The sequence below is a fragment of the Camelus bactrianus genome, unplaced genomic scaffold (assembly GCF_048773025.1).
Source record: "Camelus bactrianus isolate YW-2024 breed Bactrian camel unplaced genomic scaffold, ASM4877302v1 HiC_scaffold_28, whole genome shotgun sequence".
Taxonomy (NCBI): Eukaryota; Metazoa; Chordata; class Mammalia; order Artiodactyla; family Camelidae; genus Camelus; species Camelus bactrianus.
Window position 1 is genome coordinate 1,082,148 of NW_027413942.1, and position 72,089 is coordinate 1,154,236.

The 72,089-nt window shown below is 37.0% G+C and overlaps 1 protein-coding gene across 1 annotated transcript; it reads right to left on the reverse strand.

Annotated features, from left to right (window-relative positions):
* Window positions 1-6,774: 6,774 nt before the first annotated feature.
* LOC141576740 (uncharacterized) lies at window positions 6,775-39,314 on the reverse strand. Its single transcript, XM_074360150.1, has 6 exons — window positions 38,697-39,314; window positions 22,810-23,641; window positions 21,690-21,841; window positions 20,892-21,002; window positions 20,361-20,534; window positions 6,775-19,603 (listed from the first exon to the last, which is right to left on the reverse strand). The coding sequence occupies exons 1-2, from the start codon at window positions 39,312-39,314 to the stop codon at window positions 22,856-22,858; spliced, it is 1,404 nt and encodes a 467-aa protein (XP_074216251.1). The 3' UTR covers window positions 6,775-19,603; window positions 20,361-20,534; window positions 20,892-21,002; window positions 21,690-21,841; window positions 22,810-22,855.
* Between the last annotated feature and the right edge of the window lie 32,775 nt (window positions 39,315-72,089).

Genomic DNA, 72,089 nt, shown 5'->3' on the forward strand with positions numbered 1-72,089 from the left:
GTTATACAGCACAGGGAATATAGCTGATATCTTATAATAACTATAAATGGAGTATAACCTTTAAAAACTGCAACCTGGAACTTATATAATATTGTACATCAACCCTACCTCAATTAGAAAAACGTCGAAGACCAGTTTGCCCCATGTGACCCAGGTCCCTCCAGTTTTGCCTCCTTTTCCTATCTGTAGGGCTCAGTGTCATCATCTGTTAAATAAGGTACTCAGGCTAGAAGGCCAGCTCTACGTCAAGAATCGTATAAATCTATTGAAAGCAAACTAAATGATCAAATGAGAAAACTCAACCCCAGCATGAGCAATCCTTACTGCTGGCAGAAGTTCCATCTCCACCATGTTGAAATGAGGACTAGATAGTGCACACTTGTTCCTTGCTTTCATGGACAGGAAGACACAGCTGATGTTATGTGAAATTTAAGAAGTAGGGAGAACAAGCCACATACTGCACTAAACTTAATACTCTCATCTGCCTTTGCTTTCCCTTCCTTGCACAGTTACTGGAGGTGAGATGTGTTTAATTAAGGTTATATACCAATAAAAACCAAATTATTATTTGCTTTTACCCATCAAATTTGTCTATATAGAAAATGTTTTCCAATAATAAAAATAACATTTATTAACCATAAAATTTCAAATAATTTTAAAGCACAAAGAGTAGAAAGTAAGAGTTATCCATCTCTTGCCCAGATATATTTTATTTCCTTTAAGGAGTTTAACACATATCATTCAATACCTTTTCTTATATATATATATATACATACATAAAGTATATTTTAAATAAAATGAAATAATACTATGTGTAAATTTTACAACTTGCTTTTTCATTTGACAATATATACTGTAGACATCTTTTCATTTGAATTTACATTGCTTTACCTCATTCTTTTTAAAGGCTGAATAGTATTCTACTGTCCAGATGAAATAAACTGTATTAAGCCCTCCCTACTGAGCCTGGTCCTCTCCCCCCTAAGGTGCAGGCCCCTGCATCTGTGAAGGGGAGACTTTGTCTTGGGGGAAGAGCAGGATGTGCAGACAGAGGTGAGCAGGCAGGGAAGCAGGGCCAGCTGACTGTCACTTTCTGCCCCTCCCCTCCGGCTTTCAGCAACACTTCTTTCATCCTACAGTTACATGAACTGCCTTTTTCTCCTTTCAAGTTTCAAAATTCCCTGCACTCAAAGAATTTTGGAGAAACATTACATGAGCATTTTCTGATTGTTCATTTCAGATTCCTCCTTCTCTCTGACAACAACACATCTGGCACTAATCTAAATACTCATGAAGCAAGACCAGCAAACTCACAGAAAGCAAGAGGGGAAGGACCCCCTTGATCTTTCAGTCAACATGGAAGGTTAAAATTGTCCAATTTAAAAATACAGCTGGGCAAATAAGAATAAGAGATACTAGAATATTTAAATCAAATACTTCTGGCTAACTGAGTTATATTGCCAAGCATTTAAGTCACCCTCACTCCAAGAAAAATATTTTACCAGGAATCAGGCCCTTAACAAATCCTATAAAACAGAAGTCAAATAGGACTATCTGCAGACTGATGGTAAGGGTCTATTATTCTCAGAATGCTGGGCCTTTAATTTCAGAATGAAATCCAAGCATGTTACCCAAGCAGCTTATACCTTATATAGCAGATGGTGGACATCAATGGGACAGTTCTGTGTTACTTTGTCAACAACATCTGAGATGGATTGCATAAAATCCAGGTTGGTGAACAGAATTTTGTACAGATATAAAAGAAACAATACACATTTCTCTCAACAACTTTTTTAAAATGTAACTTTAACAAATACAGAATTCACTATGCCTTTTAAACCATCACATTGGAATGAATGTGTCAAATTAATCCAAGTGACTCTGTGCATGGAGTGATGGTGACATGTCCCTTCAAGAGATGAAATGTGTGGGTTTAGAGAGGGAAAAGAAATCAAACAGTAACAAAGACAGACCAGCCCTGCGTTAGAATACACAGTGACTCAAACTTTATATGAGATTGTAAAATGCAAGTGCTCAGTGTATGTGGCATGTAATGAAAAATATTGTAGATAATGAGCATGTGATGTATAGACACTAATGTCATGAAAAAGTTAGCCAGGATATAAGAAAAAACCTAGTCAGTGACTCACACTGTAAATCTGAGCTAGAAGACTGGGAATGGGGAATGGTGGTGGCTTCTAGGTGAAACAATCAATATGGTAATAACCATGTTATTAACTAAAAAATCTTACATTCAATTCCATAAGTGAAATAAGCTAAAGTATAAGTAATTCAATTACAAAATTCTTAAAAATGCTTTAAAAATCATGAAAAGTGTCAATGTGCTGGAGGGAAGAAGAAGGTGCCATGCAGCTGTACACTGGACTTTGCTGGTTTATGTCTATTTTAACTGAAGACTATCACGAGCGAATGAGTGCCGTGATATCAGGTACTGTCAGACATACATTGTGTGCATTTTCCCTGAACAGTCATACACATCGAAGAACAGGCAGTGGTTTGTATTTACTTATTAAATGTAAACTGAATGAGGCAGAAAAATATACCAAAATACAAATAAAGTCCATTTTACTTAAACCTTAAAATATTGCCTCTTAGTTACTGCTTTTACAAACGCAGTAATAATTCTTTTTGACTACTTGCTAAACTGATGATATCTTTAATTCTTCTTTCCAAGGGTGTCCTCAGACAGAAGCTTTATCTAACTTGCAGCAGGGAACACAGCAGGACCAGCTGTACTGGGTTAAATGTTGGACTGGGGATGGATCGTCATGTGTGATGGGAAGGTTATATGTACGCTATCGTACTCTTATACAGAGGCAAATTCCAATCAATCCTCGAGATTAACTAGTTTTCATATCAGTAGGAGATGAATTTCAAATCCATTCCCTTCTATTGCTCTTAAAGCTTCTTCCTAACCACTCTTGGTTTAACCAACCATTAACTGTTTAACAGATAGCCAGACCCAAAGAGGAGCATGATGAAACACCCAGTCAAGTGCGTGGGCCATGCAGGAGCCAGAGCAGCCACTGAAGCTGCAGCCTACACTCCCAAGGTCCTCCCTGAAAAGTGGCCACCTCGCTTGGGAGCCCAACGGGGAGCCACTCTTGCACACACGAGGTTACAGCATTGCTCCACACACGTCATTCTCTGCACACTCAGAAAGCAAATGTCTTACCTCTGGGTGAAAGAAAATTTCAGGGCCTGGGAAACTTTCCTAGCCAACATCGATAATGAATTTCTTCTGGCTTATGGCATTGTTCCCTGTTTGCTGTTTGATCCACTTCCGCTGATCCACGTCATACTTGGCAAACTTCTTGACTATATTGGGGCAAATGTGACAGTACTTCTCCTGCAGACACACACACAGAGATGTCACCAGGCATTAGCGGCCACCCAGTCTGCCCTCCGGCAAACACCCAGTAACTCCAGCACCACAAACCCCCGACATCAGTCCTGCCCAATGCCACAGCTCCAAGGGACACTTACTGGGCTCAGTGATGTCTAACAGCTATGCTCTGGCCACGTACTCTGCTTTCTTTCCAGCTCTGCTATTAGTCCCAGCCTCACTGTGTCACATGTTGCTGCCTACTATCTGAGATGATGTCTGACGGTGCCTATCAAGTCCCTAGACTCCATCTCCTCTCTTCTTACTCCTTGTATGCCCCCACTTGGCACCTGCCAGGCACTTGCTGCCACCCACTGGGACAAGCAGACCCGCCTCGCAGCCGAACCCAGATCTGAAGGCAGCAGATCTGGCCCTGTGGTCACCACATCCGATTGGCAGGTGGTTAACCTGCTCTGTGGTCTGACACAGCACACTCAGTGGCTTCATGACCGAGAGTTAGTGAGTGCATAGGCACGTGGGATGCACAAGTGAATAAAACACACACAGACCCCTGCCCACTGGCCCATACACTGGCTGAGAGTCAGAGTAACAAGTGACAGTGATAAATAAGTAAATTGCAGAGCACTTTATAAGGTGCTGGGACCATGAACCAAAGGAAAGCCCGACTTTGACAGGATGGAGCTGCCACACATTGGGGCATGAGAACACGCTCAGTGCCAGCCCCAGCCTGTGCTGTGCAAAGTGTTTCCTCAGCTGGTGATGCCTGACTGGGGGCCTCTGGGTTGATCATCTGTCCTTAGAGCTAACCTCACAAGAACAGCAGTTGGCCCCTGGGTACCGGATTCTGAAAGTCAGCTTCCTGTGGGCCAGGTGGGCTTTGTTCAATGCCTGCACTTTGTCAGGCCCAAAGCTGGTGCTCAGGAGGACCTCTGAAGGCATTTTCATGATACTAAGTTCAAAATTTCTTAGAATCCCTGAAATGAAACCTAATACCATCCTTGGTATACTCTGCACAACTGTAAGACTGATGGGCCAGACTTGCTACACACCCCTGTGCTCACTGATAACTGAGTGAGTGGGTCACCCCATACAACTTCAAATCTACCAGGCTGAGGGCAGAAACAGTAAGTTGTCCTAAGACACCAGGTCAATGTCTCGCAGCAACTCAGAGGCTTAACTGAAGGCAGGAAGTGCCTCCACAGTGTTGATGGTGTGCAGTGTGTCAGCCCCAAGTCCTGGACCACCACTGTCCCCACCAACAGAATCCACGCATCCACAGGCCCACTCCTGCCCACAGGGGCAACAAGACACAGGGTAACTCTGACACACTCCCACAGAGGGAAGTGGGGCAAGAACTAACTGACAGCAGGGATGGGGTGGCTGACCTGCAGGGAACACAAGGAGCTCTTCCACTGCCTACCTTCATGGCTGAGTGATACCTTGTCACTGCCCAAATGGGCCAAACCTGGTTCAGGGTCAGAGATGGACCCCAGAGAGCCAGTGAAGAAGGTAAAGCCCACCACGAGGACTAGGAGAGCAGCCTCTGTCACAGTCAGCATACTCAGGGCCCTTCTCACCTGCATGGCCACCCCGACAGTCAGGAGCCAGAGGCTGTGAGACATATTGGTAACAGGAATGGGGAGGTGAGGGAACTTGGGTCAACTATCCAAATTTATTTCCTTGAAGAAACACAAGGTAAGGACTAGGGAAAGTTCTAGGAAATATTTTAACATAAAAAGAAAGTCTTATGCTACTTCTGTAAACCTTCCCCCAGAGGGAAAAGATTGACTCCCATGGGCTGCCCAGGACCACACACCCAAGCTGTGAATTGACCCATCCCTGGAAACTCTAGTCCTGGGCACACCCGGGCACCCAGCCACCCTACTCACATGGGCCCTGACTCGCACCTGTGCACCCTGTCCTAAAAATACCTCTCCGTCCACCAAGAGTGTCATGCAAAATGTGGGACTACCCCCAGGCACTAGTTTTCCTTCAACCAGCTTGTTACTGGGTGCAAAAGTGGGAGGGAAGGGGGGAGGCTAACCTCCCTTAAACTCCCCTGCAGCTCAGAAACTGTGTGTTCAAGGTCACATGTCACTTCCATGCTTAAATTTTTCTCCAAAAACAAAATCTTTGCTCTTTATATAATAATTATCCTTGTATTACTAAGAATCTCTTCATTTTGACTAAAACAAAACAAAAACAAAACAGTAATTTGTCCTGATTTTGCAACCTGAAGAGAAAATTGCTTTGAAAGGGGTCTGTCAACTGCTACCTACAGAGTGACACAAAGACCAAACCGATGGATCAGTCAAGTGGGCATTTTAAATAAGGACCAATGAGCCATTTTCCTCCGAATCTTACTGATTTAATTTTAGAGCTTCCTGTAACTCCTCCAGCATGATAACGGAGTCTAGAAAACACAGGTGGACTCTGTTCAATGATTCACCCTAGAACAGCATCACTCTGAATGGTAATACTCAGGTTACAGAACCACACACAGCAAGAGCTGGAAATGAGTTTGAATTCTGGCTGACTGCACAGGATTCCTCACAGTCACTGCTGCTGCTGTCTGCTCCTTACTCGGGAAATGAAGCCTGGAGGGAGAGGTGCAATACACATTGGCTAATTGAAGGTTCTGTCTAATCAGGCTCCAATTAAATGACATCGTACTAGGCAGGATGCTCAATACCAGTTATCAAGCTGCTCTCATTTACAGCTGGAGAACTTCACAAGCATCCATGTTCAGAGAAGAGGCTAAGTTTTCAGCCCCTTAATTCAAGTGGTAAACAGATGGAGACCCACATCCATGGGGAGGGGAGGGAAGGCACAGTGGGAGCAGGGGTGGTGGCCACAAGGGGAAGTGTGAAAACACTATTTCTCTCTCACCACCAAACTGGCCCATTTCCCATCTGTTTTTACCTTAATGGCCTTTGCAGTCTCCAGTGGTTGCTCAGGAGGGATTCCCACCTCCCTCTCCCTTGGCAGCTGTTGAATGAAATACATAATATCTCTACCTGCAATAGGGATGTGTTTGAAGCAGCTTCCAATTACCTAACCTTCCACATGGGGAGACAGAGAGGCAAAACACCATGTGAGTAACTCCAGGAGGAACGCCCTCCCTGGACTGTAAGTTAGACTCCTGCCCCCACCTGCCCTGGCAATGCAAGCATTTACTGAATCTCCACTCTGTGCAAAGCTCAGGACTGGGGGAGGGGGAATAAAATGACCATGCATGCAATTCCATTAGGAGAACCTGAGATGCTCTGTAAGCAAACAAAGTGGCCTTTCCATTAGGAATGTGAAGAGAAAACCACAGAAAGCAGTTAATTTCCAAAATGCTGCTGTCTGTCCGAACAATGGGTCATTTTATTGTTCCTCTAACAAAAAGGAAAACGTTTTAACTATTAATTTTATAAACATTTTTATTGAGTTATAGGCATTTTACAATGTTTTGTCAAATTCCAGTGTAGAGCACAATTTTTCAGTTATACATGAACATATATATATTCATTGTCACTTTTTTTTTTGCTGTTTAACTATTAATTTTTAAACCAACTACAAATTGGCTTGCATTTAAAAGTCAACCACCTGGTTAGCATGCAGGACTTAGAGTGTGACAACCAGGACTCAGATCCTGGTTCCACATCTGTGGGCAGAGTAACCATGGCCACATCTGTTAACACATATGTTTCAGCCTTGGCACCTTCACCCATCATATGCGGTGAGTGGGTGCACAGAAGAGACCCAGTGACAGGCAGCGGGTCAATTACACAGCATGGTTTAGGCATGCATTAAAGACTCAATAACCGATCTGCTCACTCTAGTAAGAGCTGAACTTGGTAGGAAGGAACAGTCTGGCAGGTTCCCCTCAACCCTATGCTATGTGAGATCCATGCTGGGGGGAGTTTGGATCCGCTCACCCAGCTGCCCTCCCGGACCAGTGACCAGGCTGTCAGCCATCACCAGCAGGAGAGGGCCAGGAGCTGCTGTGTGGTCCCAGGTCCTCACCAGCCCCCTGGGGTGCCACTGAACATGCAGGCCACAGGCTGGGAAGGTCCAGCTCATGCTGGTGGGAGTAGCTGTGCAGAGTGGACAATGTCCCCACCTGCACCAGGTAGAGGAGGCACTCTGAGCTCCCTGATGGCACTGGCTGCTTGTCACACACTCATGGAGACAGAAGGCTGGAGCAAATCCTCATCCATCTGACAGATGAATCAGTTCCAATGTGTAGAAGCACAGTTACCACTGAAGTTGCAAGAACAGGTGACTGAATTCCTCTTATGTCTTCTGAGGTGCCCAACTTCTAGAAGTGAAAGAGTGTGTAGACTTTCTCAGGAGCCCAAGCCAATTGTAAAATATTTAAGATCAAGATAAAAGATATGTACACATTATTAAAATTAAAAAAATCATAAGAACAGTAGCTCTCGCAAACAGAAACTATTCACAATTTCTATACTCAATACATTACATATAACATTTTCTAAAATTAATTCAACCCATGTTGAGTATCAGCTTCATCACAGATTAAATATATTAAAACAACCCACAGCCAATGGTAGGAAAACAAGTAAGTGAGTTGTGCTACACCCACATGATGGGCTGTCAGGTAGTTACTAAATATCTTTCCACAGAGTATTTAACCATAAAGATACATCAGGGATAAGTCAATATGCAAAATACAACCTCAGGAGCACATTGTACATTTAGAACATAAAATCAGATGGAGGGTATCCCAACTGTGCTTAAAATGTGTATCGTGTGTCTAAGAAAAAGAGCTCAGTAGACTATACCAAAAAAAGTGTGGCACAGTCCTCTGGGCAGTTTTGTGGGTCATTCTATTTTCTTCTTTACATTTCTCCATTTTACCTAAATTTTGTACAGTAAATGTAATTTTTATAAATAGGGGGAAAAAACTGCATTAAGAAACAGAGAAAAATTTGAACAACAACTTTCTCTGTGGGCCTGCACGTAGTGTGAAACTTGTTTCAGATGCACAGGGGAGGCCAGGAAGCAGACCCACAGGCACAGGCCCTGACCTTGGCCTGCACTGACCTCTGAGGACGTGACCTCAGAGAGGAGCCAGGCAGGACCACACAGCAAGTGGCACCTAAACACCTCACACCCAGGAGGGGGCAGTGTTCCGAGACTGGATGAAGGGGCTGCGAGCACAGAGCATGCTCTGCAGGCCTCCTGCCTCTCCTCACCCCCGGGCAAAGGGGACACTGGCAGGGTGCAATGACAGAGGGGAAAGATTTGGCTTTTTCCTCCTGACTGTAGAAACATCAGCCTCCCCCTGCAGTGATTTCTGAACTTTGAGGTATTAAAGCACCAGCATATTAGTACATCATCTCTGCAACGTCCTGAAATAAAACAGTGACTATTTTTTAAATGAAATAAATGAATTGTTTTTTTTTAAAAAAAAACTAGTTTGCATTTTTTAAATTTGTCTTAGTTGATTTACAAAATTCTGTTAGTTTCCAGTGTATAGCATAGTGATTCATTTATTGCATTTTTAAAAGGAGCTTAGCACATACACACACAAACCTATATTTTCACAAAAGGTACTTGTAATACACAAAATAACAAACATTAGTATCATGGGTTGCCTCCAAGAAGGGACGTGGAGGAGGAAAGGCAGGTCTGAATTCCCAATGTAACCCCCTCCAGATAGCTTCAATTAATTAAAAAAAAAACTTTAAATAATTCATTTAACTAGTCCATTTTACCAAATATATATGTGTGTATATATACATATATACAGTCTCTTGAAGCCTGAATTAGAAATCACTTCTGTTATATTTTGAAAATTAAAACCAAAAAGTTACATTGCAGAGCATCCCGCAAGTCAAGGTGAACAATCTCTCCTTCTTGGCTCTTAAAAAATTTTTAAAAAGCAAGAAACAAATCCTCTCCAGAGGATTGTCACAGAACACAAAATCATCCTCCAAATGTTCATGTGCCGCACCCACTGATATCCAGATTACAGTTCAGAATGAAAGCCAGGAAAACCCTCCTGGCAAAGTGACACCGGGGCCAAGCAGAGCCCAGGGACATCAGACGACTGCTGACACCAGACTGCACAAATCTGCTACTGCAAATTTCCAACTGCCAGTGCCACAGACACTAGGCATCTTCCACTTTCTCACACAACTGTGTTTAAAGGCTCTTGTTACCTTTGCTAAGTACAGGTATGACTTCAAAAGTGGTGTTTTAATTAACAGAAGGGTGTTTTTTCTTTCACTGCTTCCTTCACCTCAAATCAGGTTAGGCCCACAGACAGAGCAGAACTCGCTGCCCTGCTGAACATTGGGATAGCGTGAGTGACCCCATCCCTTCTGTCAATGATGATTCCTGTTATTGTGTGTTCACCAACTTGTCATGATGTCCAGTACACAGCTAAGGCCAGCACTGCCTTCACAAATACCACGGAGACCATCAGCATGGGGACTTTCTCAAGTGTTCCACAAGCCTATCTTTAGGTTGGAGCAATAAGCCCTTTCTTTCTTACTGAGTCTGAATGACCTTTCCCTTCCCTACCTTCCATCTTCCTCCCAAATCCAAATTCCAAAGTGGACAACTAACATGTAAATTCTGTGCACTTAATCTGGAGGAGTCAACTTCTCAGTAAGATAAATCAAAGCTTTTCAAAGAAAAGCCAGAGAGAAAGGAATTTTATTGTGGAATCAGGAGGTTTTAATTTCTAATCCACTGGTTCCCAGTGTGGGTCCAGAGATGGATTGCAATAAGACTACTTGTGGGGACTTTAGAAAGAAAAAATACTGGGCCTGGCACCCAGAAATTCTCATCTGGCAGAACCAGGATAGTGGTTCTCAACCAGGTGCAATTTTGCCCGCAAGGAGCACCTGGCAATATCTGGTGCCATTTCTCGCTGTCACACTTGAGGGAGGGGAGGCTGGTGGTGGTGCTTCCCCTGGTGGGTCAAGACCAGAGATGCTGCTAGACATCCCACAACACACAGCTCAGTAACCTCCACTCCCCTGAGGACTGCCCGATCAAAAATTTTGAGGCTGGAAACCCGTGGTCTGATATAAATTCTGAGAATATGTATTTTGGAAAAAACACTTTTGAGGAGACCTTGCTGCATAGATCACTTTGAGAACCACTGGGCCAGTGTTTCCTGAAGTGTCTCCTAGTCCATGGAACAGAAACAGCTTAGGGGTGGGGGAATATTTCTGGTTAAATTTGGAAGTGGTGGAATAAACAGAGTTTTCTAATGTAGGCATTTTCACAGCCTTTAAGACATCACTGTCTACTGAGAATCACCACACAGAGGACACAGCATGTGGAATCTTCCAAGTTAATCATCTATGCAACTCCTCCTCTTTTTTCCTACAAGGGAATAGAATATGCAGGAAGCATTTTGGAAAACAATTTTATCATTTATTCCCCCAAATTTCAGTCAATTCCCTTATATAGAGGCAGATACATTACACCTAAAAACAACAAAACACCCCACGAAGAACAAGCAGCTTCAGGGGAAGTTCTGCAAACTCATGGAACCACAGGAGCTCAGATCCACAAAGGGAAACCCTTGAAAGACATTTATTTTGTTTCATTTTGTTTTGTTTTAACAGATTCTATAGTATATTTTCTTTTTTATGATCAGAAGTAAAAAAAGCCAAAGAACCACACCTACATTTTGATCTTGTCTTCCTGAGGTTACCTTAGATTTTAATGAACGTAAACAGACAAAAGCTGGACAAACTCTACACCAGCAGTAAAAACATAAATCACAGAAATTGCTCTGTACAGTGTTTGAGCTCGGACCTGAATGGGATGTGTTCATGTGCACTTGAGTGCATGGGAAAGGAAACCACACCACACAATCTTACAGAGGCCTCTAGAATCACCATTTCTTCCACATTAGACATCTAAGGTCACTTGGGAATCATGAAAGTCACTTGTCCTTACCTGAACTGCAATGTAGAGTCCTGGTACATTAAATAATTTGAACATAATTTCTGCAAGATATTCTCTATTTTCTGGTGTATTCAGAGGAGGTTCTGTCTGTAAGGAAATATCCACTATATTTAGTGTTCACCCAAATTTCATGTAATTACATGAGAATGGCAATAAGTTAATCTAAAAGCATGTTCATTAAGATGCTGTACAACTCCTTAATTTGACAGACAGAGTACACCCAGAGTGATTGATTAAACACATTTTGGCTGTGAGGTTTAAAATCTTTGAGAGAGCAAAGCCTCTCTAAACACTTCTGCTCTTACTAATCCACCCCAAAACAAAAACAAGCTACAGAAAAGGAAACTCCACCTCGGATACCAGAACACCCAAACACCGTGAATCTGAAGAGACGTACACTGAGCTGCCAAGGGCAATAACAGTCCCACTGAGACCAGATGAGTGAGGACATGGAAAGAGAACACCAGTGACTTCAGATACCAGGCAATATCCAGTTCTCCAGAGAAGAGCAAAAGCAGAGAGCCCTTGCTTGGAGTCAGAGCAGTCTGAGCAGCACAGCTGCAGGAGCCTCGCTCCCCAGGTCGCTCACCTCAGAGCACAGGCGGCAAGGTGAGAAGTTACACCTCCACCATCTGCTGTGAGAAAGACAAGCCTGGGACAGAAGCTGCTTCAGCCAGACACTGCCCACCACCCAGCCTAAACCCGACACACAGCCAGTTCAGAAAGATCTCCCCTCAAAGATGAAGAAATAACACAAAAAGACTAGCCAAACATCAAATAAAAACACTCATAGAAAAAGAGAGGGGAGAGAGAAAATAGGAAAAAACAAATGGCAGATAAAAAGCATGTACCCAGAAAAATATAAAAAAAAAGCAGATGAAAATCATGACATAGATATCCGAGTTTTTTGAAATGTCTATTTAAAATAATAACTATTATCTAATAGGAGGAAATTAACAGGATTACATAAAGATAAAAATAAATAAACCTCCTTTTTGTCATTCAGCAATATGTTGAACATTTTTCCATGTTAATAAATATGGATTTACATCACATATTTAAGCTAGGGAAAAAAAGAGAGAGAAAAGGAGAAAAAAAAAAAAACAAAGAAAGGAAAAAAAATCTAGGCCTTTTGGCAAAAAAATAAATAAATAAAAATCCACATTACCCTTTGTTATATACTGAGCTGTGTGTCCCAAAACTCTTATGCTGAAGCTGCAACCCTCAGGTGACTGTGTTTGGAGATGAAGCCCCTAGAGTGGTAATCCAGGATCAGTGAGGTCACAGGACAGCACTAACATCTCTGCAGGATTAGGCAGAGGGATCAGGGAGCTCTCTCTCACTCACACACAGAGGAAGAGCCACACAAGGACCTGGTGAGAAGGAGGCCATCTACAAGCAAGGAAGAGAGATCTCACCATAAACCAACCATGATGGCACCTTGATCTCAGACCTAAAGCCCCCAGAGCTGTGAGAAAACTACTGTCTGTTGTTGAAGCCACTAAGCCTATGGTGTTTTGTTAGGTTTATTCAGCAGAGCAACATACTCTTAAAGCAGGAAAAGGGCAGCCTGTCTTGGCCATTGGCACAGCTGCATGCAGGACACTGGGACACACAGGGCCACATTTACAGGCTTTTCTGGCAGGAAAATATGACCCCAGAATTCTATATCTGGCCACACTGCCAATCAAGTCTGTTGCAAAAACAAAATATCTTTAAACATACAACAACTTGAGAGAATTTGGTTTCTATGAACCCTTCATGAATTAACCATCAGACAATAAGCTTTAGCCAAATAATAAGAATGCATAAAGTACAGTCAAAGACTTACAGTGAGCAAGTAGTCCATTTAAGATGTAGGGATAAATGCTTTTCTTTTCTGGGAGAATGTGTATCTATAGAACAGAATGTAAATACTATAAATTAAAACAACAGGAGTAGTATCAAGTTGACAGGCACAGATGGAAAGGAGGAAAATATAAAGACACTGATGCCCTTGTGTCATGGAATCAAAAGATATTGTTTTCTTGGTAGAGCAGCAGAGACACCAGTAAACATAAAGTCACAAACATAAATATCAGAGTAAGTACACTAACATAAACAATCAAAAGCAGGTGATAGAAGAAAGGAGGAGGAGGTAAGAAATGTGGCCATGTACCAACGTGGTCACTAAGCACAGTAGGAAGTAATCATCCCTAAACAAATACAGGTAAATATCTTACACAAAAGTACAGTTATGTTAAAATATATTTTACCAATTATCAGAACGAATATGCACCCAATAGAAACCAAAGAGAAAGCCAAGCCTGAGTTTTAAAATATCCATACATAAATAAAACACACTAAAACCAGAAAGCACAGCACCAGAAAAGTAGCTGTGACCACACAAACCTGCCACACAACCCAGGCCATTTCAGCACGGGCAACGGGAGAGCTCCAACTCCAATCAGCCCAGCTACAACCCACCTTCGATTTTACCAAGTTTGGAAAGTGATTTCCTCTCTCCATGCATAATTAGCACTGACTTCACAGGAGTCTAAACGAAGTGCTCATGGCAGCACCTGGCATGGGGAACGTACTCAGTGAAAGTGCATTATTATCACTAAAATCATCAGCATGTACCAGTGAGAAACTCACCTACTGAAGAGAAAGTCTCTGAACAAAGACTATGAGACAAAATCAAATTCCATTGTCAAGCCAAGGGACATCTAAAACAAGGTGCCTCAGAGAGGTGCACAGTTGTCACAGCTTCCAAGATCAGAAACAACATAACTGCACATAACAAGGAACTGATTACACAGATTAGGTCACATCCATAAAATGTAACACTTTGCAGCAATTAAAAAGGATGGGCAGTGTGTCTGCAGATATGAAACAATATCTACTATAAATTTGCTACATGAAAATAGGCCTCTCCATACATACATATTCTTAAATATACTTCTGTATCTACAACATTTTTTTAAAAAGCAAGGTGTATGAGGGAGAGAAATGAGGAGCTGTTTATGGGCACAAAGTTTTGATCTTGCAACATGGAAAAGTTCTAGAGTTCTGTTACACCACAATATCAATGTAGGTAACGTTACCAAATGATATATTTAAAACTGTGTTTAGTGGGTAAATTTCATATATTTCAAATTATAATTTCTAAAATTTTTAAAGTAAAAATCAAAATGTACCATAGTATGTCAATTTTGTTACCATTTTATGAAGTAAGTTTATGTATAATCCATGTGCCTGCACATAATTATTGCTGGTTAAGCACCAGTAAAGTTGGTTTCCTCCAGGAAGGGGATCTGGAAGGCAACACAGAAGTGGGAAGGAGACACTCTTGCACTGGAAATCCTACTGCACCTTTTGAATTCTGTGCTGTGTGTATGCTAACTCTTCAAGCAAATAATCAAATCTGGCTATCAACTAGCTGGGGGCTTTAGTTTATACTCCTGTCTGATACAAAGCTCAAACATCATGCCCCAAGTAAGTTTTAATTACTCTGATTAGAATCAATACACTCCCTGAATGGGAGAGAGAAAGCAATCTTAAGACATAGACAAGAAATAATAAAGTCATCAAAAGCAGATTGTAAGTAAGTGATCTAAACGTTATTCAACAACACATTACTTATTTTAATGTGCCTACCTCAAGGGGCTGAGATCAAATTAGTTAATACCTTAATGTTCCCAGTACACATTTAGCACTGTGTTAGTGATTACTATATCAGATTTTTTTTTTTTAGTTTTCTTTCATTTAAAGCACACGAAGAATAGCTGTGGATTCCAATATTTAGGTTACAATATATCTCCTTATGGCACCTCCTATCAACCTGAAAAACAGGCCTAATAACTACCTACCCCACAATTGTCTGTGGGATTAAATAAGTGAGTTAATTCATGCAAATGCTTGGTGGGGAGAGGGCTGGGCCTTTAGCAAGTGCTGAATATATCAACAATCAACTGTAATATCAAGAATATATCTCAGGCCAGAAGAAATTGAATGTATTAACTCCAGAGACCTAGAGTCTTCTCTTACCTTGAAGAGGAATCCAAGCACCTTAATAAGTTAATTTTATAAACATAACATTTAAACTGATTAGAGGGGGGAATAGGATGAAGAGAGGAAGGCTAGAAAGGTATGCAAAGTGAGAGCATAGTCATGCAATGTTTCCTTCCTGCCTGGTTTAAAAAAAAAAAAATGTGAGCCTATAGAAGGCATTCCAACAAGAAGTAGATTAACCCTGGCTCTGGATTCTTCCTGGGTTTAATTTCAGTGTCAAGTGATGTTCCAAATAAATCCCAGATGAATGAAAAATATATATAAACATCAAAGGAAAGTAGGTTTACTTACATAAAAATTTACAATTATAGATGTTCAAAAACATAACCTACAAAAAATCAAGTGAGAAAAAGTATCTGCTTATGACAAAAAATTCGTATCTGTTATATGAAAGAGTTCACACCATAAACAGATTGTGGCCATACATACAACAGAATATTATTCAGCCCTAAAAAAGGAAGGAAATTCTGACACATGCTACAATGTGGCTGAACCCTGAAGACCTTATACCAAGTGAAATAAGCCAGTCATGAAAGGACTAATACTGGATGATTCCACTTATATGAGGACCCAGAATAGTTACAGTCATAGAGACAGAGGGGGGATGGTGGGGGCTAGGGCTGGGAGAGGGGGAAAGAGAGTTATTCTTTAATGTGGACAGAGTTTCAGTTTGGAAGATGAAGAAGTTCCTGAGATGGATGGTGGTGATGGTTGCACAACAATGTCAATGTACGCAACTCACCAAACTGTACATTCAGAAATGGTTAAAATGATAATTTTTATGGTATATGCATTTTATCACAAAAGAAAAATTTAAGTAGAATAAAGTTCAAAGAAATCATAGCAACAATAAAAGCAATAAAACACTGATATGTACAAAACCCAGGACATGAATAGGCAATTCACAAAGGAGAAAATACAACTAATAAGTACATGAAAAACTGTTTAAGATCAAAGGTATTCAAACTGCAAATTAAAAAGTCAAATAATCAAAAATGATATTAATCAATCCTAAGAGTTCAAATAATGTGGCTTCTTGTACATTGAAGATTTCAGTGTGAAATGGTATACCAGAGATTCAAAATTATTAACACATCTGGACCTCCAAATTATATATATATATAATTTTTATATTCTTAATATAAAAATGCTCTAAATATAGAAAAAAATGTGCAAATATTAATTTATGTTATGTCTTACAAAACCAAGAAACTGGAAACAAAAGTAAACATCTAAAAATAGTGGGGCTGCTAAACAGACAGGAAACAACCACTGGATACATGGTTGCATGACCATTAAAGCGAGGATTATGAAAACCGTGCAAGAAAATGGGGGAGAGGGATGGAGGACACAATATTGAATGCAAAATCATATAAAAACATGAGTGAAAAGATTAAGTATAGCTATACTGAATGTTAATATTTATGATAATGGGATAGGAGTGTGAAAAGCCCCACAAGAATCTTCCAAATTTTCTAAATCGCACTTATAGTTCTATAATAAGAAAAAAAAAATTCATTACAAGTGTTGTGAAACCCTGAGTTACAGCCCGTGTGCGAAGGCCACAGAAACTCCCAATACAATTTCCTGGTTTATTAGTCCACAGGCAGAGAAGCTAACAGAAGAAAGGCTTCACCCCAGGGCAGAAGCCACAGCACATCCTGGTGTGGCTTTTCCCTAGCCTGTTGGCTCTGTAACGTGGAAAACACTTTCCATATCCAACCACAGTTGTGAAGACAGCTGAATTCTTGATCTGCCACTGTCTTCATACCTGTAGTCACATCATTGTGGCAGGCACTGCAATTTCCCTACCCAGTATCTATTCTGCCTTCTGCCTTAATGACAGACCACTGATCAATCACAGGCCCAGAAAACAGCATTTCCCAGACTTCCTGGTGTACAGGGATGGCTAAGTAAGTTCTGGCCAATAAGAAGCAAAAGTTGTTGGATGTGTCTTCTGGGAAAGCTCCTTACAAGTTTGAAGGTAGACTCATGTAGTAGACCCACTTCTGCTCTTAACTCCTTCTTTCCTGGAATATGGAGGTGATGACTGGAGCTGCAGCAGCTAACTTGTGATCTAAGGCAATCTTAGAATGGAAGCCATATGCTAAATATACTAGAGAACACAGATCCCTAATGACACCAGAAACCTGACATACCAGCACTGCCCTCCCTGCTACAAATGAGTTTAAGAAAAATAAAACCTTTAACTTGCTTAAATCACTGATTTTTACACTTTAGTACTTGCTGCCAAACAATTCACCATCTGTGAAGAACTAACATTAAAATCTATACACTTCCATTAAGAGAATGTTTACAATAAAATTAGGTTCTCCTGGCTCCTGAATCAAATTCAGCATTATTAAAGACACATTCTTCTGGGTTCTCAGAACCATAATCATAAATCTATGTTTTCCTCAATCCTCCTTTTCTCCTATGTTTACCACCAGTAATTGTTCCTTTAGAGGACTAATTTAAATAAAACCTTTCAAAACCATTATTTATATATAACGAGATCTAAATTGGAGATATCAAGTTTTTCTTATTTTTTAAATACTGAAGTATATGATTAAAACTTCACATGAATGCAAGTTACATAAGCATTTTATTCATAATAATGGTAAAATATCATCAAGTATTAATTCAAAAATGAATAATTAGTCAGTACTATAAAAATCAATCCATATTTCTGGATAAAGAAAGCAAGCTGAACACATGCAACTAATATTGCTCCAGTCCCAAACCTCTCCATAACTGCAGTAAAGAAACATTTTTAAAAACATAAATCCTCAAGGAAGGGCAAGTAGGAGTGGAGATGACAATATACTGAAAATGGGAAGAACACGGGCCAGCAGTAACAGACTCAGCAGCGCCAAGGATGTCCAGCTCCACACCGGCCAGTGCTAGTGTACAGGACAGAGCAGGTCTGAGCCACCCTCATGAACCAGGAAGGGAGTTACTGCAGTAAGCCAGGACAAGCCACATGTCATGGTGATTATTATGTGTCAGCTTGACTGGGCTAAGGGGTACCCCGAGAGCTGGTAAACCATTCTTTCTGGGGTGTGTCTGAGAGGGTGTCTCTGGAAGAGCTTAGCATGCAGCAGACTGAGTAAGGAGACCTGCCCTTGCCAATGTGGGTGGGCAGCACACAGGCTACTGAGGACTTGATTGGAACAAAAGGATGAAGGAAGGATGATCCTCCATCCCTGAGCTGGGACACACATCTTTCCTGCTCTCAGGTGGATGGCAGAGCTCCTGGTTCCCAGCATCCTTGGGCAGCACTGCTGCTTGCTTTTTCTCCCCTGATTCATATTCAAAAAGGTTTGCAAATCTCCTCTACAGTTACAATTCAATTTCCCTTCAAGAGCACTGCAGTTCTTTAGAATATATGATTCTGTCTTGAACTCTGGGCAATTCAGTATTAGAGAAAAGAGTGTGGTTCCCATTTGCTATCTGTTTAGTCCACGTGACCAACATGAGTTGAGTCTCTGAAACTCCTTGAAAAACATGAGCCCTACTGAGCTCATTCCCACCATGGATGTGCAGATGTCTGTCATGGCAGTCAGAAGGGACAATTTCATAGGCTACTGAGGGAACTTTAATTTAAAACTTTTAGACTCTTTTACACCAAGAAGCCATTAGCTGATGTAGTGGTTCAGTAAATGTCTTCAATGAATTTCTGGACATGGCCACAAATCCCTGTACCTGCTTCACTCCCCTTCAATTATCCCATTAACTGATGAGGAAGGACATAAGCCTGAGATAAAACCACCCTTCTCATAACTTCCTCTGTCACATCATGCAGCAAACACACCTGCTAACTTCAAAGTACAATAAATGTAACACAATATTTTCTTATGTTTAATGTAATAAACAATTATTTTTGAACATTCACTTCAGATACTCATTTTTGGCAAAGGACTTAAGCTTTTCCATATTCATACCAAACACCTCCAGTTCGTTCCCAGCAATTGTTTTTATTGTACTGCGGTGTATATGCCAGCTAGAGCAGAAAAATTCCTGGTAGGAAAAATTTCCTGTGGGCTGTGTCCTGGTGATTGCATTTGCTCCACGGGCCTAAGACTCAGACTCCCTCTGAGCAGAGCGGGATGGGGCAGGCAGGGAGAGGAAGCTGGGCCCCAGGCCCATGCCTGGAGTCCTATCAACAGGTAGTTATGTGACGTACGAGAGAAGGGAACATGCCAAGCATTGCAGGTGGGAGTCCGTAATTTGTTTTGGCTGTAAAGACAAAGCCATTCAGACATACTGTCAGTTTCCTGGCTCCATGTATTTTACATAAACCATCATAGATACACAGGAGAGAAAATACACAGTGGCCTGTAAAACACAGTACTTGGAGGTGACAATTCCTAGTTGTGAAGATACAGCCAGGAAAAAGCTTAGAGCACTTTCAAGGACTTGATTTAATAGACACAAATTATATAGATTCCACTAACTACCATAACAGCCTTGTACTTAACATATTTTAAGCCAGATAATTCTAAAGAATATTCCATATTTAACATTAGAAAGAGTTATATAATTGGATCAGGGGCCATTTGACAATGCACTAGCATGGAAAAAATGCAAAGCTAAATTATGTAGGTTTTAATGTGCAGCTTATGTTACATGCAATTGCTCTCCTTAAAGTAAGTGTTTTATACATGTAATTAATTTTAACTTAAAAAGAACATAAAACAATGAAAACAGGCTCCACAATCAAGAGACACTTCTCTTCATTTCTCTGTATTGTTTTATTTCATCTGAACATGATCAATTACATCCACAATATCAGGGCCCATAACTCAGCTCAGTGTTAGAGTGAGATTTAACCTTGGCAAAACAGCACCTTGACTCAGCTCCCTCTGCTGTAAGAAGCAAAGGTCAGAGCCATCCAGTTATTTCAGGAGGACACCTAACTACACAGGTGGTTTCCTACCAAAACCCATTCCTCCCTCCTCATTCCTTGCTGCTGGAGGCCGGTTTAGGTACTTACCTCTTGGGGCCAGGTGATAAGATGTGGTCCCCTCACCAGCAACAGGAGAGAATCTTGACTCATCAAAATGTAACAAAGTAATTTTGTTCCCCTCTAGGGCCCACACTGGGCATGGACAGACAGGGCAAATCTGCTAGGAAGGTTTCTGAGGAAGAGAGTCTTAATTCTAAAACTCTGAAAGTAAATAGACCAAGAGTCAGCACAGGAACTTGGGCAGCCACCCTGGGGCTTGAGGGGAAGCAGCACAAGAGGCCAAACAGGTGAATTAGGCTGGGTTCTCACCTCCATCTCTGAGCTGCTCAAGTAACCAGTCCTGAGTGGCCTGACACTGGCATCCTGTTTTGTGGGATAATAAGCCCTCTTTGGTTTTGGACATTTTGTTTGAGCCTTCTGTTATTTGCCCAAAAAGCACTCCAACTCATACAAAGAGCTTTAGTGGGAATTAAAAACTCCCCAGGGAAGAATATTCTGGGTTTAAAATCTAAGCAACCCAGAATCCACAGGGCTCTTCTCTCAGTCCCAGTTACTCACCATCAAAAAGTGATGGCCCTCAGGTTCAGCTCAGGGAAAATTAAAAATAACTTGTTCCATGAACCTCTCCATTAGATCCCAGTCTTCAATTATTCCATGTCTTATTGGCCACTAAAGCAAGAGAAATCAAACTATGTCAAGCTTCAGTCCATGTCAGTAAGAGCAACAGTTTTAAAAACACTGGCCCAGAAGAGACTGAGTTATTAGAGAAAACAGGTCCTTTGCACTGGGTGAATGTTAATTTATGTAAAGAAATAACAGGCACTTTACCAGAAATATTAAGTTATATTATCATTTATATTCTACTTCACATCTCTAAGTACAAAGTATCATCTTAACAGTGAAGTAATAGATGCAAAAGTACAGCTAATCCGCCATACCATTCCATTTGGAGTTTGGAGGTTTTTAGAACAAATACCTAGTTAAACAATTTTAGTGCTTCTTTTTAATTAATCAGTCTACAGCTCTTCTACATCGGACAGGTCAGTGAGTCAACCTGCAATTTTCCACAGAAGCAGATCTTGCTCTCACATGAAGCCCAGCATTCCCAGAGTCAATCCTGCATTCTGGGGTTTCTTAAATTCACTTGATTCCCCACATGAAAAATACCTTGTTCAACTAACACAACACTGTAAATCAACTATACTTCAATATTGAAAAATACCCCATTCAAAACCAACAACAACAAAACCTCTTTTCCAACACAAGAATAAAATACACAGCTCACAAGTACAATTGCTATGAAATCTACCATTTTGCATGATTCATCCTACTCTCTGTTCTTGATGATACACTTACAGAAGCAAATCCCGTTGGGGAGTTTAACTTTGTGGCATACGTGGGTTTATCTATGGCTTCATCCCTTATGAAAAAGTCCAGGTCATCAACTCCCCTCAGCACCCAACTTTGGGCTTGGTCAACCACTTTTGCTGACTCTCTGATGGCAATACCTTAGGGAGAACAACGCAAAGATTTCTGTCAGCATCCATACTCATTTCAAGGGTCAAGGAAGCATAATATAACCCCTGTGTATGTACAAGTAAATTTTCAATGTCAGGGTCTCATTGGAGTTGAGAGTGTTCACAGAAAAGATGCTATCACAGAGCACATAAAGTAATACAGAAACCTTTCTTATGTTCTGGTATTATTTTTAGTGTGGCACAAAGGAGCCTAGCTGGTCTGCTTTTAATACTGACAAAAGATGAATTACTAAATTTTTCAGTTTCATCTGAAAAAACATCCCTCATGATAGTGAAGTGAAAAGCACATATCAATCGGTTCCAAATTTTAGAATACAATGTAGAAGGACACAAAATTAAAAATATAATGTGAAAGAAGAAAATAAACTGATAAATGCTCATACACTCTCAAGTCATTTTAAAAAAACTGTGTCACACAGATTTAAAATATATTTTTATTCTTGTTACAAAATCACTAAAAGAAAAAACTGAGGTTGCTGACTAATATCTGACGAGAAAAATTCAATAATCAAACAACTGTATTATGTAAAAATATTAATGGCTTTATGATATATTATTTTAATAACAGTTTAACCATGATATTTAGGAATATTCTTATAGTTAATAATCATATGAAACTTCACTGTAGAATTTAACATCTAATGAAATGTGGAAAGCTTCATGAAGATTCAATTTTCCACTTAAATTCCTAACCCCTGGTCACACTTTGCTTTCCCATAAACTCATCTTCATCAAATTTATTCCAAAACAAATGAGTAAACATATACAACAATTTTTAAAAGTAGAGTATTTGTAGTTCCCAATTTATTAGAAATGAAGAATAACAGCAAAGCTAAGGGAGTGAATTTTAACCCTTGCCCTCAGAAAGGCAACTTGAAATAATAGCTTGAAAAGGTAGGAAAAAAAAAGAGGTACAGGACAGAAATCACTTTGCTCACCTCCTCTTCTGACTCCATCTCACTGCCGCACTTGGTCCAGAAGCTTTCAACTTACAGAAGGTGACACAAATCCAAAGCGCAGGATTTCTGCAGGACTAAGGCAGCAGGCGTGACGTGGACGTGCTGGGGGCTGAGCCCAGAGGAAGCATCCTGGGCAGAAGCAGCGGGCGTGCCAGGACCACGAGGCCGAGAGTGGGGCTGGGGAAGTCTGGAGGGCCGGGACGAACTGCGGCAACTGCAGCCACAAACACACCCGTCCCCGAACACAGACCCCGCCACCGGCGGCGCACTGACGGGCGGCGCACTGACGGGCACCGCGCAGCCACCTGTGCATACGCAGCACGTCAGAGGGCCCTGGCGGGACGGCCCGCAGCCGACCCCAAACGCCTCGCGCAGCCGAGGCGCTGCTGCAGGGCCGGCGGGAGCCCCTGCAGCCGTCTCCCCTCACCTCGCGCCCCGCTCCGCCCTGGGCGGCGGCAGCAGCTGCGGGAACCGGAGCGAGCGGGCGGCGGGCTCCGGGACTGACCGTTCGCGCCGCCCTGCGCCACGACTCGCCCTCGCCCCCGCGCCCCGGCGGGGTGGCGGCCTCCGCAGGGGCCGCGGCAGCGAGAGCCCGCCTCTGCGATGAGGTCCAAGCCCCCCTAGGCCGCGGACCTAGGACAGCGAGGGCTTCAAGAAGCGGGCGGCGTCCCTGTCCTTCCGGAGCGAGCAGGAGGACGAGGTGCTGCAGGTGGGCAGGCTTCGGTCCCTGACCAGTGGACTGGCCCAGGAGGAGGACTGGAGCCCCAGGAGGAGCCTGCCAGTGCTGCCGTGAGGGAGGCTTACCAAGAGGCTGGAGTCAAAGGAAAGTCAGGCAGACTCCTGGGCATATATGAGAACCAAGACAGAAAGCACAGGACATATGTCTATGTCCTTACTGTCACTGAAATATTAGAAGACTGGGAAGATCCTGTTAATACAGGAAGGAAGACAGAGTGGTTAAAAGTAAAGGATGCCATCAATTTCTCCAGTGTCATAAGCCTGTACATGCAGAGTATCTGGAAAAATTAAAGCTGGGTTGCTCGCCAACCAGTGGAAATTCCACAGTCCCTTCCCTTCCAGAAAGTAACACCTTGTTTGTAGCTGCTGCACAGAGAACCTCTGGGCTGCCATCCAGCATAAGATAGACAGGGTTGGAAGGACCTCTTCCACCATGTGAAATCTCATGGGCAGAGGCTTCTTTATTTTCCTTGACAAATATCTGAATGACGCTTACAAACTGAATTTGCCATGCGGGATTTTTTTAACAATCTGCTTGATTTTTAGGTGCTTTCAAATCTTCTTTAAAAAGAAAAAAGATAGTGTAAAATATTTTAATAAGCCAAAGCCATGTGGAATTTTTTTTTTTTTTAGATGCCTTAAATGTGCTCTCCCACCCAGCCCACCCACCTTGTTATTTTGGTTGGCATTTTCACTTTTTCCCCAGTATTTTTTTATCCATTTGATGTCAGTCTGTGGTTTTTGTCAGATCAACATACTTGTGGGTATATTATCCTGGTGAATTGTCTTCTCATTCACAATATTAACATATTCAATGAATCCATTTGTCAACTCATTTATCTCAATTTTCACAACTGGTACTATGTCACTAGCTACTTGATATGGCCAATTCCCCTGTAACTCAATAGTCCTTTAATACAGAGTTTAACTCTATAGAGCTGGTGAGTTTTAGGCAGTTACTGTAAGCAAAATGCATGTAGTAGATATCTTATCATGGAACCTGTATTCATGGAATTGAATTAGGGTGCTCAGTTGCCAATTCCCTTTATTCATAATCTCTCTTTACACAGAACACACAAGAACCATATTTCCCTCAATGTAAATTGCTGCTTTTAAATATATATTTTCAGTTTGAATTTAGTGACATCTCTTCAGTTAAACTTGCTGGTTACCAGTAAACACCTTAAATAGCAGTCAGTGGTGACTGCATCAGAATTGAGTAAAATGGCCTTCTTGTTCACCTGTTACAGACCTAGGTTTTTAGGGTGCCTCGGAATGTCTCATCTTTTATAGGTGGTCAGCAGGTAGGTACTATTTATCATGTAACTAATTACTGGGACACTGGAATGTACCTAAGAATTATTTTGTCTTATTTTTATATTCACATAAATCCAAGAATCCTATCTAAAACACATAAATACCTAATCTGAAATGCCTGTACTTCCTCAACCAAGTCAGAGATGAGATGGGGCAAGTAAAAGGTGGTTCTCTATGTAGATATTAGCTTTTTGTAAAGATCATAACTGTTGAGTATAAAGTAGGAAGAAGCATCGTTAGACATTTGTTGTACAAATTGTTAACCTTTAAAAATATAATTGCTGCTGAAAATAGTGCTGTTATAAGGAAAATCAGTGCCACCATTTTGAAACTGGGCTCTTGTGCCATAAAAGCAGCTGAGCTAAATACGAGTATTAGTTCACAAATTAAGGCTGCCAAAGGAATAAGACAGAAAAACTTTAAACCACTGACATTTCATTCTAAATTATGTAGTGTGATCAGACATGATCTTCCAGAATTTTTATATTTTTCTTTGTACAGAGGTTATGTTTTCTGGGTGTTTTTTTTTTTTTAAGGAAATACTTAAAAATCCCACAGATTGACACTTGTTATCAATCTTCAGTGAACTAAGTTTTTCCTCAGTAATCTCTGAAGTTTCTTTAAATTATATACTTAACACAGAAGATAAATTGATTGTATTTGTACATAACACTGTGTCCACCTGAAATGTCACAATTACTGGGGGGCCTGGGTATGTTGTACATTGATATTCTTACAGGTAATAATGCATGAATTTCTTTTATAAACTCTTGGACTATGTATTTGATGTGTAAAATATGTACAGTATTAATGTCAACCATTTCTTAAAGGTGAGCCTATAAATATTGTTGTATCATTTTCTTTGGTCAGTAACATTTGGACCAAGTAGTGCCACTTGGGTCAGGATTTTCTTCAGTGCCATTTAGCAAAACATCTGTCTTTGGTCTATGCAACTAGCAAAATTTTGTATAATGCATCAGAATACTTCAGAGTTGTCACACTTTAAATTTCACATGAGGGGTTCTTCACTATTCTTGAACTCAGCCCACTGAAGCTAGAGGAAAGGCCCTGAGGATATTTATTTCTGTTAAGAGAAAAAAGCCTACATTTGCAGGCTCAACAATTGAATCTACTACAGATAAAAAATAGTGTCTACTCTCTCAGTCCCTCAAAGTTTACAGAGTGTTGGGACTTTCATTTGTGCTGCTTTCTGTTGGGTAGTTGGATAAAACTGGGCAGCTAAAATTTTCAGTCCCAAGTGCCTACTAAATTAAATAAAAAGAGGTTGTAAATTGACTTGCAGACACAAAGTAGCAAGTATCCTACATGTTTGATTTTGAGTTTTCTTAATTTCTTTTTTTTTTTTTTTGTAAACAGGTGAAATTTTTCAACTAGGCACATGCCATTCAATTTTCTGTCTATCCCATAGTTGTATAAAGTAGCAAAACTGAAGGGGGGAATGATTGTTGTATACACTTTAAAATTGCTTTGTATGGTCTCATTTGAGATAACTGGTGTAAGAATCTTGATGTTTTATATATTTGGAAATATCAAATTAAAAAATTGAAATTAAAAAAAAATCCTCACACAGTCTGTCAGTGCAAGTTCCAGTCTATCAGTGCAAGTTCCAGACTCCATCCTCTGTGCAAGATCAAACTTAATTATGCATGGATTTAGCATTAAACTGCCAAGAGAACATGAAAGACTATCAAGAGACAAAGGCAAAAAGGTTCTTCAATTCATGACTTTACTCAAGTTCACCAAGAATTTGAGGGCAATATTTCTACTCAAAAGAAAAAAATCACCACCCTAAAGAAAAAGTGCTAATTTAGTGAGAATGAAACTACCATGCTCAAAAATTTAAATGATAACAAAATCAATCTCATCTTTCCCAAAAGGTAGATACAAGTACTCTGACCCCAAATCATAGTAGACCTGTGTTTTCATGCCCCTTAGAAATAACAACAACAAAGTGCATACATTCTGTTAACTGTTATGTGGAAGCACCTAAACCCATGAAAGTGAATAAGGGTATATAGAGCTTATACCCAAAATCTTTTGTTGACACCTATGAAAAGCAAGCTGTGGACCAAAGAGCCCTTGTGAACATGATGGAGAACCAAGTCTAGGAAAGCAGCTGTAATGAGTATCTCCAAATACTTATGGAGTATACATATTACTTATCATAAAATGAAGACTTCAGTCACCAGCACCTGTCTCCAACACACTTCAGCTTACACAGGACCCTGACTCAGGTGTACACAGAAAACACAAGAAATGTGCAGAAGACACTAAGATGGAAGGGAAAATAAATATATCAGGTAACAGGACCAACACCTAAACAGTGCAAGTGGTTACATACACATGGCATCTCCATGCACTGGAACAGCATGAGGCCATGAAAAATGATAAAGAAGTTCTTCTTGTATGAATCCAGAAGGTTCACTAAATTGCAGTGTTATGAGAAAAAAAACAGGATACAGTGTATGCAGTATGCCACCACCTGGGTAACAACGCATCTGTGTATGTCTGCTGGTATCTGTAAAGTTACCTCAGAAGGAAACACAGTAACCAGAAGCACTGTTGCCATCTAAGAGGGGAAGTGGGTGGGAGAAAGTTAATTTCACTGTAACTTCTTTTTATATCACTCAACTTGTATGTCACATGAATGTATTACCCATTCAAAGTTAATTAAATTTGGACTTCTGCTTCTGGAAAGATGGATAAACATACTTTTCCCTGCTCTTCCCACTAAGCATGGCTAGACTCCCTAGGCTTTATATTTGAAAGAAACAAAAACATGCTGAGAGTTGAAGAGAATGTGGCAGACTGGCCAGGGATCAGGACCTGAGGAACTACACAGTGGTGACTTCCTGAGTTTTCTTTTTGTCTCATGCATCCCACACTAGGTGCCAGGGAAGCCAACAACCCAGAAACGCCAATGGGAGCAAATAAAAAGTGTCCCCAGAAAACCTGCTCTCTCCAGCCAAAGGAGATGAAGGGACAGTGGAAACACAGAAAATTTACACAGTTACTGCCTGACTCCAGCCAAATATTACAGGAAGACAAGCCCCCACCTGCAATGTAGACACCACATGCGGAACGAGGACCTCCATCCCCCTCACTGCCTCCATGTTTGGGTTATGACAGGAGGCCCAGTGGAACATCAGGAATTCCACCAATGACAGTAGGGCACCCCTTGCCATCCCAGAAAGAAGGTACCTGCAGAGGCCTTGGGGGGAAGCCCGAACTCTGGTCCACAATCAGCAGTAACATGGAGCCCCTCCCCAGATGAGTGTCAGCAAAGGCCAAGATTAAAATCTGAGCTTCAAATCCTAACTGGCATTATCCCCTTCTCCCTGCTGGAGCATTAACAGAAATGACTTACTAAAACATAATATTTAAATAAGATCTGGAACCTCATAATATAATACCCAAAATGTCCAGCACTGAATAACAAAAATTCTCTCAACATAGCAAGAACCAGGAACATCTCAAGTGAAAGGAGAAAAGATAATCAATAGATAAGAACACTGGCATGACACAGGTAACAGTTACCAAACAAGACTTTAAAAGCCATCACAGAATGCTTCAGTGAGCAACTACAAACACACCTGAAACAAATGAAAGACAAACAAACAAACAAAAAAGTCAGCAAAGAAACACAAAATCACAGCAAAGGTAAAAGGCCACATGGAAATTTAGAACCAAATAACCTAATACCTGAAATAAAAATCTCAATACATGGACTCAACAGCAGAAAAGAACAGATGAATCACTGAACTTGAAGACACGACAATAGAAATTACCCAAACTGAAAAACAAAGAGAAAATAGACTGAAAAATGAACAGGGCCTCAGGGACAGATGGGCGCAATATCAATGAATATGACATTTATGCATTCTGAGTCCCAGAGAGGATAAAGCAGTAGGGCTGGAAAAGTATTCAAAGAAATAATGGCTAAAATTTTGCCAAATTTGTCATGAATGAATGAATGAATGAATAAATAAATAAATATAAATAAATAAACAAAACTAAATATTTAAGACTGAACAAATTCCAAACAGGATCTTAACCCAAAGAAATCCACTCTGACATATTATAGTTAAACACCTAAAAACTAAAGACCAAAGAAAAAATTCTGAATGCCTCCAGCAAATTTCTCATCAGAAATCAGGGAGCCCAAAAGGAAGTTACATATTTTTCAAGTGTTGAGAGAACTGCCCACTCAGAATTCTGTATTCTGCAAAAATAACCTTCAAAAATGAAGAGCAAATCAACTATTATCTATAAAATAGATAAACAACAAGGTCCTCCTGTCCAGCATGGGAATTCAGTACCTCATAATGGCCTATATATATAAAGTTGAATCACTCTGTGGTACACCAGAAAGTAACAACATTGTAGATGGACTGTACTTCAACAAAAGAAAATGTTTTTACTTTAAGTATGTATTTTTAACTGAAGTATAGTCAGCTTACAATGTTGTGTCAATAAAAAAAAAACTTTTTAAATAGCAAAATAAGGCATTCTCAGATGAACAAAACTAACAGAATTTGTCAACCAACATATCTACTCTAAAAGAATGAACAAAACAAAGAGAAAATGAAAAAAGAAGGAATCCTGGAACATCAGGAAGGAAGGAAGAACAATAAAAATAGTAAAAATATGGACAATTACACTTTCTTACTCCTTTCTGTTTGCTAAATTTTGTTTGGTAGTTGAAGCAAAAATTATAATGCTGATGCACTTCTCAGTGTGTGAAGAGGAAACATACAAGACTATCATAACAAACTGGTAAGTGTTGACACCAGCAGACTAAGAAAAGTTATGTGTATATGATGTAATGGTTACAGTAACCACTTAAAAAGATACACAAAGAGCTGTAGCACAGGGAACTATATTCAATACCTTCTAGTAGCCTATAATGAAAAAGAGTATGAAAATGAATAAATCTGTATGACTGAACTACTATGCTGTTCACCAGAAACTGACACAACATTGTAAACTGACTCAACTTCAATTAAAAAAAAAATGATACACAAAGAGAAGCACTCAAAAACACCACAGATAAGTCAAAATTAAGTTCTAAAACATTTTCAGGTAATCCACAAGAAGTCACGTAAAGCAAAACAGAGAAGTGAAAAGCAGAACAAACAGAAAAAGGACCAATCAATAACCACAATAAATCTAAGTGGTCTAAACACACCAGTTAAATAACAGTCAATTTAAAAACAATGACTGAGCTCTATGTTGTCTATAAGAAACACTTCAATTTAACAGTATAGAAACATACTTGTTTTACTACACTTCAGTTTATTGAGTTTTACAAATTGAAGGTTTGTGGCAATACAGAATCAAGCAAGTCTATCAGCATCACTTTTCCAACAGCATTTGCTCACTTTGTGTCTCTGGGTCACCATTTGGTAATTCTCAGACCACTTCAAACTGCTTTATTATTATTAATTTGTTTATGGAGATCTGTGATCAGAGATCTTTGATGTAACAACCACGACTCACTGAAGGCTCAGGTGATGGTTAGCATTTTTTAGCAATATTTTTAAACTAAGGTACATACATTGTTGTTTTAGACATAATGCTATTGCACACTTAACAGACTACAGCACAGTATACACATAACTTTTAAATGGACTGGGAAACCAAAATTTCATATGACTGGCTTTCTTGTGATATTTGCTTTATTACTGTGGTCTGGAACCAAAACCACCACATCTCCAAGGTATGCCTATATGTTGGTTAAAACTAGACAGATGAAAAAAGATATTCCACATAAACATTAATCAAAGAAAGTATGAGTGGACACATTGCTATCAGAAAAAGTAAAATTTATAGCAAAGAAAATTACCACTAACAGAGAGGGATACTAAATAATGATCAAAGGTCAATCCATCAAGAAGACATAGCAATTCTAAATGTGCATGTACCAAAGAAGAGTGCTGCACGATACATGAAGCAAAAACCGAAAGGAGAACTAGAAGAGTGCACAGTTACAGCTGCAGACTTCAATCCCTTCTCTCAGCAACTGATGGCACAAGTAGAGGGGAACTCAGCAAGGATACAGGACTCAGCAATACTATCAACATGCAGGGTCTAACCAACACGAAGAGAGTACTTCGCCCAGCAGGAGCAGAACGCACATTGTTTTCAAGTGCACAGGGGACCAAAGTAAACTTAATACTGATCATAATACAAACCTCAAAACTTTAAAAGAACTGAAACCATACAGACAATGCTTTCTGACTACAATGGAATTAACCCAGAAATCAGCAAGAGATGGGTAACGAGAAAATACCCCCAAACACTTGGAAACTAAACAACATGGTTCTAAATAATCTATGGATCAAAGAGGAAGGCTCAGGGAAACTAAAAACTATATGAACAGGATGAAAATAGAAAATACAAAATATTAAAATGCGTGGAACATAACTAAAGCAGTGCCGAAAGGAAAAATTTTAGAAAAGAGAAAAAGTCTCAAATCAATAATCTATGTTCTCACCTTAATAACCTAGAAGAAGATAAAAGTAAACCCAAAGCAAGCAAATGAAAGGAAATAAAAAGAGGAAATTAATGAAATGCAAAACAAAAAATAGAGAAAAATCAATGAATCAAGAAGACAATTCATCAAAAGTTAAAACATTTGCTCAGCAAATGACCCTGGGAAGAAGGTGAAAAGGCAAGCTATGTGATAGGAGAAAATACACACATCTGACAAAGGACTCATATCTAGTATATACCAAGAATCTTCAAAATAACAAAATTAGAGAGATGGAAACAGATGAGTGGTTGTCAGAGGTCAGGAATGGTGGAGGGGAGGGGGAGTGTGTAATTATAAAGAAATAGCGTAGGAAAGATCTTTGCGATTATGAGACAGTTCTGTATCTTGACTGTAGTGGTGATTACAGAAATCCACACACGGGATGAAATAACGGAGAACTGCACTTACATTGTACCAATGTCAAACCTCTGGTTATGATGTTGTACTATAGTTGTGTAAGATGTAACCTTTGGAGGAAACAGAAAGAAGAGTAAATACAACTTTCTAAACTCTCTTTACAACTCCCTGTGGCTCTAAAATTGTTTCAAAATAAAATATTTTAAAGACAAAAAATAGTTTTAAATGATTTAAACAAATTAAAAATTAAAACACCTCAGTTAGCTGTAATGATGAATCAAAACTAATGAGATTAAACTCAATAAAGAACAATGTAAACATTTTGAAGATTTTTTTTAAAAACATAGAATGTGTGTAACCAGAAAAGACATGCTATTCTCCAAGTGCTAAAAAGTCATCTGAAGGCAATCTAAAGAAGATTATTAGGGACCATATATCTAAGGAAGATTTCATCTAAAGATTTAGATATAAATTCTGGATCTTAAGAACACCTGCTACAGCAGTTGACAATAGTAATTTTTAAAATAAAAATATCCAATATGTTTCCCAAAAAATGTCATATATTTTACTAAACCTTTACAGAATAAATAATTCCTATCTTATATAAACAGTTTCAAAGAATAGAAAAAGAAAGCTAAAAAATTAATTTTACAAAGCCAGTAAAATTCTGATATACAAACTGGATTAAACTAGTACAAGAAAGGAAAATTATCTCACTTTTGAATATTGATACAAAAATGCCAAATATATGCAAATACAATTTAGCATGTACTTGATATTTCATAACCAATTAGGGTTTACCTCAAGAATGAAATAAAAGACTGTTCAATATTTGAAAATGTATCAATGTAATTCACCATGTTAGGAGCTTAATTATAAAAGCTATATAATCATCTTTGCAGATATACAAAAAGCCTTAAATGTCAACATCTATTCATAATAAATTTTTTTTTAAAAAAACCTTTTGGTAAACTAGGAATGCAAAGGCACTGTATTAACCTGAAAAAGCATTTCTACAAAAACCTATAGTAATCACCAGTGAAACACTAAAATCGTTATTTTTTAAGTCAGAAATACAAAAGGGCCTGCTACTCCCAAGTTCTAGCATGTGCCGCCAGGCAAAAAAAAAAAAAAAAAGTATTGGCATGAAAAGAGACACGATAACCATTATCTGCAGTACATCTTGGATGATTTTAATAGATATTGTTCAAAAAAAATTTACAGAGAGCACATAAAAAATAAGTACAGTAAAAAATGTCCAGCCTCATTAGTCATTAGGGAAATGAAAATAAAAATCACTATAAGATACAACTTCACACCTGCTAGGATGGCTAAAATGAAAAAAAAAGGACAATAACAACTTTTGGAAGGATGTGGAAAAGTTGGAACCTTCAGCTTTGCTAATGTGAATATTAAATTGTGTACCCACTCTAAATAACAGTTTGACACTTCCTCAAAATTTAAACAAAGTGTTATTCTGTGTGTAACAATTGCATTCCTAGGCATATATCCAAAAGAATAAAAACATGTCTACACACACACTATACACGAATGTTTATAGTAACCAAAAGTGAAAACAACTCAAAAAGCTATCAGTTGATGAATGGGCAAAAGCAAAATTGAATACATATATACAAGAGAATTTTTTTTTACCAATTAAAAGGAATAGAGTACTGATATATAATACAATATAAATGAATCTTGAAAACATTATAATGAAAACAGCCTCCAATTGTAGGGGTCAGTTTATATGAAAACGTCCAGAATGGCCAAATCTATTGAGACAGAAAATATGTTAGTCTTACCAGGAGCTGAGGGGGTGGGGTGCTAGAAATAACCACTAATAGCTATGGAATCCTATTATTCTAAAGTTTAATAGCTTTCATGACTGAATAATGTTGGGAATATACGAGGAATCACTAAATTGGACATTTATGGGGGTTAATTTTATCATATGAGAATTATATTTCAATAAAGTTGTTATTAAAAATAAGTTATGTATGGAGTACATAAAAATGAAAAATTAAGTTTATTAAAATAAAGCCATATATCACTTTGGCTAATGGAATCTTTATGAATTTTAAAAAATTAGAAATCTAGAAAGAATGATCAATATGTTTCTCTAAAGAAGAAACACTGAATTACAAAACACTGTAAGCTTGAAATATAATAACCCAAACTATGTATGCAAAATGAAAAAACAGATCATCAGTGCATTTGAATCCTACTTACATAGCAGCTATTATATGCCAGATAATCTAAGTAATCCATACATATTGACATATTTGATCTTATAACAAACCAATGACAAGAGACTACTACAATCCTCCCATTTTAGAGCGGGGGATACTGAGAAGTCAAGTCATCTTAGTTTCACTTGGCCCCTAGTTAGCAGAGCTAGGCTCAGACACCAGTAAGTTTCCTCCAGAGGCCGGGCTTTTAAGCCCCTACACACACTGCTGACCTTGTCAATCATGAACTGAAATAGGAATAAAGACAGGAAAGGAGAACAAAGAAGCAAGCAGAGAGAAAAATGCCCAAATCAAAGGAGGTCAAATATCCTGATAGGGCTGAAGACGAGAGGCTAGAAATACAGTGGAAATGCATGGGTAAAGGGAAGAAAAGTTGACAGATCTCCTGAGGTCAGGAAACAACAACCTGTAAACTAGAGTCAAAAGTGGTGTCTTCACTGTCTCAGCAGCAGAGAATGAGGATGACCAGGAGGGGATGATGCACCTGTCTTCTTAAGCTGTGATTTGCACATTTTCAGAATCTCTTACTATAGGTGTTATTTAAAGGGTTTTGTTCATATATTTGTTAATGATTAGGATGTACCCTCTAAGAATTCTTTATTATCTTTTCCAGTTTTTAAGTATTGAGTTTACTATTTTTCATGTTTGTTCTTCAATTTTACTTTTAATGTATTACTCATCTTTTAATTTTTGTGTAGAACATTTTTGATTGGGATTTTTTTCATTCTTTATGTCAACTTTATGATTAGAAAACCCTTTTTCATTCTAATTTAATACATTTCCCAATACATTTCACTCATTCCCTTATTGTTGTAACAATTCCATCAAACCCTTTAACATTTCCTTTCAAATTTTTTTTAAGGAAGTAAGTATCCATCTTTACTTCTTTTTCTAAACTGTAACTAATTGTGTCTGCATCATTTGTTTAAGAAAACTTTCCCTCATCTGTTATTTTTTATCCCTGTATCTTTAAAATATTGTAGTATTCAGGGACTTAGCAATATCCACAAAGCATGGCTCCAAAAATCTTCTCTATTGTGTTTCTGAATTTACCTGTATTCACAACATGTGCATTTCTGTTAAAAATGGCTTCCCTCCAACTGATAGACACAGATTGATGGCAATCAAGGAAAAAAATTATTATGGGGCTGTTGAATCTAGGTCTCGAATGATGAAAATATTCTCTCCATCAAGAAAGTCAAAGAGAGGGTGAAGAGGAGGAGGGGCTGAAGAGAAAGGGAAACATCCTGTGTGTTCTGGCTTCCGTATTTAGCTCAAGAAGAATACATTCTTAATAAATATCAAACAAAATAAAATTTCTCAATGTCATATTATACAAGATTATGCATATCATGTTTCTGCAGCTCCCAGGGGGAGCTTTTGTGGACTTACAGGAAAAGCCTCATGACCTGGACAATGGGAGAAGATCTGGGGCTTAGACCCTAACAAAGACATCGCCGTGTAACACTACTGTGTGATAACACCCCCAACACCACCGTAGGCTATCATGAAAAACAGGGTTCCTGGGCAAGCACTTAGGCAGTAGAACAGAGATTCCAAACAGAAAGGCCAGAGCCATCCCTCCAGTTAACACCAAGGCAGCTAGTGCACACATGGCTGGGTATCATAAGGAAGAGGTCAAACTTCTGCAGATACCAACTCAGGATGATTCAAGTTAAAAATATTTTGAAAAATCTCACAAGCCAAAAAGAATTCTCGATGACCTGAAGTGTAACAGTAAGATAACCAGTGTGTGTAAGATAGACAAGCACACAGGGATGCAAGTATGAGAAAGCTTTTTCAAAAACAGAACAGCTCAGGGGACCACATCAGAACAAAGATGAGCCCCTTTGCTGGATGGGAATAACTGGAAACGATCATCCAAACACAAAGTATATCTGATATTTGTAATTACATTTATATATTCTTTTATCTCAAACTGCATACATGTTTTTAAAGTCTATTTTCAAATAATCTTTTAAAAATAACCCTTAAAACCTGAAATAAACAAGTTTTCCACCGTTTTCCTATATGGCTATCTAGAAAACACAGCCCTTCGCTATCTGCTATAATCAAGATCCCTTCACCCAGTGAAGTGAAAATTATCCAAGAATATAACCTTGAGAATGTTTATTAAAGTATCTTAATTTGCTATCTGTGTCATTCTGCAACAGGAAATCCCTTTAATTTAGATATTGTCTCAATCAGAATATTGTATGATCACTTCTAACTTATATATCTTTCCATGTTTTTTCCTCTTTCTTCTAAGTGGAAGCAGAATCTTCCAGACTCAACTTTACAATCACCATTCCAGACAGCATTTCTGAATAAGTCATATTTTAATATTGCCTCCCCACTTTGAATAAAGCATGGATCTTTTCACTACACTTAAAGTAAAACTCGATAAATATTTATTGATCACTTAAATATGTCAGGCACTGTGATTAAGAATTTAAATAAATAAACTTCATCCTTTAAACTATCTTTTTAAAATGCACTACTATTAGCCCCATGTTATATACAAGAAAACTGAAATATACTGATGTTAAATTAAGTTTGGGGGTCATCGACCGCTATGGGCTAAATGTGTGCCCCACCCCACAGTTCATCCGTTGAAATCCTGATGCCTGTGGGAGGTGATTAGGTTGTGAGGGTGAAGCCCCCAGGAATGGGTCAGTGCCCTTAGAAAAGAGACCCCACAGAGATCTCTCACCCATTCCATCATTTGAGAACACAGGAGAAGACTGGCTATGAGCCATAAGGTGAGGCCCTCACCCAGGACATTAACGTGCTCATACCTTGATCTTGGACTTAGCCTCAGATCTGTGAGAAAGACATTTTTGTTGTTTATGTCACTAATGTGGTAGGATTTTGTCACAGCAGCCCAGCAGAATAAGACATACGTCAAAGCAATGGTCTAAGATTGGCATCCAACCAGTCAGACTCTAGAACTGACCTGGTCTTGTGATATTACAATTACTAACCCATCTTCCTCTTTCCCAATTCTCCACTACTTTAGCGAAACATCAAAATCATCTGTTGAGTTTTTCTTTAACACAGATACATCAGTTCTACTCTTTACATCCATCTTGATTCAGCATTTCTGATCTTTTACTCTTTGATTTTCTTAGCATTCTCCCAATCTTAAACAGATGAAGTCAAATGTGTGATTGTGATGTTTAGTCACCTGGAAGAGCTACAGCCTTAGAATCGACACTTCTTATATTCAGGGACAAAATCTTGACTTATTCAGAACCCTTATTACGTCTCTATAGTCTTGCTGCTAATAGACACTCCATAAATATTTTCTCAGTGATTAAAACTTTATAGGCCTCAACACTATTAAACAGTTGCCTCAGGGTGCTAATATCTGGAAAGTCAATAGGAAATACCTAAAATAATGTATTATACTGAGTTGATTGCTAATTTTATTTTCAAGACAGCACAGAAGGGAACTGGTGGGGGGGAAGAAAATTTGTAGTACATTTCTAAAATTTTGAAAATTGTATGGCTAGTGCTAATTGACTGTAATATATTGTGTGAGAATTATAATCACAAGGTTTGACAACCTGTAGGTGATGAGCACTTTTCAGTCAGAATGTACAAGGCAGTGAACATCAGGTGTGATTACACCGGACTCCAGCAGCTGAATTTCAGACCTGTATTTAACCATAGGCGTTTGTTACTATGTAAAAGATAAATTCTGTCTGTTACAATGTGGTCAATTGTAAATTTAAGTTTATTTTCCCATTTCATATTAGGTTTGTACTCACGGTTCTAAATTACATGGTCTCCACATATTAGTACACTTTAAATGCAGTTTTCTATGTAACATGCATTGCTTTCATATACAGTGTCATTAAAGTCGTTTCCTTTCTAAGTTTCATTATGTCAGTATGCTTTTTACTTTGTAATATTGTGAAAACAATTTTCCTAGCTTTTAATGTGCACACAATATATGTTTATAAAATAGCAATAAAAGTAATTTAGGCAAGCTTCTAATTATTGAAGGTCACAGAAATACTATTATCTAAAAATTTATGTGATTTTCTAAAAATTATGGCAATTTCTTACTGGCCTATTTACTTAGATATTTAATCTTTCATCAATAAATAGCACAGTGAAATATAAATTAAATATATAAATTGAATTTGATAGATACATTACTCTTAACACCTTTCTTTCCTAAAGTAAAAAATTTCATGTATCAATTCAAAGAAACACAGCAGAAAACGAAATGTACAGGAATTAAAATTCTTATTTCAAATTGGTAGCAAACAAAAAGTGAAGCAACTGCGTTATCAGGTAGAAAAGCTACCACCAGGCGGCGCAGCTGAGCCCCCAGCCAGGATTGGCGGCGCGCTTCGCCTCGCGAGCGCCACGCTGGGTGACTGGGAGCGGGACCGCTGCCCTTTGCGCCTGGGCTGGCTGCCGTGGGGCGCCAGCTACCGGCTGGGGTGGGGGCTGGTTTTCTTTCTATCGGGGAAGGCCGCTGGAGAGAGGGGAGGGAGGACAGGGGGTGGGAGCGGCGGGAGGGCAGCCGGAGAGCAGGGCGAGGAGGCGGTAAGGGGAGGGGAGGGGCCGCGCGAAGCTGGGGCCAGGCCGGGAGGGGTGCGGGGAGGGTTGGGACCGAGAGAGAAAGTAACTCCAGGACGAGACCGGAGCGTCTCGCGCCGCGGGCACAGGCGGCGTGGCTGCGCCCGAGCCTGTGCCGCCGCTCCCGATCCAACGTAAGCCCGGCGCGGGCGCCACCGTTCATCGATGCGCACCCCTGTCCCTAACGTGGCTGCGACGCCCAGAAAGTCGCCCAGCCGTGATTCGTACCTGGGCAGGGGCGGCGGGACACGCGGAGCGGGGACATCCAGCGTCAAGGCCTGGTGTGGAAGAGGGGACTGCCCACGTGGCCAGCCCTGGCCCCGGTAGAACCTCTCCAGGCAGGTTGGGGGCTCAGATCCTGGCACGCTGGCCTCAGTGCAGGGCTGGCGAGTATCCGGTGTCCAAGCCGGGCTCCCGGAGCTGGGGCTTTGGGCTGACTGGGCCCAGCTTGGTGTCCAAGTCAGAGAGAGAAAAGGTCTCCAGCGGGACAGATGTGCGTCCTCTGCCGCCCACCCGCGAGTCCGAATTGGAGCGGGAGGGGCTGGCGCGCTGCTGGTCGTGCCAAGCGTGCGGGATCTAGAGCCCCAGGGGGGCACCTGGGAGACGTGATCGCCCCTCGGGAACCCCGCTGCCCGCGGGCATCCCCGGATCTGGACCGCGCACCGCATACACTCGCAAACAGCCCCCTCCCCCGGAGCTGGAGCGTGCTTCCCTCCCTCGTCCCCAACCCCTGACTGCAGAAAGATAAGCTTCAAATTTTCACTCCGTGTCTCATATGTGCCTGAAGGTATTTAACTGCACGAGTGAATAACAGCATTAGTTTCAATTTCTTTTTAATCCCTGCAACAATAAACTTTGAGAACAACAACAAAAGAAAACTAAAACCAAAAGTATGAAAATTCTATGTGACAATATTATTTGATGGTACATGTAATTAGTTAGATTAATTTTATTTCACTTAAGGAAACAATACTGTTAAAAAATTTCTATTAACATGCATAATAAAAATACATAAAAATATCAGTCACTTTTACAGAATTATTATTCAGTGTTTTACATATGCGGAGTCAGACTTGCCATGAAGCTGATGGAATTTGTTTCCGAGCACCTCATTTGTACAAACCTTTCCAGGGACCTGAAAACAGTCCTAGAATGTGTTTATAAAGTCAGTTATTTTTGTTACAATTAGAAATATATTTATAATTGTGATTTTTTCTTATTGTAATTAATATTTTATTTTGTGACTGATAGTTATTTATAATTTGTCTTCTATTTCTTAAATAGAGCCGCTTCAAAATGGAGGGGCTTTAAAAGTTAAAGGGTCATATAGCCTTGAGCTGTATTAGTTAGCTATATGAATCGACTGCATTAATTTGTTTAATTAATATGACAATATGCTTTACACACAAAGAAACAGGACAGGAAAATTAAGGAACTTCTATATGAAGGCTGTTAAGTTAATGATATAATATTCAAAACAAGGCCTTCCGGCTCTTGAGTCCCTGTTCTGAAAGTCCACACTTATAGACATAGATATTAACACAGATGGAACTCCAGACTCAGTCATACATGTATGAGGTATGGCTCAATTTATGTAAAATTCCAAACAGGCAAAAATAAATGGCATGTTTTACAGATACATACATTTACAGTAAAAATACAAAGACTAGCAAAGAACTGGTTAACATAGGACTCATGGTAGGAGTTACCTCTAGAGAAAAAGGAGAATTTAGTGGGGAGGAGCCTCCAAGGGCTTCAAGTGTCTTTGCCATTGTATATTTTTAAATGATTATTAATTCTACAGTTATCAGAGTATTATTTTACTTTAAGTCGTATGTAGCTTATAGATACCCTCATGTGTGCAATACGTATAAAAAATTCAATAAAAATTGTCACATATTTCAAAGTACATAGGTTCCCCTAAGTATACATAGAAAATCCCACATCTCTTTCTTATTGCTTTAAATAGACAGGAACTGTATTTTTTAATTTAATGGAATAAAAATAAAACATTTAGATTTTAAGCTATATTTTGGCATATTTCAAAGGAGAACACATCTTTATTTTGGTTTCATCATGAAATATTAATAACATAATAACCAAAAATACCTGGAATCTTGGTAACCATGAATAATTAGTGATTTAATCACATGTATTATAGAGACCTGGTTCCATCTAAGGATAGACACATGGAAAGAGTGTCATACTTATCAAACCATAAGAAGAAGCTGGGAAATCTGCAAAATCACACTGCTGCTGAACCCATCAGAGTGCTGACTTTGAATGGTTACCATCAGGGTAAAATTTGAGGAACGCTGGCATGAGCCTCCAGACAGACAAGACACTGGCAATCCCTCACCTGTCCCAGAGCACTGAAAGTGTTAGGTAGTTAGATAAGTGGGGGCACCAGGCAGACAGGTGGAGGAGAGAGAGGATGGTCTGGATGATGGTGGCATGCCTGCCTCCAGCATAAAGGGACTTTACTTCATCTAAGTGAGTGCCAGCAAGAAACCAGTTAGAACTAAAAGGCTGGAACTTCATGGTAGTGACAAGGACCTAACCGGAAATGACACAGTGCTCATTGTAATATAATTAGCATTGAGGTTCGGGCCCCTCCATGGGTTTTTCTGTGTTCATCATGGATAAGGGCATTCACAAAGGGGGACAAACATGACTAAGCACTCCAGGGGCAAGAGCCATCAATCAATCAAAAGACCACCTCTAAGTGAGGGTACAAGAGGAAGGAGCAAAGACCATTGCTGTGTGCACTTGGATCAGCCTGCCTCCTGTTCTTGGAGGGGTACCTCACCTTTCCTAATAAAATCTTTCACTGCACAATGCTTTCATCTCCCATGTGAATTCTTATCTTTTGAGTAAGTCAAGAACTGGGGACTTTTCCTTCCCTCTTTTAGGGTAACAGAAGGAGACAAGGTGGGGATGCAAACAGATACAAAAGTATCAACTAACTCCTTAATGAACTGCTCAAAGCTGAGCACTCCCAGTTGGGAGAGTATAGAGTCCTGGGAGCACAGATGGTCGCAGCCCCTTCTCCATGGACCTCACTGTTTGCTTGTGAAAAAGCCTGGGGGCAGGAAAGAGTGGAGAAAGCCTCCCACAGTTGGTGTGTTCCTGTTGCCCTGGGATGGCACTGCTGAGGGAGAAAACAATTCTTACCTGGATGCTTTCCCCAGTGGAATAATGTCTTAAGAAGCTGAAAATAAAGGGCAGTAAATCCTGTCAATTTCAGGGGGTTGAAAACTCAGAGTTTGGTTAATGGATACAGGCAGACATCCTCCTAGTTTCAGAAAATTTAAGATTTCTTTTTACCATGGAAAGCAGGGCAGGATCACCAAGGAAACTTGGCTCCAATGACTCAGAGACACGTGAGCTACCTAAGACTGATGCTAAATGAGGAAAATGTGGAAAGCCTCTTTGTTCCTCATCACCTGAAGTAACCAGGACTAAGAAACAAGCAACAGCAGACCAACCCCCAGCAGAGGGATAAGAGCACACAGGGACCAAGATGCAGGGTCACAGGGAACATCTCCAACTGAAGGTGGACCAAGCACATTCCAGAATAAAATTCAGATATTCTATCAGTCTAGCTCCCGCCCTAACCACAAGGTGACACTGAAGGAACCTGAGGTTGGCCATGCATGGCAGGTAATTGAAACTACCAGCAAAACAGAAACACAGCTCAGTTCCTCAATGAAAGCCTAGCAGGAAAAGAGGTGTGCCTATTTCCAGCCTTAAACATTATTTACTTAGGCTTCTGACCCCCTACATGGAATATGTAGATTTCAACTAAAAGTTATGAGACCTATGAAATGGAAAGAAAAAAGAATCCACTGTTGAAAGATAAAACAAATAATAGAAGTGAAAATCAGACAGGGAATATAAAATCACTATGATTAATACATCACACGCTCCAGTGAAAAGACTTGAAGACATTCATGAATAGATGGGTCATTTCAGCAGAGAAATGGAAACAATAAGAAAATGTCAAAGAGCAGGCTAGGAATAAATTTAAACACATGCCCAGCAAAGGGAATGAAGAATGTCTTTTACAGGCTCATTAGTAGGCCTGACACATTCAAGGAAAGCCTTGGTGGACTTGAATATAGGTCAACAGACATTACTCAAATGAAAACAAAAGAGGAAATTCTTGGAAAATTTTAATAATTTAAATTTAAAAGAACAGAGTATCCAAGAGATGTAAGCCAATCAGTCTGAAATATATTTAATTGAAGTCCCAGAAGGAAAAAGAAAGTAAAAGAATGAGGGAAAAAAATTGCAAAATGAATGGTCAAGAATTTTCAACAAATAATGAATTAAAAAACTATCTAGAAATAAATTCATACTGCTAAAGGCCAAAGATGAAGGGAAGCATTAAACTCTGTCAGAGAAAATTACATGATCATCTTTAGGAAATGGGGTGTCTCCCAGGTGTTTGAGACCAGGTGGAACCAGAATAAAGTTATCAACGTGCCTAAAAAAATGATGTATAATTTAGAGGAGTGAATGATCCGCCAAAGGGGTTAAGAGAAATCAGAGAAGGGAGGTAACAAGGTCAGTTATCCCGTGTAAAGTATGCTTTTCCTGGCTAGAAGTTGGATCATCCTGTCATATATAGTGTACAAATCAATGAATCAATTAATTAACTGTATGAACATATATAAATAACTAATAAAGACAATTTAAAATTATATTCTGATGCTATTATATATTCAAATGATAAAACAAAATATGTCTCGGTATTTGTACTCAAATAATATACATTTCTGATGTTTTTTTTTAATGTAAGTATAGTCAGTTTACAATGTATCAATTTCTGGTGTACAGCATAATATTTCAATCAGACATATACATACATATATCCCTTTTCATATTCTTTATTACAGGTCACTGAAAAATACTGAACATAGTTCCCTGTGCTAAACAGTATAAGCTTGTTGTTTATCTATCTTATACACAGTAGTGTCAGCAAATCTCAAACTCCCAATTTATTCCTTCCCACTCCCTTTTGATTTGCTTTTCAATAACATTTGCTTCTTTCTTTCAATGTAATTTCAATAATTACCTTTCCAATATCTCAGGTTGACTTTAATATTCTACTAAGTTGAGCTTAATATTCATTGACAGATATTTTAAATTTCATAGATTCAACTGACAAATAATACTATGCAAAATGCACTCAACTTTACTACTGTGAATCATGTCTTGAATCAGAAGAGCTCTGGGACCCTGAAGAAAGCAAGCACATCAGTCAAGTACTAATCCAGAGGCAGGAACCATGTGGTACCTTGAATGTGGACATTTTAATTAAAAGTATTAACTATAACAGGGAAACATCTACTAGAATGTAAAGGGTCCTATAGAAAATCTAGAAATAACAGATAAAATAACAACCAGATCTCCTAGAGATGAGATCATGAACCACAGGGAGAGACTCATTTCCTGAAGTGTGGAGAACATCCAGACCTCTTTTTAGAGGGTGGGTATATCTATGGCTCATGAGAGAGTGGAGAAGTTCACCGAGGCCACAAGCCTCCCAGGGAGTACAGGAAGAAATTTTAAATAGGAGGTACCCTGCTGGAAAATCCCCACTAAGAAGCCACTGTGGAGTTGGTGGAGAAATCAACCCCTCAGGAATATCCTGAGCTGCTTATAAGTCAGGTACTTCTGGAGTCAAGGGACTGGAGGAGCTATGCCCTCTGCTGAGCTTGGAAGTTGACATGGTGCAGGAGCCTGCCTAGGAAAACACAGCAGACTTGGAAGAGAAACCCCTTTCTTACTCTAGTGTCTCTCTGGTACTCTCTACTAACAAAGCATGCCATCTGCCACAGAAGAAACATCTACAGGGTCCAAATATATTATTTCAGAGCAGTCATTTAAGGGTGGTTTGCAGCAGAGAGTCAATGCACTGATAACAATTATATTACATTTTAATGTCTCTCAAGAAAAATGCATCTGGAAAAAAAAAACATGGTCAGCTATCTGGTCTAGTTTGAGCCACAAATTTTTCACTACACGCACTTGCTATTCTAAGTATTTGCCAATAATAAGGGGAAAGAAAGAGACAACACAGAGAAAACATTCGAAAGCATCCCAGAGCTGCTTATGTCAGTGTTTTCAATTTGTGAAATCTCATCAAGCTTTAAAGTTAAGTTTTATGCACTTGTCTTATCATTTATGTATTTCAATAAAGACTTTTAGAGTAAACCATATATGTGGCAAAGTTTAGTTTTTGATTATGTAGCACTCCATAGAATTCATGTATTTAGCTCTATTGACACATGGATTTCTTTATATTTCAATTGTCAATTCAACTGCAAGGACTCTGAATTGAACATAACTGTATTTCCAGGCTCTCAATAAAGATTTTTTTTTTAAATTGAAGTATGAGTGTATTTTGGAAGGAAAGAAATGTCAATCATGCAAAATATGTGTTTTCTTTGACTTCTTAGAGGTTCCTAGTTTGCCTCTAACTGAAAGTTATAGTCATTATAAATGCCATCAGGAAGCTAGTAATTATTGTATGGTAATTATTTTATAGTAAAAAACCAAATGACCCTCATTTCATTCACTAAGTTCTTTTATTTTAAACTGAAGTATTTTTGACTTACAATATATTAGTTCTGGTGTACAGCATGGAAATTTTATATTTTTATAGATTATACTGCATACAAAGCTATTATAAAATAGTGACTATTTTCCTTGTGCTATCCATTAGGTCTTTTTGTATCTTGTTTTATGCATAGTAGCTTGTATTCCATAATCCTCTATAATAGCTTTGCCCCACCCCACACCCCTCTCTCCTGACAACCAGCAGTCCATTCTCTGTATATGTGAGTCTGTTTCTGCTTTGCTATATCTGTTCTAATTATTATTATTATTATTATTAATATTAATATTATTATTATTATTATTAATTATTATTACTACTGTCTTCACCCTTCATTGGAGAATCAGTCCCTGTCTTAGAAGACAGGTCTTCAACAGTGTTATTAACAAGCGAATCACCTTTTGTGGTAGGCTAATTTCATTCATGGTCTCTTTAATTCTTTTCTAAATCCTGTCATTTACTTTGTAATTTTCTGCTTTTCCCTTTGACAATGGACTTTTCTACATTGCAAGCTCTGGTCAAAGCAATGTTAACAATTTTGATATAAGCTGAAAATTAATTGAAGATAGAAGAGTGCACTTTTGATTGTCCTGTTCATGACATGACCTACTCTCTCTTGAATCCTCACCATCAACCTGAGAATGAGCTGAGACTAGCTTCCTGGCAGCTAAGAGACCCCATCAAGCTGGGTTAAGTCACCCCAGCTGAAGCCAGCCAAGTCTGGTCAGTTCACTACTGACTCATAAGTTTATTATACAGGAGAAAGAACCTTCAGCAATGTCATTCCAACTCAATTCAGATTAGCAAGACCTCCAAACTGAGTCAAAACCTTGCAAAAAAAAAAAAAAACAGGTAGATGTGATTTTAAGTCACTATATTTTGATATGTCATGGGAAAATATCTACATAGCAAAACTTTTCACTTCTGGCAGAAGTTTTCTCTCTCACTCAATGTTTTAAAATTTAAAAACAATGTTTTTTGTTCCTTAGGAAATATTATTCATAGCACTCCTCTCGAGTTTTATGCATTGACAGGGAATTAAGAACCAGAAAAAGCACTGATATTCTTATATGAGATGGTCATGTGAATTTATTATAGTTCAAAAACATTTTTCTTCATCCCAGCAAGAGAAATTGTGAATCTAAATTTCACTATAACTAAGATACAAAATATTACATACTATGAACTTGTAGGGTTCCTTGGGAAGAGTTAAAATTTAAAGTTAAAATCTACAAGTGTTGAGTCCACCAAATGAGAGAATTGATTAGAAACTAAGAATGGTTTTTACTAATTATTTTTGGATCTAGAGATTATCATATTATCTGAAGTCAGAGAAAATCAAATATCGTATTATTTACATGCCGAATCTAAAAATGATACAAATGGACATATTTACAAAACTAAACCAGACTTACAGACATAGAAAACAAACTATGGTTACAAAAGGGGAAAAGGCAGTAGAGGGATAAATTAGGAGTCTGGGATCAACAGACGCACAAGGTATAGCACAGGGAACTATATTCAATCTCTTGTAATAACCAATAATGGGAAGGAGTCTGAAAAATAATATATATATACTAAATCACTATGCTGTACAGCTGAAATTAACACAAAATTGTAAATCAACTATACTTTAATTTAAAAAAATAAAATAAAGCCAGCAACCTCTTGGTGATGGTCATTGTGAAAACAAAAACAAGCAAACAAAAATAAAACAAAAAGACAATACTGGTGATCTGATTCCCTCATTAACAGATGTTGCAAGAGTTAAGTGAATTTCTTTTCAAAATTATTTAGAAATATTTTACAATAAAAAAGTGATAATTGAATAAGTGTAGGCTTAATCATTGTTACACCAAGTGTGTGTGAACCCATAGGTTATTAAAAAAACAGGGCAAATTTAATGACTGACAATCAGGCAATTATGAGAACAGCTGCCAAAACCAAACTGTCCCAAGTCCTGAATCATTGTGAAAACTCAGGGAAAGAACCTGTGACTTGACGAATAGCCAATAAATATAATTTATGTGAGAAATGTATTACTATATTTTATGAAGATTTGTATGTGTGTCACTTGGTGATGCCATGTGTTGGGCTCAGCTGTGATTCATGAGTCAAGAGAGAATGGGGAGCGTTGCTCTGCTAATTGCACACACCACAGCTAAAACATACATCATATTCCAAAAAAAGACTCTTTTTTTTTTATTACTTTTAAAATGTCTGTCTGTTTTGGAGACAAGAATAAACAAGAATTTTAAAAATGAAGAGCACTAAAAACATTCTGTAAGACTATATTTTTGAGAAATGTTTATTGAGCACCTCATCTTTACCAGCTAATATGAGTCACAGGCAAAGACTGCCTAACTCTCCTTTCAGAAGTTGAATGGGAAGAAATAACTTCCTTTTAACTAATAACAAAGGAAAAGATATAATTGATGTTGAGGACCTGAAAAAAGCCATCTGATTCTTATTCTACTTCTAATCTTAAATAATTTCAACTCTCCAATTTTATGTTTGCTTATATAGCTAAGAAGATACTTACAGTATTCTTGGATGATGATTATTTATCATCTCTAAATGTTTTTTAATTTGACCTATCCTTTCTGCTTCTTTGAGCTACATTGGATGATATTATCTACCCACATGTGTGCAATAATTTTCCCATGAAAATTAAGCTTCTTAGAGAAAATCTATTGTTGCTTGGGTTAACTTTACAGCCCTTCAGATCCAATTATTTATTTAGGCCATTAAGTGTTTGAAAAATGAAGACTTAGATTTGAAACCCAATTTGGTCACTGACTGGTTTCAAGAAATTGGAGAAAATTATTTCCTTTATCTCTGTTTTGATTTCCATATGTACAAAATTGGAATTAAAACATTTGCTCACTTTATCTCACAGATAGGTGTAAGGGGAACATGAAATGCAGTTTCAGAAAGAACTTAGTAAATTACAATGAAACGTGAAGCATATTCTCTTAATGATAAGGAATTAAAAGTTCATAAATTGACATATTTGATTTCTCATGCACTGGAGATTTCTAAATGGGAGTAAACCTGTTAGGGTTGTAAGGATGAAAGTTTTATAATTACTTCTAGCCATTCATTCCAATATCACATCCCTGTATTCTTTGTGAGGTTGGTAAATTTAAGATGTTCTGGGTTCCCTTATAAGTGAAGCTGCATATTCTTGCTTTCTCAGGGAAGGACTACATTTCTAAGGGTCTCTTTCATTTTGGCTGTGAGGGATCAGACAGCTTCATTGTTCAGATGATAGTTTCACATTCAGAGAAAAATAGGAAGGAAAAGAATAACTGGAAATCAAGCTATTTTCACAATTTGGAAAATTTATACACATTTCTAAAATCATGAAAAATCATACAGTAAAAAGACATGACTATAAATCTTAAAAGAGCAATTCTAATGGGTTTCTAGACTGAATATATTATAATGCCTTTCTAGGAAATCATTAGTACATATCACTAAAAAATATTTCATATCTTAGGTTAACAGTTATAAGGGGGGAGACATATGGTACAATAAAAGAAAATGTCATGAGTGTTTTTTTTTTTTTTGAGAGTTTTAAATTTTATATCAGAAAAGAATATCTTATTGCCTCTCCAATTTTATCTCCTGCCATTAGACTTGGCCCAGGGAGGCCTCATTCAGACCCTCCAGCAGCCCAGGATCCTTGGTATCTTGTGGTCCACATATTTGTCACCTGGGATACACTTTTCAGAATATCTCCTACATATCCTTGAGACATTAAGTCTCTTCTGGGATAACATAAATTAGGTCCCCTTTGTAAAATCTATCACTTGGCATGTTGTCAAATAATTTAAAAAAAAAAAGTCCTGTGTTTGTGGTGAACATGAGGTTGTAATATTCTGCTGAATACAATCCTCACTGGTATATTTTTATAGTTGTATAATGGGTATATTTTTGCTGAATATCTTTCAGGTTAAGAAATATTATGTCGCTTTAATTTCCTTAAATCAAACCACTTGCATATTAACACCTCTTCCTTATGTGGTGAGAAATATTTATTCTATTCAGCCAAGTTACTCAATAGGGAGCTGTTTCCTCCTCACTGGCATTTTTACATTTGACCCTTGGGGACATTCACTGGCTGGTAAGTTAGACAATGCTCTCCCCTACACACAGACTCCCTCCCTGACATGATCTATTCAGCACATCAATCTTAGTTCTCTGCTCTTTTTGAAAGCATCCAAACTAGTTGGCTAATGTCCTATCACTACTATCATTCACATAGACAGAATTGAGTTTGTCAGGCTCCAGGACAAAAGCCTATGTCTAATTTAAGTCCAACTATAGGCAATTGCAAAGGATTTACTTGAGGAAATTCACAGGGGAAAGCTGCTCAGCCCACCCAGACTCAGTGCCCAGCCAATGAATTGCAGTCTCAGAACCCAGGGACCCTAGTCATGCATGTCTTTATGCTTACCTCATTTCCTGGCCCAGGCCCTCCTCTTGGAGGCTTCATCATCAGTGTCTCACTGCAGAGGAGGCTCTCAGGCACCTCTGCCCTGATAACCTTATCAGGGACCCTTGAAAATATTTTTCTCTGTGGTATCCTAGCCCTTACCCTTTGGCTCCCCACAGACCTCAGATCCAACATGACAGGAGCATTTGGTTTGGGGGCTCCCTGGAAAGTAAGACAAATATTTTCATTGATCCACCTGACCATTGTCTTGGGCAATATCCTGGGGGAAAGTGAACCACCATAGGTGCTGGCACTTTCTCCTGTTTAACCTCTAACTGTGTCATCTCAACAAGTGATAGAAAGCTTGACTGTTACATTCATCTGGTCTTTTGTCTTGATCAACTACTTCAACATCTGACAGCTTATCTCTCTTTAGCTCAGCAGGCTCTGGGCAAGACCCAGAGATGGTGCACAGCAACAAATGCAGCATGTAGTAATAGAGCCAGAGCTTAGGAAAATACTCTATGAAAATAATCATTTGGGGCCATGCAGCTGCCTTTCAGTTATACTCTTTTTGCGTTTACACATTTTGGAATACTCTAATTCTAAAATTTGAATATTCAAATTAGTTTCTCACCTTTGTCCGTTTAAGTCCAGAATAGCCACAATTCCCAGGACACAATGCTTCTCTGACTTTGAGGAGGAGAGTTACCTTGGTCTCTCACTCTTTGCTGTGTAGGATACAGTTGTAAGAATAAAACAGGAATTAACATGTATTAAACAATCCTGTCAAATCTGTGACAGGAAAATCTTCTTTCTGTGTTATCCTTCCAAGGCTTAATTTCTCCTGTATCTTAAGTCAATTGCTCTCTTTCTGGGTCACACCTGCTACATTGCTTCTGTTTCCTGTGTGTTAAATATTTATGCTAGTGGGTTTTTGACAGCATTCTCTCTTATGATCTTCCCCTCCCCTCTACTCCTCTTCTCTTTCCTTATTTTTTGGGGTTTGTGTTTTACAATTGTACTTTGTTTGTTTGTTTGTTTGTTTATGCATGTATGCTTTCTGATGGAAAGGATAGTTCACCAACTTCTGGCCACTCTGCACTGTTACATAGTGTGAGAACTTAATGACAATACAATGGGGAAATGGAGAATGTGCACACAATCAGAAAAGTGAATCTTGTATCACTCTTGTTGTCATGCTTTATTCCTCTTGACACTATATTTTTTTATTCTGGAATTTGCCATGCATCAGTGTTTCATGCAGATTGATTGGGTGGGAGCGGTGCAGGGAAAAAGACACCATTTGTACCCTTGACTCATAAAACATGGTTCCTTGACTCTGTTGAGAAATTCCAGATCACTTTTTAAAATATAAACATTTTTCCCTAAGGGAAAAACTAGATTTTGAAAGGAATAAAATCAGAAGAATATATGTCCTATGGAAAAACATGACTGGCAGCTTCAGGTTTAAAACAAGAAAGAAAAGAAAATAGTAGAACAAAATGTATGGTTAACCATATTTTTTTCTAAAACTGAGTTTCATACTTGTTTCTATTTATTTACAATCCCCAAGTTTGAAATGGAGAATATAACTAGTCTCTTAAAGTATTAATTCTCAAACAGTATTTTAATATTTTAAAGAAGAAAATATTTTGAGTTTATTCCTTTAATAATCTTACAACAATTAATTTTTGAATGTCCTAAAAATAGCTTTAAATGCATCTGAAACTATATACATCAGATATGTTATTAGGATCTGATAGACAGCATAATATCAATAGATGAGAAATATCATCTGCAACCCTTCTTGTCTTCCTTTATGAGTATGGAAATGAGATACTGTCAAATATCTCTTTTCAATTATCTATTTTCAAATATCCATTGTCAATTGCTCAAAGTTTTGACATTGTCTGGGGTTTTTTTGACTTGTAATAAATCACAATTGCCACAGATCCAAATTTTTTAAAAAGCAACTTCCTTAGAAAAAAGTGTTCCGAAATTTGTATTATAACCAAATAAACTGACTTTTTTATTTTCTTTGATGTAGGGCAGCTCTCAGAGGGTATTATGCCCCTTTGGAGAATTACTGAGGAACAACACTGATAGAAAGTGAATACTGTTTGGAAGAAATCTGTGAGAATCAGATTTGTAAGAGGACAATAAAACATGTTTTACTATTGCATTATTCAGTAACCGTTTGGTTAAAAGTGACATTGATTCAAACTAGTTTAAGCCATAAAAAATTACTTATCTGTCCATACTTTGAGAAGGATAGATACTGTGATAAGGGAAATAAGAATTATCATGGTTCTTAGTGAACTGAAAAAAAATTAATGAGAGATAGAAAGTGTGATATAAGCAAGGTTTTTATTAGTAAAGTAAAAAGGTACTAAAAGAGAGTACACTCCTGAGAATCGGGAGCAGGCCAACCGAGGGGAAAAATGCTTATTTCAGATGAGAATGGATTCCAGGCTTCAAATATGTAACTAGCAACCTATATCATTTTCTGCATCTCATTTCTGACTTCTTTCTGAGACACCCTCTCTTCATCATTATGAATGCTGCTCAGAGTTCCAGTTTAACAAAGAACTTATTTTTCAGGACCTCACATGCAGAGATATCCTCCTTTCCAAATTCCACGTTGAAAACTCCACATATGTCTACTTCTACCACCCAGAAAAAAGAATCAATCAAGATAAATCAAATTAATCAAGCAATCAGGCAAGCAAGCAATCCCAATTCTGTCTTGCTTAGCTTAAACCACATAATCATCCTTAAACCAATTGCAATCTGTGGAAGATACATTCGAACTGAAATGTTGGTCTCTGTGTTTTGCAGTGACTGCTTCTTGACAAATTATCAAAACTTTTGTTGTGAAAATTCATTTTGCTGTTTGGTTCTGTGGGTCAGTGTTTCAGAAAGGGAATGGAAGGGAAGCCTTGTCTGCTTCACTTGACATCTGCCAGGGCATCTCAGAGTCAGGGGTCTGAAGTAATCTAAAGTCTCTCTCACTCATATGTCTGCAGGTTGAAGTTAGAGGGAGTTGGACAGCTTAGGGACAGAATAGACAGGAATCCTATGGCATCTCTTCCTTACTCCATGTGGTCTCATCACCTGACCTCAGCATGAAGCTTAGGGTAATCAGGCTTTTAATGTGTCAGCTCAAAAGTTCCAGAACAAGAGATCCAGGTGGAAGGAAGTTGCGTTTCCTTTTTCTTTGAGTCACAAGTTATACAATGTAACTTCTGACACATTATATTCATTAGAAATGAGTCAATAAACCAGTCCATATTCCAAAGTCTCATATATCTTGTGAGAATTTGAGAACATGTTTGAAACAACCTCAATGTGCCTAATTTTGGGAATGGTAAATGACACATTTTGGTAGAAATTTCCACAAAGTAGAAGAATAGATAACCAAAAAAAGGGGGTGTATGTGTTTGTTACAACCATGTAAGAAATAAATATATAATAATCACAATCAGTTTTAGTTTTAATGGTCCAATATGCTATAGATATTATCTTATTAATTATAATTTGCTGTTACAGTTGTAATAAAGTTAACAATTATTTATATCATCTCTGAATTATCATTAAGTCTTGTTCATTGTTAGACATTTTAATCAATCTTTCTATTTAAGTGTATTAATTTTCCTTTTTCTATCAATTGGTTAAAATAGATATTTATTTATTTATTTATTTTAGGCAAAGTAAACAGGTTTAAATTATTCTTGAGTCCTGTTTAATTTAAGTGGATTTTATCTTGAAAAGGAATATCTGATCATGAGCTTTTATTTTCAATATTAAACTATGGATGATGCTGTGAGTTTATTTTTTCTTCTATCATTTTGTGTTTCAAAAGAAAATGTGAGGAATATGAGTTTGTTTATTTGCTATTTTTAGTATGAAGCTAACCTTTATCTTTGACTTTTCTGTTATATATTTTATGGGATGAATTTCCTTCCTCTCTCCTCTGTGTTTACATGTAGGTGTCTTAAGAATTATATTACATGTAACATAGGGAGCATTTCATTGCACATGCAATGATATTTAAACATTTTTATTTGTCTAGAAAACATATCCACACTACAATTTTGGCTACCACTTCTTCCCTTTTTGTTCTGTTCTATCAGTAATCACCAGTAATCTGCATTTTAGAATCAACAGTTTACAGCTTCTATAGATACTTGCATATTTTTTCTGTTAATTTTCATCTTGTCCTGTGAATTCAGGGAAACCTTTTCAAATTGTTACCCATGTCACTTAATCAATAACATTCTTCTGAGAATTCAAAACAATTTCCCAAACATTTTCCAAATTATGGAACAGATCATTTTCAGAATTAATACCCTCCTTTAAGTGTTTTGTATTTTGTTCAATATATTTGATTCTGCACTATACTTTCATGGCTCACAAGTTGTTAGTAACTATGTTTTTCTTTTAATATCATTTGAATTGTAATCCCTCCAAAATTGTTTATCAAGAGGTGGGTTATGTTAACTTGATCTCTATCCTTCTGACAGTGCCACACCATCTTGAATAATGTAATTTATAGAAAGTTTTGAAATTGGGAAATGTGAGTCTTCTACCTTTGTTTTTCTTTTCCATTTTTGTGGTATCCTGGACCCTTGAATTTCCATATAAATTTTACAGTCAGCTTATCAATTTCTGTGAAAAAGTTAGGTAGAATTTCAATAGGGAATTCACTGAATCTAAATCAGTCTGGGAACTACTGATCCCCCCAAAATATTGTTTGCCAATGTATGAATACAAGATTCCTTTCCACTTATGTAAGTTTATCTTAATTTCTTTAAAAGAGGTTTTAAAGTTTTCAGTGTACAAGTCTTATAGTTCTTTTGATAAATAGATTTTAAACATTTTATTCTTTTATATGCAAGATCATAAATGTATGAAATTTGTCCACTGCTATTGTATAGAATTACAACTAATATTTTATACAGATTTGATATCCAACAATCTTGCTAAACTCATTTGTTACTTGTAATTGTGTTTGAGTGTGTGTGAAATACTTTGTAATTTCTGTATCCACTCACATGTCATCTGTAAGTATATGGAAACATTTTTATATTTAGCAAGGCATAACTCTTATATTTTCCTTTAGTTCATTAAACATGATTTAATTTGATTCTTGGGAGATATTTGTAGAAGTTGATATAAAGTCTTTGTAAAGTGTATCCCACATCTAAGTTTTCTCAGGGACAGTTTCTTTACTCTTTTTTCCCTATTGTGTAGCATAGTTTCGTGATTCTTTGCATGTCTCATAAATTTGTTTGTTTTTTTTTGTTGTTGAAAACTGAACATTTAAAGTAATATAATGTGGCAATTGTGGAAATAAGATTTTTGTTCTTACTGCTTTGTTTTTTTTTTTTTTTTTTTGGTACATTTCCTGAACAAACCTGTAAAGTCTGTGTTCTATATCACTTGTCACCAGAACTACCTCTTTTATTAGCTTAGCGGTCACCTAATAAGTGCACATATTTTACTTAAATGCGATGTTCCAATAAGTCTCCTGGATATTGCTGAGGGGTTTTATGTGCATGTTAGACACATCTTTAATGCTCCTTCAGTTTACACTATGCTTCATCTCTCACTTTGAAGTTTCAATATCAGCCAGAAGTGAGATATTAAGACCTTCTTAGTTCCTCCTGGGCTTAAAAACTGCCCTATACATGAACTTCCACATTCTCAGGAATATATCAGAGCTATTTAAAAACCCCTATGGATGTCCTATTTTCCAATTTTTCCTTTTAAGTCTTTTGGTCATCTTCCCATTTGCTCCAGGTGTTGTTATTGGCTCAAGCAGTTGTGGTACTAAACAATTATGGCTGATGGTTTTTAACACGTGTCCTGGGGTAAAAATTTCCACTCTACATGCTGACTCGTATCAAATAAAAAGCAGCTGTTGAATTTGGGTTTACAGGGGGCTGCCATGCCAAATAATAATAAAAGATATCTGCAGGAATAAGGCTCTATGGGGTAGTCCAAATCTATTCTACCCTATTGGGACACCAACTTCAGGAAGTGCTTTATATTTGTTTATATTTAAATAGATACATAAAAGTACTTAAAGAATATTATCCTATTAATGCAATGAACAGAGGGTAGCTATTTTAAGATTGTAAATGATATATAACTTTCTGTAAAAGTTAAATGTACTAGAAAAATTTATATGGGTTTTTTTGGTATTAGTTTCAGGTATGCAGCATAGTGATTCAGTATTTTTGCAGATTTTATTCCAGTATGTGTTATTATAAGATATTAGGTGTAATTCTCCATGTTATACAGTAAATCCTTATTGCTCATCTATTTTATATATTGTAATTTGCATTTGCTCATTCCATATTTTCTTAAGATTGACAATAAGACCAGGTCACCCACTATCACTACCCAAACCATCATAACTTCAGTGAAGTTTAAATTATAATTCCTGACAAATTATTTTTAGTAAATACCCAACATACATACACAAGAGCATCTATTTAATAATAGTTCAATCATTTCAAAAAAAAAAAAAAAAGAACCTGGAAGACTTTTCCTACCTGAGAAGATGTCTTATTTTAAAGAAACAAAACAATGTAGTATAAACATCACAGTAAACAAATCAGCTTCTTGGAATAAATTGGAAATTTTTAAAATAGAAATAAAACACATATGAATGAATCTATTCTGTGGTAAAAGTATCGCAAAAATTGGACAAAGTGCAGCTTGTTTAAAGGAAGGTATTGGAAAAACTGAATCATGGAGAAGATTATAACTTTGGATCTCTACATATCAATATACACAAAGAACTATATGGGAATAGTAAAATTGTAAAGGTAATAGAATAAAACCAAGGAAACTATATTCACCATTGTGTTCAGTAAGGGATTTTAATAAAGCATTTGAAAGCACATATACAAGGCCAAAAATTAAAAATTCTGGTTCAGTATTGGCAAATTTAATATTGTTGTTCAATCAAAGGCACAACTAAAAAATAAGCTGAGATAATAGAGATATGAAGGTATTTGCAAAATTAGTATCTGAAAAATATTTCATATCTACACTATACAAGTTTATATCAACATAATAAAAAACAGTAGAGACCAAATGCGAAGAGGACAAAGCTCACTAATAAGCAAAGGAAAGAGGGGTCTCTGTACATGATATGTCCTTTAGTGTATATTTTCAAGATGTTTATTACAGCATTCTATGTGGAAGCAAACAATTGGAACCATCCTTGTTACTGATTACTAAAAATAACAATGTAAATGTAGGATATGTGTAATACATATGATGCCATAATAGGTAGCAAAACAAATATGTATAAACTAGAGGCCCTCAGAGCATTTTGATGGATCTTCAAACATGATGTTGAGCACAAACAAGAAGAAAAATAAAATGTCATTGTATTATCATTTCTCAATCACATTTATGCATGTAAACAATGAAGATATGCAAGAAAAATACATTATATTTAAAAGGATACATATATATTCAACATATGTGTGTAGACACATATATTCAATTATTCATGCCCAAAGCATTAGAATATCTCTGTTGGGGGAACTGGGGATATTGAAAGCATGTAGAAAGTAGAATGGGGAAATATGTACTTAATTCTTGTACTACAAGTCTGCAATAGTGAGAGGAAAAACAAAAATAGAGCTATTCTAACCTAATGGGTGAAACTTAAATCTTAACCTGTGATACACTGGTTTTATACTTTACCTCCTACAATCTCTTTTCACAATCAACCTATTATTTATATAATAAATAAATGTTAAGTTCCTGGATGCTGATGCCCAATATCTTGGATGTGTTTTCCTATAATATCAAGATAATACAGAAACCTAATTCATGGTGTTGTTTTAAAGATTACATGATTTAATATGTGAAAATATTTAGAACAATGTTTGAGACATATTAAATGCTCAGCAAAATTGCCTTCTTGAAATATTTGATTGTTTATATATATATAAAAAAATTTTAAAATAAATAAAAATATATGTATGCTATAATATGTACAATTTTTAGAATAAATGATATTGCAATGTTATTTCTTCATTATTAAGTGATTAGAAATCTGAATTCAGCATTGTTTCACTTACTTCTAAGGCTTATTGGTAGTCTCAATTTTGAACTTGGTCTTTGAAAAATTTAAGAGTTTTATAGTTAAATATAACTATATACATAATATATTTAATATATGAAATATTTGTAAATAAATGTATATATACTCTTTTAAATAAAAAGGTAAGTGTTTAGATCACAGAGCAGAAAACTTAAAAAGAGCCCTGGATTCTTTTGAATGTTAATTTCCACATTCACACATCCTCAGAAATTTTGCTTTATTTCTGTGTATTCTGTGATGTTTTGGGCATTTTTTTCCTCTGTGAGTCACTTTCACCATTAGGACAGCTCATCTGATGAGTAAAATATATATAGGAGTTCCTAAAATCCCTATGCTACTCCAACCAGTCCAATATTCTGTTGTTCTCAAGGAGTTAGACAAAGCTTCTTTCCTTACTGCCTTAGCTAAGTGTTCTCAATGTCACATGACATGCATTAGGTCTTGTGGTCATCTCAGAACTGAATTCTGTGGCTAGGAGAATAGGAGTCCTTCACGGAGCTTAAGATTAATCATTCCCATCGAACTCAAGGAGAGAGTGGAATCGGAATGCCATTTCAGAAAAGAAAAATTCAGTGCTCTAGTTAGAATTCTAGGGAGTGAATCTTAAGTAAATAGCCAACAAATAGAACCTTTAAAATGAATACACAGTAGTTCCATGCATTCCCTCTAGTGTCTTTTTTTTTCTTTTTTTTTTCTTATTATAAAGGATTATTCAAGATGTGTGTCTCCATTTAATTTGTTTTCCTCATGTTTTTAAAGACTTTCCCAATATATCTAAGTTCTTGGCTTCTCCTTATGACAACATTTCAGATATTGACAAATCCATTGGTTTCATTTGTTCATATTGTTTTTGGAGTATTTAAATGCTCTGCTGTAAAAGGCAAAAAAAGAAGAAACAGCACATATATTTTCCTGAAAAAGAAATTGTCCTACAAAGATATTCTATGTTGTATTTCTTTCTTATTCTTTAGCTTTAGATGAACAAAACCAAGTGCGTATAGTTTGATGAAGTCTAACTGAAATTATCATGGTCAAGCTAAAGGATATAGGTTGGTTGCATCATCTAACTACATATTCAGTTTTCCCTACAGTGCAAGCATAAAATCACAGATGCTGACAATCTGAAAAGGCCCATCAACATGATGCTGGAGATGTGCCTAGTGAGGGAGCCAGGAAAATTTCAGAGGATGTACTATGCTTTTCTTTAGAGACATGATATATATTTGAGAATGCTTTCAGAGAATGTGTATAAAGAAAGAAATGAGTGTAGGGCTTTTCTCTCTCACCTATAGGTGTCAGATTGCAGAAAAAAACACAAGCAAAAAACCTCACATTTGGGGGATTGAAAGATTGTTTAGATAAAATAAAACATAACAACATAAATAACCATAATAAATTTATCTCTGACCACTGAATGGCAAGGATTATATTTTATCCAAGGAAACTTGGATTTTTTTTCAAGATTAGTCTAAGCTGCAAGTGAATATTTTACTTGATGTTGCAACGTGCGGCATGAAAATCACTAACTCAGCTTGTTTTGCTCCTTTCACTAAGTATTTAATAAATAAAGAAGGTACAAAAATTAGAGGAGCATTTCTCAGTACTGAAAATTTTTGCTGTTTGAAAATAAAAGTTAGAATATATTAAGGTACACATTTTAAGCCTTAGGCCATAGTTTATAAAATTCAAGTGTTAGATACAAACCTTCTACATCCCAGAAACAACATTTTAAGGCAATAAAGTCCATCAGGAAATTTTCTAGAGAATCAAGCACAACAGGCTGGTACATATTGTTAGATTTCAAATAACAGAAGACTCCAAAACAACTTGCACTTAACTGTATGTATATTATTTTTATACAAGACATTTAGAGACAGGACATTATGAAACTGTATTTGTTGACATGCAGTGACATCAACAAAGACCCAGTTCTTCTCATCTTTCTTCTCTGCCATTCTCAGAGTGTTTGATTTGTCCAGCCCTCAGATGAGGCTAATGGCTGATGAACAGGAAGGAAGTTGCTGCATACTGATGTAGCCAAGGTGGGTAAATTCATCCTGCAGTAAGAATTTCTTTTTCTGAAGACAAAGTCAATGAATTTATCTAGAACAAAGTCCACAAGCTGGGATTAATAGCCCAGTGGCCTGCATTATCAAAAACTCATGAAAGTGATCCCATAGTGCATTTCACAGCCAAATAAGCATATGAAAGACTGGGCTAGACTAAGAATTTCAATGAGATTTGTGTCCTGAATGGATGAATTTTTTTTTCCCCAGCAGGGATTCCTACAGAATTGAGAATTTTCTTAAAAAATCTGAATAAGAATAATAAGCTTTCTCATCTAGTGTGATACTGGAGGCCATGAATGTGGTCATTCTTTGATCCTTATGTGTTCAATTCTGCTTTACAGATTTTTTGGTTGGCAAATTTTTGAAGCTGGCTTTACTTGTTTTTGTCTGGGAGTAATTTTTCAAATGTCAAATCTGTGAGTAAATTTTAATCTATTTTGCTGATAGAAAATTTTACTTATTTTATATGTCTTGATGATTTCATTAGAAATGTTGGAGACTAATCTTGTGGGGGGGGAAACACATCCGATTTCAATATGTTTTAATCTTTACATGATACCATGTGAGCGTTTCTATTTTATGCATATGGACATTAATATATTAAAAATATTTTGCATCATTATGAACATTTTGATCAGCTGTTTTATCTTAAATTACTTTATAGAAAAAAATGAACTGTCATTGATGGCAGTACTATAGGATAGGTAATTATTGCTATTCATATAATTCATTAACAGGAAAAGATAACAAATTAGTTTAATGAGTCTCCCAGACATAAATTTGTTTCAATCTACAAACTCATTTATGGTTTTGTGGTATATCCAAATTAAATTGTCACTCTCTGATATTCTCAGAATTGTTCTTTCTTGTAAAGTAATAAACATAGAACATTGATCAAAACAATTTCTTTACTCAAGTGTTATAGCACTTCCAGGAATTCATTAACACTTCTGGCAAAACTTCTACTTATGATTTTAAAAAACAATATCATTTTCCATTCAATATGGTAAACTCAGACATCACTATATGATTATGTGCAGTAGAACCATGAACAGCCACTTATCTAAAGAATCTTATTTAAAATATTTCTAAATTATTTTATCCAAACAATTGCAGCTATCACTACATAAATGTACAAATGTTTAAAATAGTAAACTCTAGAGTAAACTGTGTGGATTGGAATTCTGGCTCAGGCATGTTCTAGATATAATCAAGTAACTTAAAGCCTTTATGCTTTAGTTTCCTTATCTGTAAAACTAAGGATTAAAATAGTACTTTCCAAATGAGTGATTATGGCAATTGATACTACAATATAAGTAAAATGCTCATTGAAGGCATATTATTTTAATTATTAAATATATTTTCTTATCTTGAATATATGAATATATGTGAAACGTAGGATATATATTTGGTCTCTGCCACCAATTTCTGACACAGAGCTTCTAAATCTCTTGTAACTTCCTGGATGACGAGAATATCTTTTGTTCTAACGAGTAAATTCTTGGTGGGCTTTTGGATAGCTTCAGCATCAGAGCTGGTCACCAGACCAAGCCATTATCAGAAGTTTGGAACTTTCAGCCTCATCCCCTGTTCTCCAGGGAGGAGAGATAGGCCAAAAATTGAGTTAATAATCAGTGATTTCTACCTGTACCTCAGCACCTCCCTGTGTCTCAGGGCTGACAGCTTTTCCTTTTCTATGTGAAAAGAAGTGTTTCCTATGTTCTGTGCATTCTCTGAAAGGCAGAGAAGGGCTTCTTGTTTCCTTTTTTCTGGACCACTACTTATCATCTGCTTCTAAGCAAAGATAACTCATGCTAATTAAACTTGAAAAGATTCAGTTCTACTATCTTTAAGATGTTAATAAGAAAGAAAAATAAAGAAAAAAGACAAAGATGGAGAGGACAAAAGAGAAATAAGCAAAGAGAAGAAAAGGAAGGAAAGGAAAGGAAAGGAAGGAAGGAAGAATGATGTATGGAAAATGATAGGCAACAAAAATAACATTTAACATTGTTTTGTTAGCTAAACTATAGAATATAGGATGCAACAGAAACATCAGAATTCTTTGATATGACCCTTTAACATCAGATGAGAAAACTGAAGAACTGCTGTGCTTGGTATCCTTGAGTTCATTCATCAGTGTTTATTTAGTGCTAATGAAAGTCAGGCTTTGGTCTAGATGCTAGAACACCGCAGTAAATAAAAGAAAGTCTGGGGATTTTCTTAGCAGAATTAAGGGTCTTGTTCTGATTTCCCAATTCCTAATTACTCTGCCTACCTCATTTCACCCATGCCCTAATGAAAGTGACCTCACTGATGCCATGAGACTGGCGTGCATTTTTGGAAGAAGTGGCTACATTTAGCATTTTAACATGCTAAGAATCTCTGGTCCTAAATGGAATTATTTAAAACACCAAATTATTATTTAGAAAATTATTTCCATAACATGTATTCTACTGAATGTGTGCTGGCCTCACTAAAAAAAGAATAAATGACTTGTGGTTGGTAGATAAAAACAGGAAAGGGATCATTCTTAGAAAGTTACTTTATTCTTTGTTTATGTTTCCAGGCTTTTAGTGTGCCAGTTATTCTGGCAAACAAACAAGCAGCCCTTAAATATTGTTACAACACAGAAAACATGCTTAGGAAAAGATAAAGGCTATATTAGAGAGGATTTAAAAATACTTGGAAATATTGCATGTGCAAAACAGATAGAGGAGTTGCAGAAAATTCTACATTTTTACTTGTCTTGATTGGCATAGTTAGGGGAATGTAAATTGCTTGGGGTCCATCAAAACATGGCAGGTGACTCAAAATGCCCCATGTGACATTGTACAAGCTAGACAATTTGTCACTAGAAACCTCTTTTCATTTTTGGGTGTGTCTTTGTTTGGAATCATATTGTTGAGTTATCACATTTTATAGTGCATTCAGTATGCATTTATGTAAAAAATAAACATTATTCTGCAAAAAATGTTTTCTGAGAAGAGATAAAAAAAGTTTAAGAGCTTTGTAGCAGGAAAGCATAAACTGAACAGTCCTATGTCAGGGAGGTCTACAACCTTCTCCTGGTTTTACCTTCTTTTCTTCTTTATCAAAGTCTCTGCCTTTTCTTTTCATTTTTTACCCCCATGGGGAAATGTCTGTCTCTTTATCAAGGTCAAATTTAAATGTCAGCACATTGTGAGGCTGGTCTCACCTCCAGTTCTGTCTTTCTTGTATCAATCTCTTCCTTTTCTGCCATTCTGAATCTTTCACATTTACTTCCTTTATAGTAGTTTAGAAAGATCAGTCCTGCAGTGTTGATAGGATTAGAGTAATGAGATGAGGATTCAGGAACACTAGTTAAAAATCTGATTGCATAATCCAAGTAAGAATTGATGCTGATCTGATATAAAATAATGTGGTGGAGATGAATGGAAAACAATAAGACAGGTATTAGGAAATATAAAATAAAAATATGAAATTAAACAAAGTAAAGCACAAAACCAAAAAACAAAATAAAAGCAAAAACAGAAAACCAGATGAAATAAACTAATAAAAAAAAAAAAAAACCCTTGATTCATCAGACTAAAGAAAAACAGTAGAATAATTTGGGTGAATATAGAATTTATCATCTGAATCAGGAAAGAGTTTAGGGTGAAAAGGAGCACTATTGATAATTAAATCAAACAAGAAACTTCTAACTAAAGCAGGCTGTGAAAACCTGGGCATCTGGTCACCCTGAGGATAATGGAATCATTGCTGAATTATACATTGAAATGTATTTAAATCCTAATCTTAATTAATCACTACTTTTCTGGGAAAATTTTTGAAAATTAGCTACATGATTTGATGGTTAGTTTTATCTTGCCAAAATTGGTCTAGATGTACTGAAAATTGTGGGTGAAAAGGACTGAAATCTAAGCATCTAACTATTTTTCTAAGATTGTATGAAAACAAAGAGGATAAAAGCTCTCCTTCCTCTCCCTTCCTTCCCCACCCATCCTCCAACTCCTGAACACAAATAAGCAAACCAGACCTCCTCTGAAGAAGCCCGGTGCTCACCATGGTCACATTGTCAACCCATAGGAAGATGTTACTCCTTGCTAACCACACTCTAATCAAATGATTAAGTTCCAAAGCTTCAACACTGTGTTTATACTGATGCTTTCAAAATGCATATCTCCAATCTCAATATCTCTAATGAATGGAAGACAATATATTTAATGGGGTACTCACCTCAAATCTTTGAAAACTAGCATGTATTTTACACTTAAAAGATATCCCAATTCAGATACTAGATTTTCATCAATTACTTGATCTGTATTTGAATTTTATAAAATTTGCAGTTCAGAAAGTAGAGTCACAAGCTAAGTTGATCCAAATACAAGGAAAATTTTTCAGTGAGTTGAGTAGCAGCTTTAAATTTAAGTTTAACTTCAGTAGATTAAATAAAATGTAAAATTTGGTCTCTGCTAAGTACCAGAGGCTACCATATAAAACAATGTAGGAAAAACAGGTGTCTCAAAGTTACAGATTCACAAATTGCATGTTTACCCTACCCTCAAATCTGCTTCTCTCCTAGGCTTCCCGACTACAGTACCTGGCACTGTCATTTGCCTGTGGGCTAAGGTCAAAAAACTTGAAGTCAGACTTAACTCTAGGCTATTTCCACCCCTCATATGCAGTGTCCAGGAAATTGTGATACAAATGTAAAAAAAAAAAAAAAAACTGACCACTATTCACCACCTCTGCTGTTAAAGCTCAAATAATTATTGATTCTTCTTCTTTCACTTTTAGTGCCTATATGGTATTTCCGAGGCTAACTAATCCTTTTCATCTGAATGTGCTACTTAGTTGCTCAGAGTTCCTCAAAATGTTTTCATTACTCATAAAAAACATACTGCAATCAAAAGTCTGACATGATCTGGTCATTTCTCGCTCTGTTGACTCATCTGCCATCTGCAGATCATCCAAGGTGTTTTCTTGATTATGCCCTGACCACAGGAAGCACATCCCACAGTAAGGCTTTACCTTTGCAGACCCCTTTGAAGTTCCTTCTCATCTAGTTACTTGGCTAACTCCCTTATCTTCTCATTGAGGCTCTCCTATTTTTTTTTATTTTATTTCATTTTTTTAATTGAAGTATAGTCAGTTACAATGTATCAGTTTCTGGTGTACAGCATCATGTCCCAGTCATGCATATATACATACCTATATTCATTTTCATATTCTTTTCCATTAAAGGTTATTGAAAAATATTGACTATAGTTCCTTGTGCTATATAGAAGAAATTTGTTTTTAATCTATCTTTATATATAATTGTTAACATTTGCAAGTCTCAAACTTCCAAATATATCCCTTCCTAACCCATTTCCCCCAGTAATCATAAGATTGTTTACTATGTCTGAGAATCTGTTTCTGTTTTGTAGATGAGTCCATTAGTGCCCTCTTTTTCTTTTCTTTTCTTTTCTTTTTTTTTTTAGATTCCTCATATGAGTAATATCATATGGTATTTTTCTTTCTCTTTCTGGCTTACTTCACTTAGAATGACAACCTCCAGATCCATCCATGTTGCTGCAAATGGTATTATTTTATTCTTTTTTTTTTTAATCACTGAGTAGCATTCCATTGTGTAAATATACCACAACTTCTTTATCTAGTCATCTATCAATGGACATTTAGGTTGCTTCCATGACTTGGCTGTTGTATATATTGCTGCTATGTACATTGGGGTGCATGTATCTATTTCCTTAACTAAAAACTCATCTTTCACACATTCATGCTATTTTCTCTTAACAAGTTACACTCTAATTTGTTTTCAGAACTCTTCTTACATGGAGAACTGTCATAGCATAGTGATTAAGAGTACAGATTTTGGAGCCATATTTCCTCGGTTTTACTTCTTAGTAGTTATGTGACCTTGAGCAATTTTACCTACCACTCTGTGCTCTGGTTTCCATAACCCTAAAAATGAGGCTAATAATAGTACCTTGATAGTGATAATGTTACTTTATCTAAGGGGCTAAAAACAGTGCCTGGCACATGGAAAATACCCAATGTTAGGTTACATATTTATTTGTTATTATTTATTTCTCACATTAGAGTGAAAGATACATGAGAAGGGGCAATTTGTCAGTTTATTTACACAATCTTCCTAGATCCTAGAAAAAATGCCTGGCCTATACATGAATAGAAAGACCAGAGTTAAAAAATATACATACAGATTCAAGAAGATATCAACAAATAATTATAATTAAATAAGATAATGCCCAGAAGAAATATTCAAACAGGGGAATTGGGAGAAGAGAGGATTAAAAAGAAAATCTATCTGTACTGTTTTGAATTAAATTAAATTGTTCTTTTAGCTTCACTCTTGTTAGCTCATTTCTGCATCCATCCTTCATTTAATATTTTACATAGGTAAGGCTAACTTGCCTTGGCTTATCAACAGGGCAAATCATGTGACATCCAAGATGCTCCATTTGAAAGCATGCCATGTAATGCAATTAAGAGAGGACCATGTCAGTAAATAGGAACCTGGATTCATTTCTTGACTATACCACCACAAGGGATTGATACTGCTTTGTGTCTCTCATCTTAGTTTTATCATGAATGGAACTGGATTAAGTAGTTACTATTAACCTTCTAGCTTTCTAATTTGTTGCATTTTTGTGGTATGCTCTGACATTTTCCTGAATGTTTTCTATCTTTGCCCTCTCTCTGTCCTCAATTGGATATCATGGTAAACAGAGCATAATTGCAAAGATAAACATAAGGAACAAAATTATATGCTATACATGTGTACTCACTGATAGTTGAATGTTATGCTATTTGGATTAGCATGGGTAATAATTTCTTATCTTGCCCAACCAAATATGGTAATATGAATTGATGTCAATTGATACGATAAGGCACATGAAAATGAAGCAGTAAAAGTAAGTGAAATAGAGAAATGCAGGGTACCAGATAAAATTACAAGTGGACAAAATGAGGGCAAGCAGATTCTATAGCCATCATAATTTATATATTTCCTATGGCTTCAAATTCTTTCTGGTTTCACAAATTAACCAAAACTGCTTCCTAGTGGAATAAGAGAATGGGGAAAATCAACAAATATGTGTAATCCTGAATCTGATTTCCAAGTGGGCATCTGATTCAGTGAGGATGTGTTGTCTTCAAGTTGCAGAAAATCTGAACAATTTTGGCTTCTACTGTAGGCACTTGTGTGCTTTCCTTTAATAGAAATTCTAGAAAAAGAGAATATCAAAAACGGTGTTCCAGTGATGGAATGATGGAATCCTTTTCAAGCATTCTGCTGAGTATTCGGGCTACTCCCCATTCATCAGATGGTGCTGGGGTTTCAGTATCACATCCTCAGTTAACAACATCTGAAAGCAGCAAGGAAGAAGTGTGTGGAGGAGATCTTTCTTACTACTCTCCCTTTTCATCAGGAAGAAATAATGTTCCCTGAAACACCAAGTATTTTCTCTTATGTTCTCTTTGAAGACAATCCCTGACAAACTAAGCCAATTGGGCTGAATATTGGTCATTTCCTGAGTTTAAGGTGTCATCTGAAAACACTGATAACCTTATTAAGTTTATTTGTGGTTTTTAACAGAGAAGTGGGAAGGAAAGACAGGCTTTTGGGATCAAAGGGTGTTTGTTTACCTGTAGTTGTTCTTGCTTTTCACACGTCCTTTAATAGGTAATAGTTCTAAACAAGGTCTATATTATTTTTGGCCTTGTATAAGGTTGTGCTCCATTTCTTTACCTTTTATTTTAATATGATTGGCCCCTCAGGCTGAATATCCCCACCGCCTTCCCAGGAGCAGGAGGTGAAAAGATGGAGTCCTTCTTTGGAGTTTTGCTGTAGGCTTTTGTATAAGTAAAGCTGATAAACACACATGGGAACATTCCTGGACCTACTATGTGGTGGTGCACTTAATGCCTTTTAGATTTGTAAGTATCATAACTGCTGACTTCCATTGATCTTCACAAAATGAAAAATAGAAATAAGTTGTGAACAAATCACTCATAAACTCTTTAGCCACAGTTGAATCAGTCATTTCCTTGTGATGGCATTTTGGGAAGAGAGGGTTACCAATAAAGCAAAGTCCCTACTGGGAGAGTTTCAACCACCAAAACAACAAAACAAGTGTTAGATATGACACTTCCTTCTTAAGAAGGTGCCCTTAACATTGGCCAGTATATGATTTTTGTGTGTTAGTGTCAGTGTATGTGTGTCTGCATGTGTGTGTATGGACTAAATTATTAAATATCAGGGCTGCTGTTAATTCTTAGAATTATTTGTATTACTAGGAATAAAGAAGTATTCCATAAGGGCAAAGCATTTGCCATAATTTTTTGTGTCCTTTATTATAGTATTTTAATAATTTGTCAGAAAACTATATACCTATATATTTTTATTAATTATATAATTTATTGTAACTTCATAAACAGTAACTATATAATTTATTACAATAATATTTATAATAACATTAGAACAGTTTAAGGTGCTCAAATGTTTTATTATTTTGATATATAACAGAAATATGTGAGAAATTATTGTTTAATATATTAAAAAATCAAATAAGGATAAAAATTAAAATAAATTCTTAAATGCTAAGTAGTACACACATTTCATGTTGTCATGGCAACCTAAATATCAGCGATCAACTGGAGCATCAGGCAGAATGGCAGACAGCTTTAATGCATTTATTTTAGAATCTTTGCCTCCTGTAGTGATAGTTTATGCATTTAACTACAATTTCATTCATGTATTATCATCTAATGAGTAGTATAAATGACTGTCAATGAACCAGATATGTTACTGTAGAAAATATATTTTTAAAAGACATGAAATCAAAGTGAATATTGTACAAGTACCATAAATGCAGACTTCCTTCTCATCACACATTAATTACAATATTATTATTAAAATTCTCTCAGTACAATGATTTTCAAACAGAATAACATATATTCAGCTCTTAAAATCATCTTTATATAAGTGTCCTGTTTTCCTGTGGAGTTTCAAGTTAAGTGACCATTTCTTCCTCTTTTGCTGTTGTCAATCAGGTGCAAATTCAAAACATAGAGCTTACACAGTCATTGTTAAATGAAGGGCCAATCCGAAGGAAAATAAAGAAAAATAATTATCACGGACATCCTTTGAAAGCAGAATCTAAATAGCCAAAACTAATGCCAAGTAAATGCAAGGGTTTTTTTAATTTTTTTTCTCTCTCTCATTACTGCTGTGTTTCCTCTGAGAGTAAAATTCTTTTTAAAACTGCTTTATAATTTTAGTTTTATTGAAAAGTCTTCAATTGATTCTAAATACATGAGAATTTACATCAACCTATCTGAGACTGGCCTTTGGGGGCAGGAAAATGGATATTTCAGCCTCTTGAGGTCTTCAGGGTTTTTACAAGTGACAAGATGAAAAATGCTAATGTCATTTTCCTGGATGAGCATATCAGTGATTTTATATATGACATTCTGTTTTGAACCACTTGTTTGGGATATTGAGATTGAATGCTATTGCATCTATGTGATTGAAATTTTATTAAACTTTATTCTCCACCCCCCCATATTCACAATCAAATAACAGGGGAAATATTAAATCCGTGGTTATAGACTATTTCATTATGTTTCATTGATGGATTTCAGACAAACACATAATCCTGATACTTATCACAATTAAGTCTCGATAAATGCTCTATCCTTGGTCACACTTTGGGGAAAAAATATCAAAGCATTGTGAGAGAAGTCCTTAGTGTTTATGAATACTAGCTTTACAATTGGTAGCCTCCACTCCAGTGTTTGTGTTTTGGTGCCAGTCTAGCAGTTGTACATTCTTAAATAATGTCCTAGGATTTAAATTTCCTAATGTCCAAAATTACTAATTTTTTGGCTTCAATCACCAAATATGTACTGATGCATCTCTCATCTTTATTTCCAGATTAAAGAATCTTTGCATTCATCCTAATTTAATGTTGTTAAAATAAATAGCAAGGTGAGTTTTTAGATTCACCAAATTCTCTGTAACTTACAGGTTACTATTTTAGTGGGTCATTTTAGGATAAAGAATAAGAGACTTTGTTCCATTCTAAAGAATGTGTTACTAACCCTTTAAAATAATAGAAAAATTTCAGTCTTTTCTCTTTAGAGCTTGAACTGAATGTAGGCATTAAGAAATAAAGAAATTGTGGTAACAATAGAAGTTACATATAGAAAAGTAAAGAAAATGATCACTTTTAATTCCTAATTTTAATGACTTTGATAATGATAATAACATAAAACTATAGTATAAAAGTCTAGATGTTCTAATAATTTAATGTATTTTATCCTTTAAAGCCTCCCTGATAATTCCATGAGCTAGGTTTCATTATTAATCCAATTTTACAATCAAGAAAACAGATATTAAGAATTTAAGTTACTTGTCCAAGATCACACTACTTAGAAATGACAAACTTAGTATTAGAGCCAAAGGAGACCCAGCTTTTTACACTAGGTTGATACTTCTTTCTCATAAATTTCAGACATCTTTGGTGTCCAAACATCACAAATTTCTCCCTGCTTCTTCTTAGTCTATACATTGCTTTTATCCTGCTACCTTTTGAATATATATGAACCAGAGTTTAGTTCTAAGATTTTATATTCTCACCTTGTACCTAGTTAACTTGTTAATGTAACTAGAGTAATTTACTTCACAAGGCAGCAATCTTTTGGAGATTAAGACATTTTTACTCCATATTATTCAGTGGCTGCTGGAGGCATATTGCCAATGATATTAAATCTTAAATGCGATTGAGCTCTGCAGTCATCACATAAGGTAATACAGGCAGACTTCCAAGTTTTCATGCTGTTGGGTGTAAGCCTCCTGGGAACCATGAGATATCTCTGCCCTGTTTGCCATCAAGTAGAATCTCATACAAATCAAACCCTTCTTGCATTTCATCCAAGAAAATTTGCAAAGACTTGTATACAAAAATTCTTCCCTTTAATGCATCAAGCTTGTAAATATCTTGTGAACTTGTTTGATGGCAAGTTGTTTTCCAAGGCAGGGCAAACTTCTTCAATGAGGAAAATTCATTTTTCAAAAAAAAAAAAAAAAGCATAAAGCAATAAAAAAGATCAACTTATATCACCTTTAACAAATGGAACTAGGGGACTTAAAGTTTTTCCTGAATGTTTTTCCTTTGATGAATGTGGTTAAATTGTATGTCACATATCTAAGGACAAAATGATGAGTTTTCATTCTTTGATTTACAAAGGCCTCTCATCTACTTCTGCTCTTCAACACACATGCCACTTTCCCCTTCATAGGACAGTAGGGAAGAGAGTTCTGGATTTAGAAATAAGAGATCATGGAGTAATAGTCCTATTTAAAAAAAAGATCAACAATCGCTTAGGCTCCTACATATGGATATGTGTAATGCAGTCTTTCTTATACGTATAATGTGTTTTAAAAATAAGATACCAAGTGCATAGTTCACACATAAAAAAGGAAGTCCTCTATATAAGTTTACAAATATATATAATGGATATTTTGTATGTTTGCTTGTGGGTGTGTGGATGTGAAACTAAGTAAATGTATTCATATACACATATATATATATATACACATACATATATATACACATATACATATATATATTTATATACACACATATACATATATATATTCAGTGCTGTTCCAGAAGGTAGATTATTACCTACATTTTTCAGACATACTGGAGGTACAAATACACTAATAAACATTTTTCAAAGACATTAATCCATGCATAAAGTCTCTACCAGTTTAGCTATTTGCTTAGTTTCATCATTTATATTATAGTGAGCCTCATGATGTTAGATATGAATGCAATATGGTCTATTATGTCAGGCCCCAGGTTGTTAAACACTCCCAGTGAGCTGGTAAACTTTTCAGAAAATTGCATTGTCATAATACTTGTCAACCACAAGCAAATATTAAGAACTTACTTCTTCATTGTGCATTGCTAATTGCAGGATAATTAATTGAAGGGTTTTGTGACTTACAGAAACAAAGTCCGTGATCTCTCTGGTATCATAGACACAGTTACATAACAGCCTTAGGAAATAGAGATAGGAAATGTTAATTAAAAATGAATATTTGGATAAGTACTAGAACAATATAAAACAGACATCCAGGAAGCTTTTCATATAGAAACA

Excerpts from the sequence above, each read along its gene's own strand:
- LOC141576740 (XM_074360150.1), bottom strand. The coding sequence starts at position 39,314 with ATGCGGTGCGCGGTCCAGATCCGGGGATGCCCGCGGGCAGCGGGGTTC. Across the intron at positions 23,642-38,696 it reads CGCTCCGGTCTCGTCCTGGA|CCTCTTGGTAAGCCTCCCTC; the intron begins GTTACTTTCTCT and ends CTTTGACTCCAG.